We start from the raw sequence: 72089 nt of genomic DNA, 5'->3' as shown, positions 1-72089 counted from the left end.
TTATGAACTGTCAACTCAAAATAAAATGAGGATGCCAGCTAGCTTACCACTCAAAGAAAATTTTCTTAATAATGTAAAACTAGCTAGCTTGCCACTAAAGACTAGACGGTTGTTGTTGAGACCTGGGACTGAATTCCACCAAAGTAAGCATAGAGGGAGTTCGAGAGATAAGCCCAGATCAAATACTTAAATCATGTGAACATGCTTTCAATGCAATTATCCCACCAAAGCCTGAGATCGGCCACCCTTTGCACACCACACGTCCTCCAATTTGTGTAAACGATTGAAGCATGCGAGGATGCTTCACGCCATTACTTAACAGCGTCCTCTCCTCTCCCTTGACAGTAGCGGTGAACCAGTAGTGGATTCTCTTCTATTTCAGACCTCCATCTCTAGCCTCTCATCCTCTCTCTTTCTCTCTCTCGTCTTCCCCTCCCTTTTCCTCTTCTTCTTTCTCTGTTTCGTCACTGCCGAGATCTGGAACACTCTCCTGTTAAAGACGAAGCACAGCAGCGACAAGCAGTGAACCCAAGCTGAAATACGATTGGGACCAGCGGCAGCAGCGGGAATTCAACAGCAACAACCCCCTCCCATTTTTTGATCTGATTCACCCTAGTCGAAATTTTCCCTACTCCTTTATCATCGTCATCGGTCTAGTTAGTTAAGTCACCGTCGGGTGGATGGGGGAGATTCAGCTAATCCGAATTCTCCTTAAAACCAATGATTTATCAGAGGTCTCTTCTCCCTGTCTCTCCCCCCATCCACTGAGCGGCGACTTAACAACCATTACTGCTGGTGACAAACATGACTAACTGTAACTCCTCAACAAATGTCGATTTCCGACACCTTGTGAATCACTTGCCAAAGGGAACAAGCTTCACCATCATCTTAGACTCCTGCCACAAAGGCGGCGGCCTCATCGACAAGGAGGAAGAGCAAATCAGGCCTTCGGTTGCTAGCGGCGCACCGCCAACCCACAGCCCCAAGATCATCCCTCTGTGGACTCAATACTGCAGCACCTGACTTCACTCCCCAAGACTTGATGCTTGCGTCAAGTCTTCGGCGGAACTTGACGCAAGCATCAAGTTCCGCCTGCCAGAGTAGTCTGGCAGGGTCTCTGCACCTAGATGCATGCCCCCGATTAGCAACTCTCTGTATGCAAAGTTCTACTCCTCAGTCTCAATGGCTAACACTGTCGCCAAATACTTGGTGTTAGACCCCCATTTCTTGAGCTTCACCTGGGTGTGATGCTCCACAAAATGCACATTCGTCAATACCCTCCGCCCACTAATAATGAAGCCACTACTACTGGAACTGTACTACCACTTTTGTTGCCATGGGAGTGAGAAATTGGGCTCCGTGTGAACACAAAACACCTTAACAACCGCATCCATGGAAGGGACGACCTTGACTACATTTTCCCAATTGGGGTGGTGGCTCAATGAAGTGACTTCGCTATTGTTCATTTGGAGGTCCATATATAGTTTCAACAGCTGGTTTCTTGGGCTTTCGACCTCGTTTCCTCTTCTGGTCTCCCATCTTATATTAGGGTATTTTTCCAGTTCCATTGCAATAGAGAGTTGTTAGCCGACGACACATGTATTCACTCACCGACAACTCTCTACACCGCCAGCCCACTGTCCCAAGACCATCCCTCTAGACTCAATCTTGCAGCACCTGGCTTCACTCACCGGCATTGACTCATTAGACGTCGACACCCACCTGTGCCAAGTCTTTGACGGCGACGCAAGCATCAAGTTCCACCTGCAAAAGGCTTCAAGCAGCAACCTCTTCCTGAGGTTGATCCATCCGCGGATGATGGTTGTTTGTCGCCAGCGGTAATAGATGTTAAGTTGCCGTCGGGTGGATGAGGGGAGAGGGAGAAGAGAACGAATAATCGAAAAATGGGTTTTGCTTAACTAACGGTGTGTATTCAAATCTTTGGGTGTCCAATTTTGTAATTTGTTATTTGCATTGCCAAATAGGGAAGGGCAGTGTTATTTGACCATTTTTCCAAACAGATCTTGTTGTTGCAAAGAATTAGGGTGCAACTCGGGAACCCGAGTTAGCATTTGACGCTTCATCGGGCTCGGGCCTATGGGCTGGGCTTATTCAAATTTTAACAAAAGAACAACCCAAGCCCGCCCAAGTTAAACCTCCAGCAAAGAAGGAAAGGTCAGCTCCTCTTTAAGAGTTTTGTGGAACAATGGAAGAAAAGGTTAAATAGTAAAATGTTAGAAGTCCAACTGAAAAAGGCTTAAACCCACAAGGACCCTAATACACTTGGTTCTTGATATTACAAAAGATTGGACTCAGATTAGAATCACCATCTATGAAATACCATAGGATCTTCAGATCAGATTCAGATATACCTGATTTGAGTTCGACCCAATCCTTTTTACAGCTTAATTATCAAGGCAGTAAGCTGACTACTTTAGGCTAGACCCAAGAACCAAGCCCCAGATTTATGCTAGGCCAAATAATTATAAATGAGGTTAATTCATAATTTAAAGGGAAAATTCTCGATTTGTACCCTATACTTTGGGCCTAGTGCCACTTTGGTCCCCAAACTTTAAAATGTGATAATGCAGTATCCGGACTTTCAAAACATAACATTTAGTACCTGTTGTTGATTAGCTATTAACCAGGCGTTAAGTGGCATTTGAAAAAGACAAAAATACCCTTTGAGTGTCATCTAATTTTCTTTATCAACCATCCAAATTGACAAAAAAATTAACAGTTTCAGATCATTGCCTCTTCTATTCAAGAAAGTTGGGGTCACCAGAATGTCCACTCAAACGTGACCCCAACTTTCTTGAATGGAAAAGGCAAGGATTTGGGATTGTTAATTTTTTGTTAACATTTAAATGGTTGATAAAGAAAATTAAATAACACTTGAAGGGCATTTGTGTCCTTTTCAATGCCACTTCACGACTGATTAACTACTAATTAACAGTAGATATTGGATTATCACGTTTTGAAACTTTAGGTACTGAATTATCTCATTTTAAAGTTTGGGAGACCAAAGTGACTCTAGGCCCAAAGTACAAGTAGTAATTGGGAATTTTTCCTAATTTAAATGTAGAAGGAATTAACAAGTTGACAACATAATAATGTAAAATTGTCATTTATGAACTGCCAACTCAAAAGAAAATGAGGATGCCAGTTAGCTTGCCACTCAAAGAAAATGAAGAAACCATCTAGCTTGCCACTAAAGACTAGACCTATAGGGTGGTTGTTGAGACCTAGAACCTGATGTAGCGTGATCTAGCTGCTCCCAATTGGAGGTGATCTGGCTTCTAGACGGACGGAGGACTAAACCTGCAAGGATATCAGAGAACCCGGGGATGCTAACCCAGCGAGGTCGCTCCGATGCTTAAGTCAGTAGGCTAGTACCAAGCTGAAATTGCTTTGAAAGTAGAGAGCTTGAAAGTAGGAAAATCACGCATACCTTGCACCTCGGGGGGTGGAGCCCTTATATAATGGAGTCCTCGCGGGTTTCGTGAAGTGGTTTCGGGATCCTCGTCACGATGAGATCCGCTTCCGCATTAATGGGGGGTAACTGATAGGGTTTATCGAGTCTGCCCGGATTGGTCGAGGGAGATAATGTTGGCTGTTACGCGGCGTGATCCCGTGAAGTCCGAGAACCGCCGGAGGGATCTTCGGGATCACCACATAGTGGCGTACCGGTATCCCCAGACTAATGTCTTTAAGTCCCGAACTGGGTTGAATGCCGAAGTGCCTTGGCATCGGGTTGCTCTTGTTGTAGTCTAGTACCGAGTCGATCTCGCCCCAAGTGAGCTTGCTCCGAAGTCAATTTTGCTCGGGGTGGTTGGGTACCTGAGATTGTTCCTCTGTAGGCTGGTCATGTTGAGTAGACCTGTTCATGGGCTGGGTGGCCCGATGGCCGGCCCGGCCCCCGGACGGGCTTGAACATGTTTTTAGGCCCGTGGGCTCAAACTCGGGCCAAAAAGCCTAGCCTGCAATAAATTCGAGCTAGGCTTGGGTTTTGTCAAAATAGCCAGGCCCGAGCCCGGCCCGACCCGACATAAAATTAGACTTAAAATGGGTTATGTGATTATGTCCATTTGAATAAATTTTTTGATTTAGGAATATAAAAATGTGTTTTAAAACATAAAAGAAATGAAAAAAAAACCATCTTGTAGGCCCATTGTTCATTTAAATAGGAAAAAAAGAACCATATGAATTTTTAATTCTAATTTGAATAGGAAAAATTGTAATTTTTTTTATTGGGTCAGGTCTGGCTCGGGCTCAAGCCTAGCATATTTCCATTAATGATGAGTAAAAGCCTGGCCCAAATTCACCCCGGCCTGGCCCATTAACATGTCTAATGTTGAGCTGTCATCTTTTGATCATGTTGTATTCCTAAGCAAGCATAAAGGGAGTTCGAGAGATAAGCCCAGATCAGATAATTAAAATCATGTGAACATGCTTTTAATGCAATTATCCCACCAAAGCTTGAGATCAGCTTCAGTCAATGCAAACTCCTTTCGAACAAGTTCGGCTTCAGTCCAAGCAACCTCCGTCAGGGCACCGTTCGCGCAATTGGAGGATGCACCACACGTCGTGTAAACGGTTGAAGCATGTGAGGATGCTTCACGCCGTTACTTAACAGCGTCCTCTCCTCTCCCTTGACAGCGGCAGTGAACCAGCGGTGGATTCTCTCCTATTTCAGACCTCCACCTCTAGCCTCTCATCCTCTCATCCTCTCTCTCTCTCTCTTGTCTTCCCCTCCCTTTTCTTCTTCTTCCGTTCTCTGCTTCGTCACTTCCGAGATCTGGAACATTCCCCTGTTCAAGACGAAGCACAGCAGCAGCAAGCAGTGAACCCAGGCCGAAATACGATCGAGACCAGCGGTAGCAGCGGGAGTTAACAGTGACAACCCCCTCCCATTTTCTGATCTGATTCACCTTAGTCGAGATTTACCCTGCTCCTCTGTCATCGTCGTCAGTCTAGAAAGTTAAGTCACCGCCGGGTGGATGGGGGAGAGAATTCAGCTAATCCAAATTCTCCTTAAAACCAACGATTTACCGGAGGCCTCTTATCCCTCTCTCTTTCCCCCCCATCTACCCGACGGTGGCAAACATGACTAACTGCAACTCCTCAACAGATGTCAATTTTTGACACCTTGTGAATCGCTTGCCAAAGGGAGCAAGCTTCACCATCATCTCAGACTCTTGCCACAGTGGCGGCCTCATCGACAAGGAGAAAGAGCAAATCGGGCCTTTTGTTGCCAGTGGTGCACCGCCAACCCACCGCCCCAAGACCATTACTCTAGACTCAATCCTACAGCACCTGACTTCACTCATCGGCATCGACTCACGAGACGTCAGCACCTACCTGTGCCAAGTCTTTGGCGGCAATGCAAGCATCAAGTTTCGCTTGCAAAAGCATCAGAGCAGTTTGGCGGGGTCTCTGCACCCAGATGCTTGCCCCCGATTAGCAACTCTCTACATGCAAAGTTCTACTCTCGATCCCAATGGCTAAACACTATCACCAAATACTTGGTGTTAAACCCCCATTTTCTTAGCTTCACTTGGGTGTGATGCTCTACAGAATGCACATTCGTCAATACCCTCCACCCACTAATAATGAAGCCACTACTATTGGAACTTTACTGCCTCTTCCGCTGCCTTGGGAGTGAGAAATTGGGCTTTGTGTGAACACGAAACACCTTAACAACCACATCCATGGAATGGACGACCTTGACTACATTTTCCCATCGGGGTGGTGGCTCAATAACCGAACTATGTCTTGCAAGATCTCTAGTAACAGAGACAGCATGACACACTCCATTATTCTTGACCGTCCAAGAAGTCTTTCTCATTGGAGAAGCGACGACACTCGTATCAGCTTTCTCGGCATGCTTTTTATCTTTGCGAGGTCAAACCCGTCCCTTGTGGGTAGTGGGAGGATCGACCTCTTCGATTTTAACATTGCTGACGAAAAAAATGTCATCGATGTTAGCCGATGAAGTCTTTGGTATTGTTCATTTGGACATCCATAGTTTCAAAAGCTGGTTTCTTGGGCTTTCGACCTCGTTTCATCTTCTGGTCTCCCATCTTATATTAGGATATTTTTCCAGTTCCACTGCAACAGAGTTAGCCGATGACACTCGTATCACTCACCGACAACTCTCTTCACTCACTGTCATCGACCTGACTTCACTCATTGTCATCGACTCACTAGACGTCAGCACCCACCTGTGCCAAGTCTTCGGTGGGGACGCAAGCATCAAGTTCCGCCTGCAAAAGGCTTCAATCTACAACCTCTCCCTGAGGTTGATCCGTCCACCGGTGATGATTGTTTGTCGCCGGTGGTAATGGATGTTAAGCCGCCACCAAGTGAATGGAAAGATAGGGAGAATGAATAATCAAAAAATAGGTTTTGCTTAACTAACGGCATCAAACATCCCTTGTATGCTTCAACCGTTTACACCAATTGGGCGCATCCTTCAATTGCGCAAACGGTGCCCTGACTAAGGGTGCCTGAACTGAAGCCGAACTCCTCATAACATATAGCCGCACATTGAAAATATCTTGAAGAGGAAAGCATCAACAGATCCAAACTTACCAAACGTTCCAACATCTCCTGTAACTTTTTCTAGTAGATAGCTGTACATTGTCATTCATAGGGAAATATTTTGGATATGCTGCTGAATTTCCGTGTTTAAAGCGTGTTAATAAGCTTTTACTAGAAAGCTATCAGCGTATCCCGATTCAAGTGAGAATCGATTAAGCGGCCTACCTAGTCGCGCAGGGATGGTAAAATATGGGTGCCACCGTGCAAGCTAATAAATTGCTTAAGCTCATAATGGAAAAAGTGTAAATACAAATGCATATACAAAATGATATAAAATACAACGATTTACACTCTACGTGTTTATATTTGTACTCCTTCCAAACTAAACTGAGTGTTTTAAGCATAGGGGCCCTCGCTCGGTTCAGATCTGTTTCCCCGCTGTCTCACCCCCCACTTGCACATAAAGAAATATAAAGGAAAAAATTGAGACAGTCGTGGCCTATCTACTCAACCAACTATACAAGGCGGGTCATCTCGTTGAGCGGTGTGTTGCTCTCGAGATGAGTTTATCTATTTCCCCCTAAAAAATAAAAAACAATTTTTATTCACATACTTTCCATTGGCAACGCTGACTCGTTTATCTACCGTCATCTGTCGAGCGACCAACGCTGACCAGGGTTCAGCAGCATCCATCTATTTTTCTCTGAGGAACACATCCAATGCTATCTTCCTTCGAGTTCAACTGTTTGGTCAGACAGTACTTTATATGGGGGTCTAATGGGGATTAATGTTGTGCAGAACCCTGGTCTATCACCCGGTCAATCCTCGAAATTGAAGTTCCAACTCACGATTTTAACAACCTACCTGAGTGGACAAAGGATCCATCACCGGTTCTGCCGCACAGACAGTTCCCTTGAATATGAAGATGAAAAGGAAAACAACTCAATTTATATAAACCCAAGAAAGAAACAGTATGAAATTTAAGCGAAGCGGAGCCGAATAACCCATGCAAACTCGTTAGATTCAAGTTTCGACAATCATTTACATCATAAGAACTATGCGCATGAACATAGATAGAGTAGAGATCCGGATATGAGATATGTCCGCCAGAGTCAAAACTAGTCAACTAGAAAACTCATCCAAGAGCTTATATCTTCGAATCTTACCTCTAAAAATCTGTCTGGTTGCCCCCGCGTTTGGAATTTCCTCCTGTTTCATCCTTTGATATCTTTCCTCCAAGATACCTCTTGGGATGATCTTCTTCCTTGCCGAAGATGATTTGTCCGGCGGCTTCAGTTTCTTCATGGGGCTGCTGAGATGCAATTGGAGACTGCCTCTTTGGACCTTCGGAGCCATTGCTTCATCCCCGATGTTGTTCCTTGCGTTCTTGTCATCATTCTCACTGCAGTTGCTCGATGATGGAAGAGGCAGATTCTGGGTGTTGACTCCTTTCTTCAGACACCAGTTGCAGACTCGGTACGACTCCGCTTTTGGATAGAGATTACTACAGTATCTGCAACATTAACGGTATCAAGAGGTGAAGGGCTGCGATCAAGAAAGATATGCCTTTTTCTGATAATTTCCATTCGGGGGGGCTTCTTTTCCTTACCTGTGCTGAAATCTGAACTGACAATCCCTGCATCGAAAGAGCTCAGCAGATAGTCCATAGTCTCCACACATGCAACACTCTGTGCCGGTTGATGGTGGTGCAACAACGGCTCCTTGGCTTGTCATCGTTTCATCATATATGTGTGTGTGGGAGAGGAGAGATGATTGAAGGTCGGGAAGATGGGTTAACAAGTAACCAGGATTTTGTTTTTCTACCCAAGCTGTTTCCTTTTCCTCTTTAATTTCTTTATTAGTTCAGATTTTCATGAGGTCCCACTCTGAAAGCAATATAATAAGTTTTCTTTAATGAAAAATCTATAGTACTGTGAGAAGTCTGGGAAAACCATGAAGTCTATTAACACCTCGTCAAAGTTATCTTTATGAGGAATACTCTGGAAGGAGTTCTCTGTATGTTGGCTCGAAACCGGTTTCAGACTTTCAGGGCCAAATCAGTTCACCCCTTACTGTTTCAGTGTTTCCTAGGTGAATGGAACCTTAATTTTTAATTATTGCATAGTAATAAAGGTATGGCAGGGAGGTCTATCTGACACGTGGCCATCACCAAGTCGGAACACAGTTGCCACGTAAAGAGGGGGCCAAGTAGGTGGAAGACCGCACCAAACTCTCCGGCCCTGAGTCAGCTACGGCATATAAAAATTACACTTAGGATAAGGACTAGAACAGAATTCCAAGTTTGTTGATTCCAAACAGAAACCCTGGCCTCAGAAAGCAACAATAGAGATAAACAGTTGTCTACTTGTTTGATTACCACAAATGTCAACATAAACGTGTGCCATGGCAATCTAACAGGCCTAACCTGTCCCAAGTCCTGGCTCCGTTCGATACCAACACCAACTTGCTAACCACTTGCATTCAGATTCAATACCAGTCTCATTCCCATCAGTTTTCATGTTTGTTCTCATCGATCAACGTATCAGAGTAACGTATTGTTTGGGACCTGGGTTTGATATCTTCAACATAAATGGAAGGACAAGAGAGAAAGTATATGTAACGTTTGGATTGGGTTGGGAGTCGGGTCGTGTCGCTCCAACCGTTTAAGGCTTTAACCCTGAACCCCAAAGTGAAATATTATGGCGTAGAAAACCTATATAAGGCACATACAGAATTTGATATGCATCAGATGATACAATACTTTCAACCTGGGTTTGACATATCTCTTATATAATATACAGGGAGATTTGACCCGATCCCTTGGCCATGCAACACGTGGAAGCAACCGAGAGTGACTTGGCAGAAGCGCCAGGTCAGCATGACAATGGGCCCATGACCTGAGCTCCGAGAAAAAGAGTCCCGAGCTCCCCAAGGAGAAACCCGAATTCTCACTTTGAGGTCATGAGCCTTACAAGGAGCACAAAAGGCAAAAAGCCTGAACTGCCCACCCAGGGGCAGTTCGGGCCACACTTTTATCTGAACTCAAGACCACTTCGGCTCCAAGTCGTTTGACTGAACAACCGTACCTGACGCCCAGGAAGCCCGTACACGGGGGCGGCGCACCTGACTGATTAGGGGTCCGACACATGACAGCCGCCCGCCAACGACCACCTGCCACCGCCATCTCAGACGTGGTAGAGACGGCCCTGACAAGGAACAGTCAAGGTTATGGCACCCGAACTGGCAATTGGCAGCGAAGGTTATAACACCCGATCTGGCGAAGGTAATGATACCCAAACTGGCAGAGGTATGGAAGTAAGTGTACAAGGTGATTATAAAAGGCCCCCATCTCCCAAGGAATGAGGTATGTGATTCTTGTGCTTTCTGGTCTTAAAGTTCCTCATTTCCCTTGCCTTCTCAAGAGCACTAACTTGAGTTTCGAAGTGTTTCAACCAGGTTCCTCCCCGGAAGTTTCCATTTTCTTCCTTGTTTCAGGCACCTCCAATCTCGTCTAAGGCGAGATAACTGGTAGCTAGGACCGACCGGACTGCACATCATCAATATCCCTTACTAGAACCACTGAACTTGGTGCTAAATGGGTCCTGGAAATATACATTCTGCTTGCATTCACTTGAACAAGTGTGAAAGTGAATCACAGGTGAGCAGCTTGCTGTTCTCCTTTTTCAGAGGGTCCTTTCTTTTCAAATTTACATACACTAATTCCTAGTAGTCATAAACTAACCACCGTTCTGGCATTTCATGAGAAAGATGATTGTTTTACAGGTTATTCCTGAACAAAATATTCGACGTGTTACAGGCTTATAGCTATCCTTGACAGAGGTAAAAGAAGCTTTAACAGTCCTAAGTGGCTAGAGATAGACATCCGAAATTCCACCACTTGAAAGATTTTTTCTTTTTTCTTTTTTTTTTTATCAGCATTCCACCACTTGAAAGATTGCCAATCCTTCATATTCCCGCTCCCATTTTAGTGCTTGGAAGCAACATTTACCCATTGCTTGATTTCACAAAGGTTAAATCTCTTACCAAGAGAGGAAAATCAATCCTAAGCGTGCTACACCGCTACTAGAAATAGAAAGCATCACAGATTACAACCGTGTGCAGGAGAGAGCCATTTATATGCACTCCCTAGCCTGTGGGTATTATCATTTAATGTGCTCCTATGGTGTGTATTTAAATGCTTGGGTGTCCAATTTTGTGATTTGTTATTTGCATTATTGCCAAATAGGGAAGGGCAGTGTTATTTGACCATTTTTCCAAACAGATCCTGTTGTTGCAAAGAATAGGGGTGCAACTCAGGAGTCCGAGTTAGCATTTGACACTTCTTCGGGCTCAGGCCTATGGGCCGGGCTTATTCAAATTTTGGCAAAAGCACAACCCAAGCCCGCCCAAGTTGCACCTCCAGCAAAGAAGGAAAGGTCAGCTCCTCTTTAAGGGTTTTGTGGAACAATGGAAGAAAAGGTTAAATAGTAAAATGTTAGAAGTCCAACTGAAAAAGGCTTAAACCCACAAGGACCCTAGTACACTTGGCTCTTGATATTACAAAAGAAAACATTACCAACCTTCTTTTTGGTAAACAGATCACTATAGCCACTAGCACAGAGCAATGCGGTGCATGTAAAACACATGATAAACCTTTACAGGGGATGTAAATGAAATTCCACCAAATAAAAATTTGTAAGAAGTAATAATTACCTTTTGAATAGAGAAATTTAGCTCTGAAAACACTCAAATGGATGAAAAGTTTCTTCAGAAAACTCATGCATCCTAGACCGTCGCTCTAGGAGATCATAAGGCCTGTAAGTTGGGAAGTAATAACATTAACATTGGATTCATGTATAAAGATATAAAAGACACAGGAAAACAATCTTTATCAATACGAAATGAACTGATAATATGAAAAGCAGACTCTATTTGGAACAAAATGATTTAATAACATAAATAACCAGGTAAACAGAGAGTGGAGCACAACATAAACAACTATAGAGTGAACTGCATATAGATATGAATTTTAATTGGTTCCAAGTGTTCAAACAACAGGACATCTCTACTTTTACCGCCACAGGATAGAGAAGTGTTTTGGGGTGAGCATCAAGAGGAGATCAAGATCAGTATATTAGTTGTAGACATTTTTTTAATCATGTTTTAAAATATTGATATTTTCTTTTTAGGGGTATTTCCGCAATTTTGCTTAGGGCCAGTAGCACCCTACCTGATAGTTAAGTTAGACTAACTATAATTAATTTTCAATTCTAATAGTCAAGATAATAATATAGGAAATATGTTGTTTTCTTTGGCTGAAGCTAGTGGCATTTTTTTGGGTGAACAGTAACCAGAGCAATATTCTGTCTTGTAAGATAAAAAAAAAAATAGAGAACCGAAAAAAAAGAGTTTTTTGTTGGAATGGTTTGACAATGTTGTATCTTTCTTCTCCTATTAACTGTAGCTTTATTGTATTTCTTTCTTCTTTTTTTATGTCTCTTCAGTCTTCACTACTTGCAGATCTAAACTCTACAGACCAACAGTTATTACATCCCTCTAACATCAATCCATCGTGATAGATTTAACCATTCCTCTTAGTTTTCTATGCTAAGAGGTTCCACCAAACGTCATTGTCTAACTCCTCCTCCAGACCTATTTTCAAGAAACTCTTGGTTTTTTTCCTTCCCAAGGCATACTTGTCCTACATCAGCCCAAGCCCATCTCCAACTTCGGGACTACCAAACCATCGTCCACTATTCTAGAATTTAGTGGATTTAACATATTGCAGAGAATAGTTCAGATTGAAAAGTGTTCTTTTTGCAAAACCTACTGCATGAGGATGAGTGGTTTGCACTCCAAGAAGTTCTTTCCGTAGCTGGTCTTGAGTAACTTAGCACAACATTTCAAGCATGATTTCTAGCAACCCCACCCACTCCTGATTGGCCTGGATTTCAAATGCAGAAGACATCAGTAAAAATTTTGATAATTACCCACTTCCAGATGACCCACTCAAGATGTCTCAGACTGTAATCATCTACTATAGGCCACCCCCAAAGTATGAAGTCAATGACAACCTACTTGAATTCATTTATTATCAATAACCAATATGCCACTCTTACCATGATTCAGTCAATAGTAACATCTGCGTTCTACTCTTGTTTTCTAAAACACTTGCAGCTTCTGATTAGCATCCTAAATCAAAACCAAAAAGAAATTAATTTTATTGTGCAAAGACAAACAATCATCAAATTATAATAAAGCATCTTAAGCCAAAAACAAGAAATGAACTAATGTACTAAGCCCAGCTCAGCATGATACAGTAACATTTCAATATCTATACTATGCAAAGCTGATACTTGCCTTGGGGTTCCGTGTAGGTTATAAAAGTTAAATCCAAATTCCGTATATCACATATGGTTAATACTTACTTGCACAGGTGCATATCACTTGCTCTTACACTAGTAATACTAAGAAAAGGGACTAAACAACTAAGAACCAAAAGACAAGGCAACATGATACACCACTAAGGCTCATGAAATGCCAATTTTTATTTTTCGGTGCGGCAGGGGGACTTCCTCCACTTTTTAATAACCATGGACACAAAACCTTGACCATCTGGGTATAAGTGCCCTATATTAAGCCCATGATAACCATCCCATCTAGCACTTTTTATGAGAGTTTAGTTAAGAACTACATTTGACATACAAAGATTCACAGAAAAATTCACAGCTTGTATTTTATTTTCCTTTTAACTGTTTTCCACAAGTTTCTTTACATTATTTATTCCATAAAAAGGAACTTAAATGCATTTATATAAGAATATTCTTTCTTTCCCAAACATAATGAAAAGAATTGAGTCTCACTCTGTTCTCTTTCCTTGAGAAATCGGGCTCTTTTCTTGAAAGTGGTAAGGCTCCATTGATAGGATTTTGGTATAAAGATTGTACTTGGAAAACTACAAATCATCCTCTTGTTGAAGAGGATGATTTTTTTTTTTTTCCTGAGAGGCATTTCTCTCCATTTTCTTTTAAAGCCTTAACATTGTTGAAGATCAAGATGGGCGTTAGTAAACTGAAAGCACCTGCAGTCAATCAGTAAAAACAAGTTTCTTATAACTAAAACTATCTGAACTTCTGAAGCCTGAACCGTGCTTTCCCTTGCCATGAAATGTAAAGAAGAAAAAGATGGACTTCTTGCAACTACCTTTAGCACAAAATGCAAGGATGAAGTTCAACCATCAATGATTTAATATTTATAAGGACCCTTCTAAGCCTCCAACCTTGAATATAACTTTTACAAAACCAGAGGTGTTACTCCTCCCATAAAACCCATCCGCTGCATTCCACAGTTTAAAAACAAAACTAAATAAATTTTAACAGAACAGAATGACCCCCTCCTCTCACCCATCCAAATCCCTCCAGACAAAGGCAGATTACTTGAACATAAAGCAGTTCATCAAGTTAGTCAGTCGAACAAAGAGTGGACAATTGAGCTATTTTGGAACTTAATTTTAGGTAGTAAGTTCCGCCACCCTTAGGCAATCGAACATAAAGCAGTTCATCAAGTTAGCACCAAATGATCAAAAACTTATCAAAGAAACAAGCTCAACAGAGCAATGCCGCAAATAACCTGCATGGATAACAGAAATAGGCAACCATCCAGCATCTCACAGGCTCACAGTGTCATCAAAACAAGAACATCCAAAGGACACATTGACAGCAATTTGTAAAGGAATCTAGTCAGTTCGAAATGTTTCACACAAACTAACGGTTTGAATAACCTAGTTGGAGATCAATCAAGTAAACCAAGGGAAATAAGTTTCTGAGCTTTTCTTTCGAAGCCATGCAAGGGAGACTGCGACACTTGTCTCAAATTGTTTATATACATGTCATGAGAATCCTTCAAGTTAATGAAATTTGATACAATGTAGTCTCTTTGGATAGAAAAAGGCAAAAACGTCTCACAAGCGATATCAACACAGATATTTTCCAACTGCACACCACAAGTACTTCGAGATAACCTTTCCTTTGTAAAGCCAATACAAAATTCAACATATATATATCGTTTCGGTGAAATGATTAACCTCAATCAGATATATGCAAAATTCAATCAAAATGAAGAAATAAGAAGAACTGCATAGTCGAATAACATATATAGAGATACTTAAAATGCATAGCGAATGTCGATGGTTCTACTTTCCTAAGACTCGTAGATGTTGCCATCGGAGAAATTCATCATCCCCATTGCAAAAGACCTGTAAACCCTAAATTGACAATATCAGATAATTAAAAAAGTAAAAATGTATATATTCATTCCGTCTGTGTTTTCATCTCACTTACATCTTTCCCCTTCCCCTTTATTGAAGGGAAAAAGAAGGAAGAGAAAACAGAGAACGAGAGGGAGCGAGAGAGTGCTCTGCTTATTGAAGCATGATTCGTGTTTGGACTGTTGGATCGGTTTCCAACCGTAAATTAGGAACATCTCCCGCCTCCGTTGCGGATATAAAATTCCGTGAAATTAAGGAGAGGCGCGAAAATTCTGTTCGGATTTCGGCACGAGTCTGGATCTCCTGGATCTCCTCCCAACCAAAAAACCTTCCAACACCTGTATCCGCACGTCTCACCACAATCCAGTCGGATTCACATCTGCGCCGAGTTCGAATATGCCCCCCACCAGGTTGCGCCCCAAAAATGTCCTACAGTCTTAGAATCGGCCGCGTGTCCTCCCACACGTATGCGTCTCATTCTCGTATGGAGTTAACGGGACGGCTGTTAGTTCGTCCTATTAGCTCTCATTTCACCCCAAAACGAGTTTCACTCACTCCCCTATTTCTCGTTCATACTCGGTCTCCCACTCCCCTGCCCTCTCAAACTCATCCACACCACCTCCACCCCCGCTTGAGACTGTCAAGAAATCCGACGGACGATCATTTCGGAAAATACACCGGCGGTATGTATTCTCCGTCCCTCTCATCTCATCTACTATTGAATCTGTTTCTCTAAGTTTTTTTTTTTTTTTTTAACAATATTTTTTTCAATGGAAAAAACAGAGAAGGGAAGAATCGCCGGCAGATACAGGTATCGGTTTTTCTAAGACAATGTATGGGAGGTGCCCAAATTACCGATGTATAATTACTCTGTTAAAAATACTACTCTTGAAAAGACTAAGGTTGTATAATGCATGCTATGTACAAATGGAAAATCGAAGACCGAAAACAGAACTCCCTAAAAAACCAGAATACCAACAACCAATACCTTATAGAAGACTCAGAGAAAAATCAAGCAATTCAACAGACACACTAGAAATCAATTTGAGTATTCAGGCCTATAACCCTTACATAACACATTGTAAGATCAAATTGGCAAACAGAATGTACTAAAACATTTTAAATCACAATTTTGAGGTATAGATCTTGCAACGGCCTTTTGGTAAAGAAAAGGCTTAGGAGACATGGACAGTGAACTGAAGAAACAAGACAAAATCTTTCCAGACAATTGGATGGTGAAGATGGGCTAGAATTTCCTATGACACAAATTTCGGCAAGTAGACATGAACAAATTCCATCTCGACAACCGCTACTACCATTCTATACTTCTGCATGAATTGGCATTGGCTCAACACCACCATACTGGTCTGATGAACATATTTCAGCTTGAGGTTGTTTTATTTTATCACCTTTTCCATGGAACTGGACAGTGGACCCAGTGCTGTATTCAGAAGGGGTCTCGGAGTTGAATGCTCAGTAACCGTAACACCTTTTTCAGTCTAAAACCAACATATTTATTACCTGATAGAAGGTCCTTAAAATCTTCAAGTAGAAAATCCATTTGGGAGATTTTATGTGGGTGCAGATCACCTTCTTTAGTTTGATTTAATAAATCTTGGAGTTCCTAAATATTAAACTTCAAGCTTGACAGCATTAGAAGATATACTAATAGCTTTGAATTATCTATAATGAAAATTTAAGAAATTAAGTTTTCTCACCTTCCAAGCATTTTCAAGACTCTGGTTGGTGTTCTCAGTATTAACTTAACTTTCAGTGCAACTGAGCTGAGTAGTTCTTAGTCTTTTCAAGAATCGTCGGCATATACATTGTGTTGATAATCTGAATGTGAAGTTATATATTGTAAGCATATGAATGAAACGGTATCGATTTTTTCCATTGCAAACTAGGCAACACCCAATTAAAAAAATTCAGTTGTGAAATATAAAGAAATATAAAGAGTAAGAAAACCGCAACTGTTATCTGCCGCGATTCTTCCCTTCTGCATTTTTTCCATTCCAAAAAAAAAAAGTTTAAAGAACTTAGAAAAAGAGATTCAAGAGTATATGAGATGAAAGGGACGAAGATTGCATACCTCCGGTGCATCTTCCGAAACAATCGTATGTCGGATTTTTTGGCAATCTCAGGCGAGGAAGGAGGTGGGGCAGACTGAGTTTTAGAGGGCAAGGGAGTGAGAGACCGAGTATAAGTGGAAAAGAAGGGAGTGAAACTTGATGTGACCGTTTCTGGTCACGTATCAATTTTTTGGCTAAGTACCTCGTCAGTGATGTCTGCTCCCAAGTGGCCTGTGACTCAGAGGCTGAAGTGGAGCTCCCTAGTGGCGAGCTATCTGGTGGCGAACTGCTTGGTGGTGAGCTACTTGGTGGTGAACTACCTTGATGAGCTGCTTGGTGGTGAGCTACCTAGTGGCGAATTGCCTTGTGGTGAGCTAACTTGATGAGTTACTTGGTGGTGAGCTACCTGGTCGTAAACTGCCTTGTGGTGAGCTACCTTGATGAGCCTACTTGGTGGTGAGCTACCTGGTGGCGAACTGCCTGTGAGGTGCCGAGCTGCCTATGAGATGTCGGGCAAGTGCCGAGCTGGGCAGGTTAGGTGACGAGCTTCCTTGCTCTTTAGAGACCTACAAGGAACCAAATGTCAGAGGACTTGTGGGGACTAACCCGGTGAGGACGCTCCAATGCTTAAGTCAGTACTCTCATAATAGAATGCGAGCTAGAAATCACAAAGTCTAAGAGCTAGAACTTGCTTACTTGCTCTCTCTCCTTGCCCTTGGGGTTGGTGCCTTTATATAGGCATTGTTTGGCGTGGGCTTCACGCACCATATCCGAGATTTCTGCGATATTGTCTAAGTGGTTTGAGATTCCTGGAGGTAACCACCATGCACATTGACCACCCTCTGGATTGTTCGGCACGTGAGCCAACTTCAAAGGATCGTGGGAGTGTGTAGGATATGCATGCCAAATTTTCGGCGAGCATATCTTGCAGGTCGCCAAGTTGGCGCCTAGGCCAGGCCGCCGGGCCACCAGGTCGTGCCTGTGCCAGGCTGTTAGCTCGCGCTAGGGCCAGGTCGCGCCTGTGCTAGGCCGCGCCTATGCCAGGCTGCTAGGCCACCAGGTGGGACACCATCAACTTGGCTAAGGCAAGTTGTTGCTAAAGTGGTTTCGGGTGTCACCTAGTTGTTTTGAGGTGCCACATGTCACAATATCATTGGAGGGCCAAATCCATCATCATCATTTGCCCCCCACTCCCGAGCTAAAAGTAACTCGACGAAGGGAGTAGATTTCTCCTTTTCGCCCGGAATGAATAATTCGATGAGCTCGTAAGCGTCGATTCAATTCCTTAGGCTCTGGGAGCGACTCACAGTCCACTCCTTGATTTTGCCCATGCCGAAGAGGCGACTAGGTCTTATATGGTGAGGAGTTCTTCACTAGTTCGGTATTTTGGCCCTTAGGCTCAGGGAGCGACTCGTAGTCCACTCTCCTTGGTATTTGATTTTGCCCATGCCGGAGAGGCGACTGGATCTTGTGACGAGGAATCCTCTTATCAGTTCGTCAATTCCTGCCTGACCATGCCGCTAGGTCGACGCCCGTGCCAGGTCGCGCCAAGTCGGCGCATGTACTAGGCTGCCAGGACTTCAGGCCGCGTGCAGGCCACGCCAGACTGCGCGCTGGCCGCCGGGTGGGCACCTTAGAGCTATGATTGTGCTGCATCAGGCTCGTAATGCCGATCACCCACTCCTAAAAGAAGCTACTAGGAGCTCGACCTTCGGGGGGAAACACTACTAACTTTGGGTCACTATCTCACATGGGAGCCTTGGAAGGCTCGACCAGCAAGGGCGCCCATGTAGTCTGTTGGCCGCCACCTCCCATGGAAGCCACGAAGAGCTCATCTTTGTAGAGGCGACCTCACGAAGAGGACTGTTGAGGTTTTATCTGAATTGAAAGTAAAGTTGGTAGAGCTACTTAGTCTGTTAGCTCCCTGCATAGTCTTTGAGTTCATAAAAAATGGAAAGTATGAAGCGAGAGCTTTTAGTTTCTAAGAAGTGAGGGCTTAGCTTTCTGGGAGAAGAGGACTTAGCTTTTTGTAGGATGAGAACTTAACTTTTGTAGCGTATCCAACAGATGGCACCAAATGATGTGCCCATTTCTGGTCATGTATCAATTTTTTGGCTAAGTACCTCGTTAGTGACGTATGCTCCCAAGTGGCCTGTGACTCAGAGGCTAAAGTAGAGCTCCCTAGTGGCGAGCTGTCTGGTGGCGAGCTACCTAGTGGCGAACTGCCTGGTGGTGAGCTATCTGGTGGCGAATTGCCTAGTGGTGAACTACCTTGATGAGCTGCTTGGTGGTGAGCTACTTGGTGGCGAACTGCCTTGTGGTGAGCTACTTGGTGGTGAGCTACCTGGTGGTGAACTGCCTGTGAGGTGTCGAGCTACCTGTGAGGTGTCGGGCAGGTGCCGAACTGACTAGGTATCGGGTAGGTGCCAAACTGACCAGGTACCAAGCTGGGCAGGTTAGGTGACGAGCTTCCTTGCTCTTTAGAGACCTGCAAGGAACCAAATGTTAGAGGACCCAGGGGGGTTAACCCGGCAAGGTCACTCCAATGCTTAAGTCAATACTCTCATAGTAGACTGTGAGCTAGAAATCACAAAGTCTAAGAGCTAGAACTTGCTTACTTGCTTATTTGCTCTCTCTCCTTGCCCTTGGCGTTGGTGCCTTTATATAGGCATTGTTTGGCGTGGGCTTCACGCACCATATCCGAGATTTCTGCGATGTTGTCTAAGTGGTTTGAGATTCCTGGAGGTAACCGCCATGCATGTTGACCACCCTTCGGATCGTTTGGCATGTGGACCAACTTCCAAGGATCGTGGGATTGTTAGGATATGCATGCTGAATTTGTTGACGAGCACATCTCGTGGGTCGCCAGGTCGACGCCTGGGCCAGGCTGCCAGGTCGTGCCTGTGCCAGGCTATTAGCTCGCGCTTGTGCTAGGCTGCCAGCTTGCGCCAGGGCCAGGCCGCGCTTGTGCCAGGCCACGCCTGTGCTAGGCTGCCAGGCCACCAGGTGGGACACCATCAACTTGGCTAAGGAAAGTTGTTGCCAAAGTGGTTTCGGGTGTCACCTAGTTGTTATGAGGTGCCATGTGTCACAATATCATTGGAGGGCCATATCCACCCTCATCAAAACTCATTTTGGGGTGAAAATGTGAAATGGGAGCTAACGGGACGAATTAACAGCCGTCTGTTAGCTTAGCATGAGAATGAGGACGCATAATTGATTCTAAGGCTATGGGATGTTTTTAGGGCGCAAGCAGGTGGGGGGCAGATTCGAATTCCTCCCCAGTCACCCAAATGTATGAACATAGACCTTGTTGAAATAGATTTGGAATAGTTTTTGTTGAAGGTCCCAACTTGTTGAGTACCAACCAAATAGGCAGATAGTGTGAATCGTATAGCTCAAAATTGAATCAAATCATGGATCCAAATTTGACACGTATATAGTGTTTAAATACATACAAAATAATACTAGATTCAAGGTTTTGCACTCTATATATTTGTATTTGTACTTCTTCCAAATTGAGATTAAAAGGGAAGAAACTATAGAGCTTGGATCTCCTGTCCACAAGAATCCTACCCATGATTACCTATAGGACACTATGGTTGTATATTAAAAACATCTTTGTTAGGAGAGCATATATGCTTCTTACAAAGCGCTCATCACATTGACCTCATAGTATGTACCAACCACACATCAGGAACATCTCCCGTATTTGTATGTTATTATTCATGCGAGATACTCCCATTACATGATGGAATGTGACTGTGAGGTCGGTGTGGGGGGTGCTCTCTGATGCTGCGCAATCTGGCTGCTCCTAGCTGGAGATGACTCGGCTTCTAGTAGACAACAGACTAGATGGATCTGCACAGAGAGAATTAGAGAACCCGAGGGTGCTTACCCAGTAAGGTCACTCCGATGCTTAAGTCAGTAACTTGCGAGCTGGAGGTAATTTAGAAAGCTAGAGAGCTAGTGAGCAGTGATTACATGTACCTTTGCCCCCAAAGGGTTGGGGTCTTTATATACTAGAGTCCTTGCGGGTTTTTCATAGTGGTTCTGGGATTCTTGTCGTGATGAAGCCCGTTACCGAATTAATAGGAGATAACATCGCTAGCCGATAAGGCATATCACTATCGTTCGAATCGGCTGGAGGAGATGAGGCCAGCTGTTACAAGGCGTGATCCCGTAAAACGTGGAATCCAATAATGAGATCTTCGGGGTTATCATGTAGAGATCGGTCAATATTACCCGAACTAATGCCACCTGGGTCTGACCTGCTACGGACACTGAGGTGCCTGGTAACTGATGTGATCTTAATGCAATCGTGCCCTAAAGTGAACTTATCCCGAGGTGGGCCTGCCCCGAGGTGGTTCAGTTATCTGAGCTTGGTCGATTGCAGACTTGTGTACGTTGGGATGAGCTATCATTCTGTTAGCTAGGTCGTGTCCACGTGTTCCTCTATTATTAGGTCGGGCCAAATCACCCTACATCACTCTCTAAGGAGAAAATCTCAATTCCTTTGGTAGTTACATGTTATAGTATTCTGTAGGTCGGTGTGGGTAGGAGATCTAGATACGAAACTATGCTGCGAGAAATACATGATATCATAAGGGTTTTGACCAATTAAAATGTCATGTGAATTTTAATAAACCCTACATGATTGGTTATCACTTTGATTATGCAGTTGATTGGTTACAAGTTATGTTATAAATTAAACAAAAATTATCATATTACATGTTATCAATAAAGTGAATTAAAAATAATTTTGATGCAACAAATGAATTAAAAAATACTTAAAGGAAACTTTAATTTATAACAATTTAGTAAAAATACAACATTTAAGCTAATTTTACTAATATATACAATATAATTTTATGTGAGAGTGTCAAACCTAATTGGATATGGGCAGATTCATATTTGTTTGGGTTAAGAATGGTAAAATTTAGATAATTGGATTCCATTAGGAACTCTAATAGATTGGGACTATAGTGTTTTTTCTTCTCATTTTAATATATGCTAGGTAGGGTTTGGTTGCAAATTCTTGGAACCAATACCAAACTAGGCTATTTCCAGGGTCTACGGGTTTACCCTACCTGAGTTAACCTAGAGAGTCAACTTAGGTTGGCCTTGGTCGACTTTTTAACCAAGCTAGCCTTGAAATAAATCTCCAAAAAAACTATAAGGAAATCAAGCACCATGGTTATAAAGACCATGGTCTCATTGACCATTAGTCACTTCAATGATTTGATCATTTTTCTTTACTTTAATATCTGAATGTGAATAATAGGTGATGTAAAAGGTAAAATTTCCAAAATTTAAATTATAATAAGTTTTATTATTATTATTATTATTTAATATGACATCAAGGGTTTACACATTTGACCCAAAAAGGTTGAATCATTGATTCATCACCAAAAGGAAAACAATTCCTAAGGCCTTTGCCTCTCTACTTCTTTATCCCAATCTAGAAGAAGTTGGGAATGTAAGTTTTCCAAGTTCTTAGAACTTCAAGCAACCTAGAACTAGACTTAATTTAGGAACTACAAACTTAATGATCTAGAAGATGGAGTGAGAGGCTTACCTCTCATATATAACATTGGTAATGTTTTTCCAGTAACTGAACTAAGTTGAAATAGTGTTTAAACGAACTCTTGAGCTGGTGAAGTGCTTCTAGTCGACCCTCTAATGTTAAATTACAAATCTGAAATTTAAAATATAGTGGGGCAGATTTGGACCTTAAAGCTCAAAGTCTTGGAGATTTCTTGCAAATGTGACCTCTATAAGGGGTTGAAAATGCTTTTAGGCTCTCTCCTCTTCATTTGGGCTCGATTTGGGTCTCTATTTATAAAGAAAGAGAAAGGAATCAGGTCTAAGACTTGCACCAAACATGCAAAAATACTTAAGAAACCCGATCTTGCATGACAAGCTTTTCAGAGGATATCCAATGGTTTAATAAATCAATATAAGATTTCTATGAATCTTTCTAGGGTTTCTTGTGTCCAATGGGGTTATTTTCAATCTTGTCTATGTCAAGCTTGAACTTAACCTTATAGTAGTAAAAAATGTAAATTTGAAATGGATACAATGACCCTTATGTCATTTCCAATGTTCAAGAAGGGTTACCTTGGGGTTCTTGGGTTCTTTTAGTTTATTTTACTTATCCTAACTTGTCTAGGTGTTTTAATAGGTCAAGTATAGGATTGGCATCATCCTCCACCCTCTTGAAGTCTTAAGTTGGGATAGATGAGGGGCGATTTTAATCTAGTGCGTTAAAATAAAATCTTTCTAGTTTAATGGTTAAATGAGTGAACTAGGTCATGAAATTTGACATATTGGGGTTTTTTTGGTCTTTAAACATGGTAGTGAGGTCTAACTAGTCAAATGAGATTTAAATGATGGAGATCTATGGTTGATAACCTCTAATTAATTCAATTTATTAAAATAGAATCTTGGCTTGATGGTTAGTCAAATGAGAAAATAATGGGATGAAATTTGGTGGGTAGACATTTTTGAATGTCCTAAATCTGATGAAAAAATCAGATTTTTTTAATAGAGATGTGGGTTGAAAGATTTGGTTCACATAAAGGTTTTAGCCTATGAATCATTAACCAATGAGAAAGTTTAAAACAAAATCTTACTCATTTTAAAAGGAAATGGAGGAATTTAAGGCTAAAATTGAATGGTTGGATTATTTATAGTATTTTAGAGTTAAAAAGAGAAGTTTGGTTGCTTGGGTTACAATTTCTTGTGTGATTTAATTATAAGTATCAAATTAGAATTTTTGTTGATTGAATGGTTAAACCAGGGAATTTTGAGTTGAAATTTGACATGTTAGCATGAATTAAGATAAGAAGTCAGGTGGAAGGTTCAAATCTAAAAAAGAATTTGTTGATCTTAATTGTTTAGTTTTATGGAATCTTGGCATTTTTATGGTTCATCATCATAATCATAGTGGGATTTAGGAATTGGTTATATCTTATTGTTCTTGTAGCAATGAATATGTCAGATTTGATTTCATGGAGTCAATGTTCCAACATTGCATAGGTCGGGGTAATTGGAGAGGAGGTTAGTGTGATGAACGATGGATCTTTAGAGTTTGATCATAAAATTTAATTTGTAACTAAGTTATAGTTTCCTATGTTTAGTAATTATGTTTGACCAATGCTAAAGCCTATGTAGCATTAGATGTTGATTTCAATGTTTTTATCAATCTAAGGTTAAGTTTATTGGTGTAGTTTAGTTGGGTGTTTAACATGTGGATTATGCTGAAAAGAATGAATTGGCAAGTCTCAAGTTGATTTGGTTATATTTTCAAGTTTTACTGCCTCAAAAGAGAGTATAAATAAGTAGGAAGAGTGTATTGGGCAAAAATTAGGTGCTGACAATGGTCAATGGCAATGGCAGTCGGTTTGGTTGGGAAGTGGCAAAGGGGTGTGGTTTTGTTTCTATACTTGTTCAATAGAAGGTTAAGGACAGTAGATGTGAGGGGAGAGAAGAAGAGGGAGAGAGGAGAGGGAGAGGAGCTTTGTGGCCTATCTTGAGAGGAAGAACATAATGAAAAACGAAATTATTTTCTTGGCCAAATGACTTAACTTCCATTAAGTCTCATTTACATTTTTAAGATGATGCCATGAATTTTTATTGAAGGGTTCATGTAAACAGTGGACCAAAGGGTCCATAGAATGTGAGCCCATTGTTGAACTATAAACACGAGATATTCTGGATGGACTTTAGATAGTCATATCTTCTTCTTACATTAGTAGACTACATTAGTGAATATGGACAGCATGAGCTACCCAATAATTGTGAAAGTAGATGATATACTTCGATATTTCATTCTATAGCTTCATTAAATTCCATTCATTCGGAATTCCTATTAGAAAATGAAGACCAATATTTAGAAGGCCTTTGGTTTTGGTTTGATTGTCTTGCAATGGTAGGGGAGCAAGGATAAGAGAAAGGAAGAGCGAAAAGATTTAACGATAGAGTTCCGATAACCTAAAATTAAAAATTAAAGTTTTTTGGTGTCCATTTATCATTACTCTCGATAATTTTAAAATGATAAAATTAAGACGACATGGTAAAACTCTATTGGAGGACCCATGCATCCCATGGACCAAAGGGTCCATACAATTCAGAGATATTATATAGAGAAGTGACAATCTAGCTCTCAATATTTTCCATATCTGCATTTTCTGTTAATAGATGCAGCTTTACTCTACAATCCCCCTTTCATTCAACAAAGCTAAACCTATTTTTTGGGTATTTTGAAATTTAAAAAATAAGGGTTTTTAACTAGAGATTATGTAGATTAAAATGGAGTTGTAATGGCCAATTTAAAAGGTGATTTGGCACTTGATTTGGTTTTTATGTTCATTAGGGTTTGAAATAGAAACAATTTGCACTTGTTCACTAATTTTTGTTTCTGATTACAAAACATGCAATGAATTAATCAAGTATGGAATCTACATGATCTGTGGGGTGTCCTACAATAAACTAGAACATGGATGATTTTCGTTTTAGTGCATATGTGGAGGGAGAAACAAAGGTGTGATTGGTGGGAGGTGCTTCAAGTAACAGGAGAACCATGAGAAAGAAGAAGAAAAAAATAGATGAAAGCATTGCTAGTTTGTTGTTCAGTTGTGACAATGGTGGCAAGACACTGCTATAGTGAAATTGCAATGGCCATGGTGGAGAAATAGAGAGAGAGGAGGAGGAAGAGGTTACTACTGTTACTTGTTTGGGTGCTCTGTTCTCTAGAGGAAGAAGGTGAACAATAACGGACAGGGGAAAAAAAGAGAGGAAAAGAAAATAGAGAGATAAAAGGAATGAATGCCACATCACGCTGTAAAGTCTCGTTCTCTTGTTAAACTGGCATAACACATTGTTATTAGAATTAGAGGGTAGATGTAAAATGTGGAGCAAAGGGTCCATAAAATGTAAACTCCCCTAGCTCAACCAATGAATTTTTTGGCCCTAGAAAATGTGAGAAAGCCAACTATTAATTTGATCATTGATAGATCTAAAAGAAATATCCAACCTAAAATCTTAAGCTATTTGGTGAGGTCTCTAAATTGGTTTTTATTCTCCAACATGCCCCTTACATGAAATGCCCATTAGGCTTGAACCATGGACAAGCATAGGCTCACCCGTACTTCATGCTGAACTTTAGCTAATTTAGTAGGATCGAACACTAGACCACATAGTCAAACAAACCCTGATACCATCTCAAAAAGTTATTTAACCTAAACACTTAAGTTGTTAGGCGAGGTCCTTGAATATGTTTTCATTTTCTAACAATTGAATTCGGAAGTAAAATATGCAGCACTACATAGTTAGCACTTGATCGAACACTATACCAAGTGAGATAAGTACCAAGCCTTTCATCAGGTAGTTAACTTCTCAACCTTATCCATCATATTTTCATCAACCTGGCAATTAGCTTCTCAACCTTCACCATATATTCCCAATCATTTCTCACTTATTCCTCTTTATCATCAAGGGAAGATTCACAAAGACTTCAATAACTGTAAATATGATGATCAAATGACCATGCAGTACATATAAGAATTACTATGATCATGGTGAATAACCTTTTCTCATATATTCTTGTCTTTTATCTTCTAATATGCATGCATTAGTTAATGGTGTTATGAGCTGTAGGTTTCATCCCAGTAGGGGTCTACGACAGGGATGCCCACTTTCCCCATATCTATATATATTATCTGTACTGAGGTTCTCTCTTGTTTACTTACCTCTCAGCTTCAATGGGGTTATCTTGGGTGCATAAAATTTGACAAATTGGGGACTAAAGTGAACCACTTATTTTTCGTTGATGACAGGTTACTATTTGGTAAATGTTTTACTCGAGATGTCGAATATCTTCAACATCAATTGCATTTTTTCAGTAAATGGTATGGTTAAGTAATAAACTATCAAAAGTCGAACATTTCTTTTAGTAGGAATACCCACCTCCGTGTACGAGAGATATTGCCATCTTTATTGGAGGTTCGTATGATGCAATTACAAGAGAAATATTTGTATTGCCCTCTATTATTTGGCAAGTCCAAATGTCATTGTTAGAAGAAGATAGCTGACTGGGTGAAACAAAAGTTAGCTACTTGGAAGATTAACCTTCTTTCACAAGCTGGCCGATCAAGTTTAATCAAATCCACATTAATTCGAGGTGATTCCTTTTTACCATATGCAGACATTTATCTTGCCTATGGAGATTTGTAAACAACTTGTAATGATATGCCATGATTTTTGGTGGGGCCATATGCAAGAAAATAAGAAGGTTCATCTCCTTGCATGGATAGCTATGCTTAATGCTAAAGAGAATGGTGATTTGGGTTTTTGTGCTTCTGAGATGAAAAATCAAGCTCTCATAGCTAAATTAACATGGTGGTTTCTCACTAATATGTCTTATATTTGGGCAAAAATTTTGGAGGCAAAATACTTCAAAACGGATAGTTTTTGGGCTTGCACTATGAAGCAAGGTGTGTCTACAATTTGGACTAGTTTATTCATAGGTAAAAATGTTATCACCCAAGGTGCTCGATGGTTGATTGGTGATGGTTGGTATGTAGATTTCATTCATGATCCATGGTGTGGTAATGGCATCTTCCTTAATGATTTTATACAAGACCAACATGCATAGGGGTGTATTGCTCAATTTATTGATCATAACTCTATGACTTGATGTTCTACTCGTCTCTCTCCACTATTTAATGCCCTTGTTTTCAATTTAATAAAGTACCTTTGCCATACCCAAGAACTACTATACAAGGTAAGTTGATTTGGAAATTTACACCTTATGGCCATTATACACTCAATTTTGGTCTCAAGGTGTTTACATCTAATCTTGCATGTGATTTTAAGAGTAATTTTATTATATATGATATGCCATAAACATCCCTTTGAAAATCAAAGTCATTGACTCCATCTTTAAAGTTTTTCCTTTAGCATTGCATTTTATGACATTTTCCACACTCATGTTTAGTAAGAACATACACCATTTTAATATTGACATAAGCTGCCCTCTATGCATGTGACAACATCAAAGAGACATTGTAACATCTTCTTGTACTGTCCAATGACACAAGTAGTCTGGTCTACGTCCTATTTAATTTTTAAGCCTCATGAATTCAATTTCAATGATATTAGAGAACTGATTTTCTACTAGTAGAAATTACAAATTAGACCTAGATTTTGATTCAGATGACATAGGCTGGTTTTTACGTGGTGCAATTATTTTATGACAAATTTGGTTTACAAGGAACAAACGTGTATTTGAGGGAAAAGACTTTGATCCATTTTATATCCAAATCTCATTAAACCATGGATTATTACATTTTCTATATCAATGTTTTCTTCAGCTACTATAATTGAGGCGATGCACAAGTTATTACTAACCTTCTATTGGTGGAACACTCTGATAATGCACAGATTCACTTTCTTTCCTGTTAGAGGACAGCTCGGATGAAGTGTACTAAGGTCGAGGTGCCAGTTTGCAAAAGTGAAAGAAGATCATAGTGTTTGAGGGCTTAGACCTGAGGTGAGCACTCTGGTGCTTAAATCAAATGAGCTAGTTGAGAGTAGAGAGTAAGAGGGTAAGAGCTAAGTTGCACTTAATTACGTGTACCTTGGTAAAGGAGGGTTGAGTCCTTTATATAGGCATCACGGTCCGAATTCCATCTTGATATATCCAGGGACATTAGGCTTTATCAGCTTGTGATCTTCGGGGTGTGTTCCTCCCACGTTGGTGGCGGACATTATTCGATCTCTTCAAGTTATACGGAGGATGGGATCATCTGCATCGGATAAGGGTCGTGCTATCACCTGACTCGGAACTAATAGGCACGTTATTCTAGATAAGGATAGTATGCCATGTAAGTTGGTACCCCTGAGGTTGGTTGACTGCTTGGGTATCTGGTTACCCAAGTTGGAGGAGGAGAGGTGGAAGTCGACCATCGGCCTTCTTTACCGAGGTGGTGTGCACTGCCTTATAGTCACGTTAGTTTCCTCAGGTCAAGTTACACATGGCACTTGGTGCTAACATTCTTCTGGGTGGTTTGGATGCACCACGTACCACTCCGTTACAGGTTGGCCAAATTACCCTTCATCAATTGCCCCCCACTCCTAAGTTCAAGGTGGTAAGCTTGGTGAGGGAGTAGTTTGACCTGGGGTGATTTCAACCTGAATTCTGGCATCAGGTTCTCACTGGGTTAGCGATTCATACTTGGTTTGGTCCATCCGTGTAGGACCATCTGACAGGTTGCATACCGAGGAAACGCAGATGTCATACAAAGATTAAACTCCATCGACATAAAAAATGTACTAAACTATTTTCACCTTAGAATCCGAACCGTCGTGCTTGTTCGAGTTGTCGAATAAGATTAATTTCAGTCGTTCACTACCCAACTCCCTTGGCTATAAATAGGGGACCCTAGGCCTGGGGGACCATTTGCACCTGTTCTAAGTTCTAGAGCGAAGCCAATGGTCTCGCACCCTTGAGAAACTCGGTGTTTTGCCCAGTTAGGTTGGTCCTAATTGCTTCCTTTCTTAGTTTGGTGAGTCTTCCGTCCTCATTTTTTTTCCTTTTCCTCTTTTAACTTATTGCCATGTTGGGTGGTTCCCCTAAGGGAGAGGGTCGAAGGGGCACTCATGCTGAGGAGGGGTCCTTGACTCCAAAGTAGCGGGGTTCCCACAAAAGGGCCTCAACCTCTCATAGGCAGCCTTAGACGAGGTCGGAGTTCAGTCCTACTGAGCTCATGGGTGATGACATCCTGAACCTAGCCTACATCTTTAGAATCCTATATGAGTTTGACCTCATCCTTCCTTGCGATAATCAGCTCCCTTGGAACCATAAAAGGAACAAGCTCTGTGTCTTTTAGGAGGCCTTGGTGGCTGACCTTAGGTTCCCCCTTCATCCATTCATCCCCAAGGTCCTCAATTACTATAAGGCCACTTTAGTTCAATTCACCCCAAATTCCATTAGGACCCTGGTCGGGACCATCTCCTTTTGCCACCACTTCGAATTTTCCTTAGAGACCTTTCCAACACGTGTCAAATGAAGAAAATGGCCGACGAGCAATGCTATTACTACCTATCCTATTGATCAGGCTGTAGGCTGTTAGGCAGCTTCCCTTCTAAGGTGACTGCTTGAAAGAAGAAATTTTTCTTCTTGGCCAAGTATGGTGGGTGGCCTCTTAATACAAAGTGGAGACAGGGCATTAGGGACATCCGGGAGTCCAACCTAGACAAGTGTCTATGGAAGAGGGTGCAAGTTCTAGTAGCTTGGAAATCACTAGTCGACAAATTCTTGGTAGAAGATATGATGATCCATGTCGGGCTTTGTCCTCTGGGTAGGTCGTTGTCGTAGTGCCTAGGTCAGTTTTTTACTTTTTTGTCGTTTCCCTTAATAATTTTGATTGACCTTGCATTTTCTTTGTAGGAAAAGGTATGGCAGACATGAATGTAGCTAGGCTCTTCGCTAGGACAAAGAGCAATAAGAAGAGGAAGACCTTTGAGAGGGATGCCCTCGAGCTAGGACGTTGGAGGTGACCTGGTTGGAAAAAGATGAGAGGAGCCTTGTGGTCATTTATCGAAGACGAGTCGTAGGTTGAGTCGAGAAGGGAGCTCGTAGAGAGTCATAGACCCGGGGGCCACTAGGCCATGACGATGAGGGAGGAGCCTACTCTCCTAGGAATTAGGACCTCGGGGAGATGATCTGTCTTTGACTCGGCAATGGCGTTGGAACTAAGTAAGGCCATCATGGTCCCCGAGGAGGTCACCGAGTACCAGAGGAAGCTTCCTACTATCATTGGTGGCGTCATCCTGCACCACCTCATGACAGTATGTTCTCAATCTCTCCCTTATAATATGGTCATTGATTCTAGTTTGCCTTCTATTGAATTTACCTTTCTCTGCTGTTTTGCTTAGGCCAACTCTTTGACGCATGCAATTATGGGCTGGGCTGAGGTGATTTACCGCCGATTTGAAGTCCTAAAGAAGGAAGCTGAGGAGTCTACCATTGAGATCAAGGGATCTAAGGGCCGAGGTGGCTTGATGGATGGCTGGGCAGGAAAAGCAAGCAAAGAGGGTGGACAGCCTCCTCGGCAAGCTAGAGCAAGTGAGGACCAAGGTCAAGGAGCGTAGGTCCAAATTCTTGAACGAGCTCCACCAAGCGAAGGAGAAGGCCATCCAAGACTACCTCATCTCATCTGCATGCCAGGCAGCCAAGGATGACTACACTCTTTTGGCCTTCCGAAAGGGCTTCAAGATTCGTTGCATGTTCACCAAGTCTCTTTTTTCGGAGGTCGACTTTGGCTAGATGGCTAGCTACAACGTCTCCAATGTGATGATTGATTAGGTTGGTGAGGAACCAAACTCCAAGCTCGAGGTTGACGAGGAAGGCCCCAATGATGTGTAGGATGATGACAACGGTATATGGGGTGGCGGTGACCTATCTCCAATAGAAGAATGAACCCTTGCCTCTTTTCTTGGACCCCCTTGTACATACTATGTATCTCGAGCCTTCGAGCTCGGTTCTTCATGCTTTCCATTTTGTTTTTTTTTTTTTTTTGTTGAAGTAACAATATACCTATCTTTATTGCTAAGTAATGGAAATTCCTTTTGCCGATGTTTGGTCCTTTGTTTCACCCCTTTTATTTTCTAAGACCTTATACTGGTTAGAAAATAGGCCATGTTAAAAAATGTTTGTTGGGGCATTTTTGTGCCGACGTACCCTTCAGAGTTTGACTCTTTGATCTGTGAACCAAGGTGCCTAAAGTGGGTCGACCCTCACTTTCAATTGAATCAAAGTGCTCAAAGTGGATCGATCGGACCAAATCGCATAGCGGGTTGTTGCGCGAGCTAGCTTGGAATTTCGAGCTTATTGTTGCTAACGCTTAGAAAAATTTTCTAGTCCTATGTGCTCGGAACCACTTTAAGTTGTTCGCTTTCCACGTCCGAGGGAATTTGCCTCCCCTCCATGGTTTCAAGCTCATAGGATTTAAGTACCTTGGTCACCTTGTAGGGACCTTCCTTCTTTGGACCAAGCTTTTCGGCTCTAGGCTCGGGCACCATGACTCTATGTAGCACGAGGTCCCCAACTCAAAAACAACGTCTCTTAACTTTGGCGTTGTAGTACTGAGCTACCCTCTGCTGGTAGGCAGTGGTTCAAATTTGTGCCAGGTCATAGACATCTTCTGCCAAGTCCAGTTAGTGCATAGCTCATTATCATTCTCTCTGTCATTGTAGGTTTTAGACATAATGGTTGGTACCTTGATGTCAGTTGAGATAACAACCTCTCTCCCATACATCAGGTTGAAGGGTGTCTCATTGATAGGTGTCCTACTAGTGGTACGATATTGCCAGAGGATGCTGGAGAGCTTGTCTACCTACAAACCCTTGGCTCGGGCAAGCCAGAGTTTCAAACATTGGAGGATTACTCTATTTGTCACCACGGCTTTCCCATTTGCATGGGGTTGTGTGACCGACGTGAAATTATGTTTGATTCCCATCTTAGCACACCAATCCTAAAACCTGATATCCTCACACTACTTTTTGTTATTCAAGATCAGGACTCGAGGCATCCCATGTTAACACACAATACTCTTCCAAAAGCCATTCTATACATTGCGAGCTGTGATGGTTTCCAATGTCTTGAGCTCCACCCATTTGGTAAAGTAGTCCACTACTACGACTAAGAACTTTCATCCCTCGGTTACTAGTGGAAAAGGACCAAGGATGTTTATCCCCACTGTGCAAACGGCCATGGGCTGGCAAGGTATTGTAGGTTGGCTGTGGGTTGTCGAGGTATGGTGGCGTGCCTTTTGTGACGGTCTGACACAGGCTTAGCCTTGCCTACGCTTGGCAGTCTTATGTTAGGGACATGACCGTCACTTTCGCATGTAAGATTTTTGGGAGAATTGATGTCATCTTCAAGCAGACCACCAAAAACTTAACGTACTCTTTGAGGAGGGGTGGTCGACCTCCTTGGGTGCCTAACCTTGGCACTCCTAGACCTTCATCCCCTTGCGGGGCGGCCCTGGTTAACGGCTAGCATGTCTATTAGGGTTCCTCATGGGCGCACACTTGCTCATGGGAACAGTGTTGGACCGGCACTGCGCTACCGATACTCAAGGGAGGCTTGGCATGCGGGCTTGGCTCAAGCATGACCCTTCACCACGCCAGCCCCTTGCCCAAGCTGATAGCTATCCCGTTGCCTCTAGCACACGGGTGTGTTTCGGCCCAAGCGATTGCCTATCATCATGGCACATAGGTGCCTATCATCATCGGCATTCAAGAGACCCATCACATCGGTGCCAAGTCACCTCATCGGTGCATAGTTGCCTTGCATTATGGTTGTCCCCCTTTAGCACGTAAGTGGCGCCTCCCATGGACCAGTCTGAGCCAGGAGAGTGCCCCGACCATTGGATTTGAGGTCATGATCCAATGCAATTGACTTTGGTGGAGCCATCCCATCGGGCAACTCCTAGCCTCTAAGTGGATAAAGGCTTGTCCTAGCCTACCTTGGCCTGGATGCCGCATGGGTTTCTTCCGCTATAGAATTACTCCCGTGACAGTTGGTATCAGAGCCAGTTGGCCATTTGCAACCGCTATTGATTTCAGCAGATTAGCCCAGAGCCAGTTGAAAAGGTCATTTCGACAAGCAGCATTTTGTGGGGTGCGGTCTCTAGGCACTTCCACCCAAGATCGAGTAGAATTCAGATCAAGCCTGGCAAGAGGCCATTTCATTGTTTGTGTCCCCATTCCAATGACACTAAAATAGCTTCCCTTGCAGGGGCAGATGCATTGGTTGTTGTCCTCATGCGGGGGCAGATGCGTGAGCCTTGATAGGAATGTGGGTACACTACACGAGCAGATTGCTTATCAGGCCTAGCAAGAGGCCATTCATTGTTCGTGTTCCCATTCCAATGACCCTAAAACAGCTTCCCTTGCGGGTGCAAACGCATTGGTTGTTGTCCTCATACGGGGGCAGATGTGTGAGCCTTGTTAGGAATGTGGTTACACTAGCCGTTGGAGCATGGCGGGTCTACACTAGCAAAGTATTAGGTGGACATGCTCAGTTTTCAGGTGGATCACTTGCAGTAGCAGAAGCTCATCATCAGGCGAGTGCATGTTCGACAACTCATGGGTAAAAGTTGCCACCACTCGCACAAATTGTGGTCAGGTCTCCTTGAGGCAACAACAGTGGGGCCCCCTCGGAGTGAAGATGTAGCCCGAGTCGGCAAGGCAAAGCGTAGTTTCGAGGGCCCAGAGAGCATAAGCCATAGCTAGGTTTGAGCAACCCGAATCGGCGAGGTGAAGTCTGCAGGCCAGCATGGTGAAAGGGTACCCAGGTCATCGCCAACATGAGGAGTAGACCTATCACTTTGTTCGGTAGCATCACTTAAAAGCTACCAAGAAGACGGTTGAGCCTTGAGGCAAGATGATACATGGGGCAGACCTCCGCGAAGCACCACACACATTTCTTCGAGGGCCCTTCTTTCACAATTCAACGGCATAGCCATTGCGCGGTTTGAGTAACCTCAACACTGGAGGGGTGAAGTCCAGGCAGGCTGGCATGGTGAAATGGTTTTGTCCCCATAAATTGAAACCAACATAGGCAAGACTCGAGTTGACCAGGTGAGCCCTGAAACTGGTGGAGAAGTGGATGGCGCAGGACACATACGCGCATTCACGTGAAGACCATTGTCGAGGTCAACAATGGATTGAGTGGGGGAGCCTGTGACGGTCTAACACAGGCTTAGCCTTACCTATACTTGGCAGGCTTACGTTAGGGACATGACTGCCATTTTCGCCTGTAAGATTTTTGGGAGAACTGATGTCATCTTCAAGCAGACCACCAAAAGCTTAACGTACTCTTTGAGGAGGGGTGGTCGACCTCCTTGGGTGCCTAACCTTGGCACTCCTAGACCTTCATCCCCTTCCGGGGCGGCCCTGATTAACGGCTAGCATGGCTACCAGGGTTCCTCATGGGCGCACACTTGCTCATGGGGACAGTGTTGGACCGGCACTGTGCTACCGATACTCAAGGGAGGCTTGGCATGCGGGCTTGGCTCAAGCATGACCCTTCACCACGCCAACCCCTTGCCCAAGTTGAGTGAGCTATCCCGTTGCCTCTAGCGCACGGGTGTGTTTCGGCCCAAGTGGTTGCCTATCATCATGACACACAGGTGCTTGTCATCATCGGCATTCAGGAGACCCATCACATCGGTGCCAAGTCACCTCATCGGCGCATAGTCGCCTTGCATTATGGTTGTCCCCCTTTAGCACGTAAGCGGCACCTCCCATGGATCGGTCTGAGCCAGGAGAGTGCCTCGGCCATTGGACTTGAGGTCATGATCCAGTGCTACTGACTTTGGTGGAGCCATCCATCGGGCAACTCCTAGCCTCTAAGCGCATAAAGGCTTGTCCTGGCCTACCTTGGCCTGAACGCCACACGAGTTTCTTCTGCTGTAAAATTACCCCTGTGACACTTTGGCACTAATCACATTGCTGTACAAGTTAGACTGCCTCAGCCTTCATGGTCAGCCAATAATAGCCCTATCTAAGGAATTTATGGGCTAGTGCACTTCCTTCTACATGTTTTTTATAGAGACCTTCATGGTTCTCGTGTTGTACATACTCGGTCTCGCTAGGTCATAGACAACGCAAGTACAGGAGGGTGAAGGACCTCTTGTATAGCTATGCACCAATGATGATGTAGCGACCTACCTTGTTGTGAAGCTTTCAAGTAGCGTTCCGATCTGATAGTACTGCTCCACTGTGCAAATACTTGAAGATTGTGTCAATCCAACTCAGCTTTATTGTTCGACACTTGGAATCCAAACTAAAGGGCATAATCTAGCACCACATCGTCGGGTTCAGGCTATCCACTTGAAGGATCCAGGGTTCCTCTTCCCAGCTAGAGGAAGGGTCTGTGCTGGAAGATTACTCTAGACTGGGTTCAGGCTCGTCAAGTTTCGAGGCCAGCGAGCTGAACGTAGACTCTTCTACGAAGTCCACCGGTATCTGTGCCTTGATCGCTGGTTGAGGTTCAAACCATATGTTGTACTCGTTGAGCTCTATGTTCCACTTTGTCAACCTTCCAAAGACCTCAGTCTTCTACAAAACTTATCGAAGGGGTTGATTGGTAAGGATGACGATGATGTGAGCCTATAAGTAAGGTTGCAATTTCCAAATTGAGACGATCAAGGCGAAGGTGAGCTTCTCTATCTCCAAGTACTTGGTTTCTACTACGTGCAGGACTTTGCTCACATAATACACTAGTTGATGCACCTTGTCGATATTTTGGACCAGTGTCAAGCTAACTACCTCATCACTCGTAGAGATGTACAATTGAAGTTTGTCTCTCAGCTTAGGCCTTGTCAATAATAGTGGTGAGCTGAGGTACTCTTTGAGCTTGTCGAAGGCAAGCTGGCACTCCTTAGCCCATTTGAAGTCTTGGTATTTTTTTATTTCCTTAAAAAAGGGTAGACACTACCCAACCGACCTGGACATAAATTGGCTGAGGGTAGCAATTTGGTCTGTTAACTTTTGGACCTCTTCGATGTACTGAGGAGGTTGCATATCCAAAAATCACTTGGATTTTCTCAGGGCTTGCTTCAGTGCCTCGTCGAGTAACAATATAGCCCATAAGTTTACTCGATGTGACACTGAAGGCATACTTGTTTAAGTCGAGCTTCAGGTTATACTTTCTTAAAATGGCAAAAACATCGACTAGATCAAAAATTAAAGTACTAGTAGATCTACTTTTTGTAACCATGTCAATATCATAAATCTCTATTTTGTTACTAATTAAATCAGAAAATATTTTATTTACAAGGAGCTAGTAGGTTGCCCAGTATTTTTCAAGTTGAAGGGCATTACTTTGTAATAGTACAGGCTAGTCTCGGTTACAAATGAGGTTTTTTCTTGGTCTTTAGGGTCAATAGCTCGAAACCCAATGTCACATCTACTAGTTTGTCTATTTGGGTAGGCTTGGTTTAGGTCAGTGTAGTCAATGCACAACTGTCACTTCTCATTTGCCTTTTTTACGAGCACCACGTTTTCTAAGTAGCTCAGGGGCTCTACTTCTCTAATGAATTGGGCATTGAGGAGCTTCTCGACTTCTTCGTCAATAGTCCTCCACCACTCTGGGGCAAAGTTCCTTTTTTTTCTGCCTTACAGGTCTAACTATAGCTTCTTGACTAAGCAAAAACATCTATACTAGAACATAAAAACTTATTAGTTCGGAGCGTAGAGGTTCTTTGAACTTTGATTTCTATATCGTCTTCTTGGGGTCAATATCAGAGATCGACACTAGGATGGCATCTTCCACTATACAAGCTCGATCCTCTAATTTTGGAAGCGGCTCCAAGTCTACCTCCACGGATTGCTTTCCCTTTCCCTTGAGGGTTGCCACGTAACACTTTCGGGAATCTAGCTAGTCCCCCTGAACAACACTGACCCCTTTATCAGTCAGGAATTTCAAGGCGAGGTGGCACGTAGATACCACCACTTAGAGGGCATGCAAAATAGGGTGGCCCAAGATAGCACTGTACAGCAAAGCACTACTTACCACTAGAAAATCGTGGTTGCACTCTACACTATTCAATGTGATTCCCACTAAAATTGATAGGTTAATTCTCTCCAAGGGTCTGACAACATCCCCATTGAAACCCACCAAGGGCAAGTCGATAGGGACTAGATCTTCCTTCCGTAGGTCCATTTGTTCGAAGGCTTCTAAGAACAGAATATTGGTTGAGCTGCCCTTGTCGACCACAATCCTCTTTACCCTGAACTTATTAACTATCATCTTGACAATGAGGGCATCATCTTGCGGGTAGTGCACTCCGCGCGTTGTCGTCAGTGAAGGAGATCATTGGTTCTATAATAGGTCTCTTTGGTGGCTTCTCCTCCTCATTGATGATGCCTCAGACAATGGCCTTACTAGCCAATGAGCTGCATTCGATCATAATAGAGCCACCAGTTATTACATTGATGAACCCTCTAATTGGTTCATCTGCTTACTAGTTTCTTGGGTGACCTCTAGGTGGCCCGTCCTTTTGCAGCTCTCAGGACTGGTCTCTATGTTGTTTTCTTCGTTGGTCAGCAACTTGGCCTTCTCTCTTGATGAATTATCTTAGATAGCCTCTACGGATTAGTTATTCAATCTCCATCCTTTAAATTATGATAGTTCCCCGTGTTGTGACCTTGCTCTTGGTGGAAATGACAGTACTGGTCTTGATTTCGGTTAGATAGGTTGCTCTTCAAGCAAGGTAGCCACTTCAGGTAATCAGTTGACTTGATCTCCATTAGGATCTCCCTTCTCCTCGTGTTTAGCAGCATATAGTTTTGATACTTCACAGGGGGAGTCTAAGATCATCGAGGCGATGACTTGGTACATCGAGCAGGTGATTGGGAGCATCAGGCAAGTGATCTAGAATGCCTCGATGACCTAGATCCTATCAACCTCATTTCCTATCGCCTCCGTTGCAGATGTCATCTCTGTCATCGTTTGCTCTCCGCTTCTTGTTGTTGCTTTCTGCCATGTGCTTTCTGGATCCAACAACCCCCTTAGCCTTGATGTATTTGCTGGCTTGATCTAGGAATTCCTCTATGATGGAAGGAGGATTCAACTTGATCATAGGTCGGGATGCCAGACACCATTGATAGCGACAGTGAGTTGGAAGGCGGGCTCAAGGTTGGGGATCTGCAATTATTCCAGGTTGTAGATCTTGACATAGTCTCTCAATGACTTGCTAGGTCGTTGTGTGACATTCATTAAACTCGTTGCAAACTTTGGGCAGTGCTTGCTAGTCAGAAAATGAGTGATGAATAGATTAGAGAACTGCTTCCAAGTCTGAATGGAGCCCGCAATCAATCCAGAATACCACATCCGAGCTATACCTCGGAAGGTGGTTGGTAAAGCCATGCATAGACTAACCCCAGTGGCTCTGTGCAGCTATATGAGTCCTGAAAAACTTTCTACATGGTCAACAGGGTCAGAGGTACTATCATACGACTCCAAAGTTGGGACCTTGAAGTCCTTAGGTTGTAGGGCTGCAAGTATCTCGGTCACGAGGGGTGAAGCTCGGGAGAATAGGGTTGTGGCCAAAGCATTGGACCTAGTGACCTCTTGGTCTTTCACTAGGCTCGTCTAAGGGTCCTCCACTCGCGGGTTGAGCCAACTCCTTACGGGCTCTTGTTTGGATCGTCTCCTATGCCGGTTCCTACAAGACTCAAATGCCGATGCAGTATTTTCAATCTTGGCCGAAGTGGTTGCTATGCTGGTTTCTTTGCCAAGGACGTAGGTCGTGCTTTGCGCTTTGGACATTTGGGTCTTTGCTAGGTTCTCCGAAAGATCTACCAGTTTGCCTCTCTCTTTTGGGGGAGTGACCATCCTGTTCACTTCCCGACTAACCTCCTATATTTGGTCCTATGTCTGACGGTGCATTTGGTCATGTGTGTGCGGTGGATGTTGGTTCTGAGAAGGGACTTGCGGCGGCTTGACCTGAGAGTGGCCATACTTTGCTCCCAGGATTGCATGCGCAGGTCCATGTTCTAGACATAACGCATTAGTTCCTAGAACTGGGCCAGATCAACTCTAACGGGAATCAAGGATGGCTCGACCGTTGGTAGTTACCCCTCAATAGAGGTTCCTTCGTTTTTGGGCATTCTTTGGAGATGGTGTCGACATGATGATAGTCGGGAGTGGTAAGGTGAGAGACTAAAATGGCTTTTTGTTTAGAGTTCCCACAAATGACACCAATTGATGATGCGTAGGTTTACTTGCTTCCACGCTGGAGGACATCTCGAGCGAAATGTGTTGAGGTTGGTGTGTCGATTTACAAAAGTGGAAGAAGATTAAAATGTCTGAGGGCTTAGACTTGGAGTGAGCACTCTGATACTTAAGTTAGCTGAGCTAATTGAGAGAAAAGAGAAAAAGGGTGAGAGATAAGTTGCACTTAATTGTGCATACCTTGGTAAAGGCGTGTGAAGTCCTTTATATAGGGGTTCGGGTCCGAATTCTGTGTCCAAGATATCCAGGGACATTGGGCCTTATTGATCCGTTATCGATGGGGTGTGTTCCTCCCACATTGGTGATGAACCTTATCCGACCTCCCTGAGTTATATGGAGGATGGGGTCATCTGTGTTGGATGGGGGTCATGCTACCACCTGACTTAGAACCGATAAGCACATTATTTTGGATAAGGCTAATATGTGATGCAGGTCGGCACCCTAGAGGTTAGTTGACTGTTCGAGTCTAGGAGAGGTGTAGGTCAGCCAACGGCCTTATTTACCGAGGTGGTGTGCACTGCCTTGTAGTCAAGACTGTCCCCTCAAATCGGGTCACACATGACATTGTAGTCAAGACTGTCCCCTCCGGTCGGGTTACACATGACACTCGGTGCTGACATGCTTCTAGACGATTTAAAAGCACCACGAGCTATTCCATTACAGGTCACCAAATTACCCCTCATCACTTTCAACCACTATAACATGTCCTTACTATGATTTTTTATTGTAGAAGTTCTCTTAATCACTAGTTGAGTTGCTCAGTCAAATATAAACGATCAACGAATTTTGTGGCACATATACTTACCAAATGTGGTCATATATTAAACCGTCCTCACACATTGTTTTAAGTTCTTGATTTCCTTAGATCTTCTATTGTATCTGATTCTTGAATGCATTGCCTATGAGCTTTCTTTAAAAAAAAAAAAACTATTGGGATACATTTGAAAAAGTTAAAATGGTAGAATTAGAGATATACATGAATACTCTTTTGAAAACGATATTAAATTCATCTAAAAATGTATTATTTTAATAATATAAAATATTATTATTTTTTATTTTAAATTAGGGTTCATATGAAAAGGTCTGTTGGTTCATATCCCCCAATATTTGTGAGACCGTCAACGAGTAATACAAATGGAGACAAGCGTAGTTGTTTGGATACCACACTATTCGACCCATTCCACGTGTTTATCCCTCGAAATGCAATATGTCACCAATTGACAAGTAGCAAATCAATATTTTAGAAAAAAAGTTTTCGAAATTAAAAAAAGGTAAATTATGGATAACATAACAATCATTGTATATTTACATATTACCGTCCAATGGATAACATTAAAATCGTTGTATATTATTATTTAAGTTGCATTTTTTTTTGTATAAATATTTATGGATGTAAAAGTATATCGATGGACTTCAACACCAATAAATTTTAATGAGTGAAAAAGTATGATTATTGATGTAAATAATATATTGATCTTATCGATATTTTTTTTATATCGATTATCGATATAAAACTCCACCGTGAGTAAAGTTTACATTAATTCATGTAAAATTACATTTAAAACAAATAATAACAAATAAGGTGGAGTTTTACATCGGTCCATATTTCCACTTAAAACAAATGCATCTTTAATTTTAAAATCACGTAGCTCTCCACTCAAGGTTTCAAATATTAAAATATTAAAATATTAAAATGTATCCTTGCATATTATACGAAGAGTATGGATCTTTAAAACCATCAAAATTATAATTTATTGGGCTCAGTTTGGAAAGAGTATAAATGCAAATATATATGGTATAAATACATACAAAATAATATAAAATATAAGATTTTGCACTCTACATGGAGCTGAGCCTTAAGATTTTTGTCTTTTTAAAACTTTCATCCTATAATTAACATTTCTACACTTACGTGATAATAGCGTAAATACCTTGAACCTTCGCTCTAGTAATCCATCTGTTGGACTATTCTATTTTGACCATGAGGTTGTGTTTGATTGCATTGCAATTTTATTTGCATCAATACAAAATGTATAGGAATGCAAATGAAAAAAAAATGTAAATTTTAATTTTATTTTGTTTTGAATTTTACTTTATTTTATCTTGAATTTTATTTTAATTCATTTTTATTGCAACCAAACAAAATAAGGTAAAATTTAAAACACAAATAAATCAAAACTTGCACCTAAATAATTTGCACTATTGTAGTTTTGCATCAGTGCAAATTGCAACCAAACACAGTCTGAGGGTCAATGTCGCATTATCTCTCTTATAAAAAGAGGGTTACTCACATTAGATTTTTTGTTTTTTTTTTTTTTAATTGAGTTTGGAATATGGGCTACTATTTGGTGTACAACAAACCAAGAACTCTTGTACACTCTCTTACAGGTGCTGCTGAATTGAAGCTGCTATGGATCATGCCAGCCCATGTTTAAATGGATTTAAGTCCAAATTATAAATTAAAGAAAAAAAAAAACAAATGTAAGCTAATATCCATTTGATAAGAATCTTTATTTAAATATATCAAACAAAGAATGCATAACAATAACATGTTTTTCATATATATTTTTTTTCAATAATCAATTTATCTAGAGGGTAGTGTTATGGGACCAACCGATAATCTTGCTATGTTTGGTGTATTGCCATTCTCGTTTTCAGCTTGGTCCAACCCAACTACGTAAATAAATCCAAATGATGCCCTGAGAGCTAATACTGGCATATGACAAATTTGGAGCCCATCAGCCTAGCCCATCCAAAACATGAGCCCATATTTCAACTGACTGGGCTGGTTGGTAAGTCCTCTTGTTCGTAACCCCATGAAACACACCCACAAAGATGTTTCATTAACCAAAATAACATCATGGTTAAGGAGAGGAAGCAGATGTTAGGGAGGATGAGAGTAGAGAGGTAAGACTTCCATCCCGTTGGAGCCCATATATTTACCACATTTGTTTTATTGAATAGATTATAAGAAGGCTGGCCTTCAAGATTTGGTGGATTATTCGGTTAAATAGAAACGGGGTAACTTTTTAAAGTACTAATCCTGCTCCCTACAAATAAGATCGAGGACCCCCTCATCTTACTCCTCAATCAGTCAATTCTAATGAATGAAATGAAGTGCTTGTTTGGGAGGGTTTTTGGAACACGGTTTATGAAGCTCTGAGTTGCACCTCATAGGAACGCTAGAAGTTGTATTTGATAAAAATCCGAAAAATTAATATGTTCTTTTCGAACGTTCAAACCACTACTCAAATATGGGCTTTACAAATGCCTAAACAACTACTACGAATAGTTTCTCCATAAAACTGGTGCTCAACCATTCAGAGTGTAAAATAGTTTATGTAAATGTAAAGTTGGGTTAGTTTTGCATTGACAGATTTATCTTCTTACAAAATAAACTTTTAGTTGTAATGGATGCAAACATGAATCCCAAGAAAATATTTGCCCTTTTTTAACAAAAGCCCACATTGAATACAAATTTACTTCTTTTTTATCGATGTACATTTACATCTCATTTTGAATGTAAATATTCTTTAGAAAATGTGTTTTTTGTCATTTGTCAATGCATAATTGTATTCTTGTCAAACACTGACAAAATTGAACTAGAATACATATTTACCCGGAACCGGGGTTTACAATCCATTTGCATCATTCCCAAATGGAACCTTGGGGTAAATTGCTGAAACCTCTCCTGAAGTTTCTGACCGTTGTTGAAACCTCCCCTGAAGTTTGATAATTGCAATCACCTCCCATGAACTTTTTCATACATTGCAAGCATGGATTTCAAAACTGAACTGGAAAAACCAGGAACCGGTTAGGTGATCGGTTCCATTTCTCCCCAAAACTGGATTTTTGCAAAAAAAAAAAAATGTTGATTTGGTCAGCAAGCCACTGACCCAAGCAGTTGAACCGTTCGAAATATTTAATGGTTTTGATTTTTTTTTGTTAGAATGGGCCGACTGTTTAGTTCGAACTGTTGGACCATTCGACTTGGGAACTAGACCCCTAATCGGTTCGTTGTCTGGGTCGGTTTCAAAAACTTTGGTTACAAGTAGAACCCCTGTATCAGAATCTTCTAAAAAGAGGCACAAATGCCCATAATACACATGCAATTACTATTGAGGTTGGCTTCTATAGAAAAGAAAAAAAAAAACAACACAACTTTTATAAACAACAAAAAAAAATAGAGAATTTAAAGTTGCAGCTTTGCCTTTGAATGATTGATATGAAGGGCAAAATTGGAAAATAAATCAATTTCAGTAAAGGGATTCGAAGGGTTTGAGTTAGGGGTGATCATTTCAGCCTGGCCCGGCTCGGCTTGGCCCACACAAGATCGGCTCAAAAATTCTAGGCTTGGGCTTGGGCTTGGGTTTTGTGTTCAGGCCCGGCCCGACCTGCATATATTTAAACTTATACATTTTGAGTATAATGTATACATATGTATACATGTTATTTTACATTAGATTATATATATTTTATATATAAATATTATAACATGATATTTATAATTTATATTATATATAATATTTTATATTATATAATGTATAAAATAAGTTTATATGCATATTTTGTCATTTAATATAAAAATATTATATATATGTAATGTTTTATATATGAAAGATATTGGCCTAAAATCAAGTCTAGCTCAGCCTGGGCCCGTGTAGACCTGGGCTAGGGCTTATGTTTTAGGACTAGAACCCTAGGCCGGGCTGGGCTTGGGCCTAAGCTATTACCCTTATCATAAGTGCAAAGCTAGGCCCGGGCCCATGATCACCCCTAGTTTGAGTTAACGATTCATGAGGAGAAAATTTGGAAAATAAACATTTTGATGAAAAGTAACTGCATGGGTATTTTGAACATTTTTATGCATTTGTTTAGAAGATTCTATCAAAAGAAATCTACATGCAATTATGTCAAAAAGTTTAGGAGAGGTAATTGCAATTATCGAATTTCAAGGACAATTTCAACAACAGCCAAAAACTTTAAGGGGGCGTTCTTTTTTTGGATTTTGAGAGGGGGAAAGTTGGTCATTGGGATTTTGGTTCCCATTGACCAAGAATACCATGTTTTTTTTAGAGCTTTATGTGGGGATCGGGGAAAGTTTATTTTCTTGGGTTTCACTTATCCAGGAAAGTGATACCCGTCTCCTAGGTGGGTAAATAACTTTCCCACATAGGGGGAAAGTTGCCAACACTTGAATGAGACAAAAATGCCCCTTTTAATAATGAATTTCTATGGCTAAAATGGTCATTACCTCATTTACCGAGGAAATAAAAGAACATAGGTAATGCACTTACCCAAGTAAGTGTTTCCTAGGAAAAACTTACCCAGGTAATTGCATTTACCCGGGTAAAAAACTTACCGAAAAGTGAACCGGGTCTAAGGGGGCGTTCTTTTTTCAGATTTTGAGAGGGGAGAAATTGGTCAATGGGATTTTGGTTCCCATTGACCAAGAATCCCATATTCTTTTTTCATATTTATGTGTGGGACCAGGGAAAGTTTATTTTTCTGGGTAGGTGGATAAATAACTTTCCCACCTAGGAGGAAAGTTGCCAACATTTGAATGGGACAAAAATGCCTCTTTTAATAATGGATTTTTATGGCTAAAATGATTATCGCCTTATTTACATTAGAAATAAAAGAACATGGATAAATGCACTTATCAAGAGAGATTTTAGCAATTTACCCTTTTTCTAACACTAAACTTTATTATATAAGGTGAAGGAACTGCCACCTAAGCATTTTATTATCAAATTAATTTTATGATAAATTTTTGCTGCATGTTCTTTTAAAGACACCCGACGATGCACATTGTTGGAAACCAAGGTTATGTCGGTTGGTTTTCGCATTACAAGCAGCTATGATTTTCCCCTTCAGGCACCTCAACATCAGAATGACGTGATAGTCGAACCAAATTGTTGTTCTGTTTGAGGATCTTTTGGAGATTAATTTTGATAAATTATCTTTCTGCTAGTAAAAAGTGTAGTGAGAAAAGGGTCTGGATGATCAGTTCCATCAGGGGCGGAGCCAGAGGGGACCGAGGGGAGCCATGCCCCCCTATGGTTCAGAAACTCTCCACTTTCTATGTAAATTTCTCTTCCCACTCTCTACTTCAAAGGTTGCCTCCCTCCCCCCCTCCCCTTTTCTGGCTCCGCCCCTCAGTTCCATCCTTAGTTGTTAAGGATGTAATTAGTTGTAGCACAGTTCTATTTGCAATAGTATAAATGCATGAGAGTGCAAATATAAAAAATGCATATTCTCGTTTAATTTTATTTTGAGTTTTATTCTAATCTGTTTTATGTCTTAGTTTACTTTATTTGTACTGCAATCAAATAAAATAAGCTAAAATTTGAAACAAAAGTAGGTTAGAATTTACACTTCAATCATTTGCACTGTCATAATTTTGCATCAATCATTTGCACTGTCATAATTTTTTTCTGAAAATGACAACTTTGTGTTTTTTTTTGTTTTTTGTTTTTGCATGTTTGCATTTAAAATGAGAGCAAAGTTTGCTTCCTAAAAATGGATGTAAGCTTTGCACTTAAAAAATAGAATAGTCAAATGAGGTTTAGGCTGTGTTTGGTTTGAAAGAAAAAGCAGGGAAAAGTATGAAAATTTGTGCAGACCTTATATGGGTTTCCCTACATTTTCCTTCCTTTTCTCTGCCATTTCTTTCAAACCAAACATATAGCCTTAAGGAACATGTTTTCCATTCTTTTTCTTAGGTTGATAATGTTTAAAGGTGGTCATGGAACAGGCAGGGCCAAGGCAGTGTTCCATTATGTTCAATGTCATTATCCAATATTAAATTATGGAAATGATTTCTAACTACTCTCACCGATGCCTCTAATCCTTCTAGGCCAATCAACTTGCAATAAATCAATTTTGTTGATATAAATTGCAAGCAGAGTTGGGCCCAAATCCGCCCTGAAATTAATGGGATTTAGCATGGGCTTGGGCTCGCTGGGCTAAAAATGATTACTCGTACTAATGTTGTTCATCAATACATGCACACCTTTTACATCAAAATGCCTTGGAACACATCAAGCCTAGACATTTCGGTGCTGTTCGCTACTGTTTATATCTCGTGGATGGACCATTTCTGTCCACGCCACGAGATGAAAGTAGTGTTCGGTTCACTATGGATGGGACCGGTCCATATTATCTCGTGGATCAGTCCCGTCCACACCCTAATTTCTCAACAACGGCTTCTTCTCGTGGATGGATTTCCTCCACAGGTTGCCTTTGATAGTTTGTCTCACGCACAGTATCTATAACCCTACATCTTGTTCAATGTCTCCTCCGCCAAACCTCTACTGTTGTGCTCCACTGTCACCGCCTCTACGTGCTCCACCACCATTGCCTTTGCGTGCTCCACCGCCTCTGCTGTGCTCCATCGATGCTGTCTAAGTTCTTCACTGAAGGTAAGACCCTTGTTGCATCCTTTTTTGATCTTTAACAACATCCTCTCTTTTTTTTTTTTTCTCTTCACCGAACCTCTATTGTTTTTTTTTGTTTCTTTTTGGGTATTGCATTGGTGGGTTGGTGGTCACAATCTCCAACATGCATGTTCTTTAGTTCTGGGTATTGTGTTGTAGTCTTTTTCTCTCATTTCTCTTTTTTATTCTTCTCCTATTATTCAATGAAAAACAGGTAGAGAATACTTAAAACCAAATTATACCTATGAATTTGCACAAAATTCCACTGATCATATTTTCCTGTGATTCAAATAGTCTTTGACATTATTACTGCTTGTTAATAGAATTGGTCATATGACACAATAATCTCAATTACAAGAATTTAGATTGGAAAAATAAAAGAAAACAAAGAATCAATTATAGTGATGAAATAAAATACTTATTTAGGTGCAATAGGATGATACTCCCTATTAACCTCCACCACTTGCTTTGTAGATGAGAGCAGAACTGGTTTTCGAATATGAAAGTTACTATTTTCAAGTCAACAGAACTTATTAGGCAAAGCACAAACAAACCCATTCAAACCACCACCGGGAATGTCAGCATCAATGAAAGAATATTTTTTTAAATATTTAATATATTTTTAATTATTTTACTATTGTTTTATAAAAAAATTGATATTTTTTGGTTAATATTAATTCATTGATGCATTTTCTTTTAATATTTATCATACAAAATGCAAAAATTATATATTTATGATTAATTGTGTATATCATTAATTCCATATACATGAGATATATGGAATCAAAAAAGTGTGGTGTGGACCAATTCACACCACAGTACAAAACACCACTATGGATGTCCACATTTTAGAACAGCTATAGACTGTGGTGTGATGTGGATTGGTCATTGCCACAAGGTGTGGTGTGGACTCATCCACACTACAGGACACCCCATCTTTATCTTGATAGACGACTCTCACTTATGTGACCCTATATAACACAAATAGGGCCACCGTTAGTGTACTGTTAAATAGCTGTTAACACCTTACTCCAAATTCTCTCATAATGCCAATGTTGCCCCTGAACTCCAAACTTCAACACAACAGCAAAAATTCAAGGTTTGCAAGAATTCAATTTGACTTTTCCAAGCTACTTGAGACCGAGAACAATTTAAGATTCAAAGACGAGACTTCTAATCCTTGTAGGTTCTTTTAATTAGGCCTCATTTAGCGTGTCTTTTTGTGCCAGCTGTTTAAAAGTCCAATAGCCTGCATTTTGATCTTTTCCCATTTAATTGGGAAAAGATCTAAGTGCCAAAAGATGTCATTCCAAAAAAGACGTGTAAAGCCCATTTTCGGCTATTTTTGAAAAACTTCAAATAGAGCTTTTCGACTTTTTTCATTACATTAAAAATGTATAAGAAGATGTATTTTAACCAAACGACCTTCTGGCCGTTAAGATCTTAATGCAAAAACTCACATCGTCTTTTGGTTGTCAGGTGTGAAGGAAGATCTTTAAAAAAAGACTTATCAATCGGTACGTTAGTCTTTGTTTGATTGCATTGCTCAGTTTCGTTTCTCTCTATCACACTCTCAGCATTTTGCTTTCTTTTTCTTTTTATTTTCTATATATTTTTCTTCTTTTTCTCCCTCTCCATATATTTTCCACTCATCTCTTTTGGATACCATTTTCACCGTTTTTTATTTTCATTTTCACCGCAAAATATAATTTACCCAAGACTGGTGGTCGAAAAAGATTTAATCTCGATCTGTATTAGTTACGCCTTGAAGATTTAAGGAATCATATGAATGCTTGAAAATGGTTTTTCTCCTTGGATAAAGCTTGGAGAAGGAGGTTTGTGATCGTTAAGGTTTCGTGAAGACTCCCACCCTCTATTTTGTATTTCTATTCGTTTGGAATCTGAAGTTTTAAGTCTCAGTTTCTTCAAAGGGAAATTTTCAGTTCTTCAAATGGTGTTCAGCATCGACACCATTGTGGTTGGTTTTTATTTATTATTTATTTATTTATTTATTTGTATAGAGAGTGAGGCATTTTTTGAAAAATTCATTTTTTATGGTAAGTGATTCCTATTTCTCAGGTGGATAAATAAACTTTCCCACTTGAAAAAAAAATTATTAATACTTAGACAAGATAAAATTCTCTATTAATAACAATTTTTTATAACTATATGGTCATTTATCTTATTTTATCTTAGAAATAAAAGAATTAAAGAACATGAATAAATACATTTATCCAAATAAATATATCCGAATAAGTATGTTTACCGGGATAAATAAATTCACGAAAAAATGGTTGAAGCCAAGGAAACGTGGTAAGGGCCTAGGATTCTACCAGTTTGGTCAAAGAGAAAAGGCCTATACATTTATAGAAGCCTTTCTTCCTATGGATTCTGGTCTGTCAACCCCGAAGCCGCAGCGAAGCAAAACAACAAACAAGCATGTGGAGTGGGGTAGGTGATGACGTTGACGACCGCTACGTGGCGTACCTCTTACCACCCAGCAGCAGTGGTAACAATTTCACAAACTTTGTGATAACTGATGAGCAATGGTGGTGATCTATACCCAAAGGTTTTGGCCCGTAAGATACGACAGTAGGACCCAGCACCAGCAGTGCATAATTCCAATCAGAAGGCATATTGGTTTTGCATGGATGATTCATTTCACTTCAATCAATGATATTGATATAGATGGGTTAGGTCATTAAAATTCAAAACTCGGTCCAATCGTAAGAACATTTGCTACTCTTCTCCATTTGCGTTATGTGGCTTTTATTTATTTATTTATTTTTTTGCGTACATCCTCTAATTATAAGATCATAATTCAAGGACTTCATTTTTACTCGACATCTTCGGAAATTGAAATGAATTCATAGAATGGTAAGCTTTTGGCTTTATAAGGTGGGCAGTGAAAATTATGGCTTTATAAAAATAAAAAACATGGCTTTCCATCAAAGCTTTTTTAGAAGTTTCTCTAAGCAATTTGGGAGAATGACTGATCAGTTCAGGTCAGAATTTTGTAGCCCCATCGGAGAGGGGGGATGAATTCTGACAGTGAATTGATGCCAAATTCATGGGCACGATGTGGTTTATAAGGGGCTACTAATAGACTATGGGGGGCTGTCATTCAGAATTCTGCATTGGGTTGCAGAGTACTTTAACCCAAAATATTTCTATGAACTAAACACTTTTTTTCTTAAAAATTTATTCTTTTCAGATTGACAAGTGTTCTATGTAAAAGCACTTTTTTGCAAATGTGCTTTTGTAAAAGTACTTTTATAAGAATGCTTTTATAAAAATACTTCAATAAAAGTATTTTCATAAAAGTACTTCCATAAAAATGCTTTCATAAAAGCACATTTGTAAAAGTTCTTTCAAAAAATTATTTTAATAAAAATGCTATAAAATGCTTTCGCAAAAGTTCTTTTATTAAAGTGCTTTCAAATAAAAGTACTTTTATAAAAGCATTTTTGTAAAAGTGCTTTTGTGTAAAAGTACTTTTATAAAAGTGTTTTTTTTGCAAAAGTGCTTTCATGTAAAAGTACGTTTATAAAAGAGCTTTCATAAAAGTACTTCCACGGTAGTCTGCTAATAAACATATATGGCAACAGTTTTGTAGGCAGAGTTTCCTCAAAGAATGAAAATAAACAAGATGGGACATGATTATTTTTCATGCTATAGACTACTTCAATCTTTGTGCTATTTAAGTTGATTTTTCATTCTAAAAAGAATGTGACCTATGGCAAGAATTTTGTAACCAAACATTCTAATATTATTTATTTTTACTTAGAATGAGAAAGAATTAAAAGAATGAGGCCCAAAATAATGAACCAAACATGGCCTAAGTGAACTTTGAGCACTTTTCTTGGTTGGACAGAGCACATTTGCTGCAACCACATGCAACCCCATGAAATATAAACACACTAGAAATTGAAAGAACCCAACTACAATGCATTATGAATATTAATTTGCTAAATAATAAATCAAAATTTCAACCAATCACATTAAATATCCTTCTATTGGTTTCCCTGTTTTTCCCTTTCTTTCCCTACTTTTTCCATCAAACCAAACATAGCCTAAGTCTATTCATATGAGACTTTAAAAACAATAAAGATTCAGCTGTGGTTTGTCACTTTATTAATGGTTCAAGTTCTTTGTTTCATAATACAATTTATGCACCATAGATTTTGCCTTGAAAATAGAAAAAAAAATTACACTTCCTGATTTTTATTTTCAAGCACCAATGTTCACATTTATTGGGTGTCATATTTTAAGGAAAAAAATTGCTCTTTCCATGAAATATATAATTACACTTGTTCGTGACGGACAATAAGGCCACGCCTGCATGTATTCTAAAAAATTTAGAATATTGGATGAGATGGCTTTAACATTCCAATCAATATTTTTAATTGAAAAATATTAAACAGCCTGGGCTTTTTGAAATTTCATGAGCATGACATGTTAGTCTATATATCAATATATGGGAATGGGATAAATATGTAATTGCAATCAATATTTTTAATTGAAAAGCAAATAAAGAACTAAGTGGAGTAATGTGTCATGCAAGTGAAGCTTCAAATTAAACAACTCATGCTCTTATTTTCCAAGATTTTGATTATGTTACTAGAAATGCTTGTAACCAATCAACCAATATCGTAAAAATGGTAATCAATCAGGTGGTTATTTATTCAATTTATGAAGGATTTTGATTTGTCAAAACCCTTCTGTATCATGTCTTGCCAATATGGCCATAATTTTCTCATTCTGCTTTTTTTTTTTATCTTTTTTTTTTTCATTTTACAATTTTATTTTACGTAAAAATGAGAAAGAATGAGAATTAACCCGAATATGACCATAATTTTTTCCTACTCCCAAACAGTGGAATTTTTCTCCATTTATATGAACATGGACTAAGCTAAAGAAGCATGGACCCTATTTTCCACTTGAAAGTTAGCTAGGGGTTAGAGAAGTAGGGTCCTCCCATGCCTCATTATGTCCATCATTTTCATATCAGTGAAGTGTTCTATAAGAGCGGACAAATTGCTATTTGCAAACTTCATCTTCAGCATCACCATGTTGAAAAGCACCACCATGACCTCTTATTCTTTTCTTAGCCTCAAATTTTACTCCACCTACAGGGGAGGCTACATTAAGTTTTATTAACTATTATAAAAAAAAAACAATTAAAAAAAAAATACAAGGATATAACCCGTCTTGCCCTAAACTTTTTTGTTTTGGTAATCGTCTTGCCCCAAACATGAGATTACAAAATTCTCCCTCACACTCTCAGCCTAGACCCGTACAAATTAGCTAGGAGAAAACAAACATAGAACTAGAACAATCTATCAGATATTTGCATTTGACAAACCAATTCAATGCTGAATGACTAAATTTCTAAATCAATTCAATTGAATCATATCATTTGAATTATATTGAAAGCAGAGATAAATGTACTGGTACAAAATATGTATTGCACAATATTTTATTATAGTTGCAACTTGTGATCACATGCGACAAATGAAGTGGGCACACCCCAAATGATTCCAATACCGACGCACATGATACCTAATGCAAAACGTGGTAATGCGTTTCAATTAAACTGTTTTAACCAAATACATTTTTGGATGTTGATGTCAAAACGTGGTCAATAAATCGCCTGATCCGGAAAGTTGAACCATTTGAACCGTTCAATGGATTTGACCCTTTTTATTTATTTTTTTGTTAAAATGGGCTGACTGTTCGGTTTAAATGATTGGACCGTTCGACCTAAAAACCGGACCTTTAACCGATTCTATCTCCAAGTCGATTTTAAAAATCTTGGGAAAACACTAAACAAGGATAAAAATCAGAGATTAACTTCCAACACTCTAAAGAGAGTGAATCCTCCAGGGCGGATCAGTTGGGATCGGATCTAGTAGGCACAATATATTTAACAAGTTCAATGATCTAGTAGGCACAATATATTTAACACGTTCAATGATCTAGTAGGCACAAATTACCTCTCTCGTCTCGGATCACCAAACCGACAACTATAGAGGATGGGTCCAAGTTCCATCAGTATTGACCTTGATGAAGTTTGGGGGAGGTTTGACCCACCTTTGAGGCAAAGCTATAAGACCACAAGGTTCTGTTACAGGGAAATGGGCAGCTTCAAGGTCTCTTAGTCTTAGAATGTCAGTCACAACAAGATCCTAAATCAAATGATTTCAACTCATCAGTGATTCACTATCTTACCATCCCCATTAAAGCAGGAAAACGGAAGAAAATTAGGTATGGTTTTTAAAACCGAACCGGTCAGGGATTCAGTTACTGGTTCAAACAGTCTGACCATTCGACCCGAACAGCCGGCCCATTTTGACAAAAAAAAAACTTAAAAGAATTAAAAAATTTGAAAAATGGTCAAAACCAACCGGCCAGTTCAGCGGTTTACTGACTAAAATCAATGGTTTTGGGGGAAAAAGCGGGTTTGGGAAAAAACGAAACCGATTAAATGACTGGTTCCTAGTTTTTCCGGTCCTCCCATGTTATTTTTTATTCAGTTTTTGATAATGGTTAATAAAATTTAAGGTGGCTGTCTTTTTTTCACCTGGAGTAAATTTTGGATTAAAAAAACACTATAAGGAGAGAAGGTACAACTATTAAAAATCATTTATTCCTCAATTTTCAAATAAACCACATAGGAATGATCCCTCTATTGATGGGTAAAAAAATAAAGGTCAACAACCAAATTATTCAATTTGACCCATTTTTTGAGCCAATAGGAAAATCCATGATCTGCATTAATCCTCAGGCCTAATAAGGAGGAAGCAAACCACACTACAAAACATCACCATAACCATCTTTAAGTCTGTTTGGTACTTTATAACTACATATCCATGTAAAGTTAATGTTATTTTACGAGTTAACTTTGAGTTTAGCCCCCAATAGCCTATTGTCATGGTTTGACATAGGCTTAATCTTACCTATGCTTGTTGGGCTTACGTTGAGGGGCATTGTCATAAATATTGTTAGTATGATTTTTCAGAAAAGTGATATTTCCAACTAATAGGTACTCAATAGCTAAAAATACTCTTTGAGAAGGGGTGGTCAACTTCCTTGGGTGCCCAACATTCTTACTCCATAGACCAACATCCCTTGCGAGGCAGCTCTTATTAATGGCTAACATGGCTATCAGGGTTTTTCATGAGTACACACATGCTCATGGAGATAATGCATGGTCCGGCACTACGCAATGCACATGAAGGGGAGGCTTTTTATGTGGTTCTAGCTCAAGCATGTCCCTACACCTTGCCAACCCCATGTCTAAGCTAATCGAGTTACCCTGTTTCCTATAGCGCACGGGTGTGTTCAAGGGCCAATGGTTGCCCCATACATCATCAGCACAATAGTTGCCTCATATCATTAGCACAACAAGTGTCTTACATCATCAGCATAGTGGTCGCCTCTTACATCATGGCATTCCCCCTTTGGCATGTAAGAAGCGCCTCCCATATACTGACAAGAGCCATAGAGCCTCGACCATGTGCCACGAGTTCATAATCTAGTGCCACTAACCTTAGTGGAGCCATCATCAAGCCAACACATGGCCCTTACACACACATCAGTTTTGTCCTGGCTGCACATAGCCTGGACGTCGCATGAGTTTCTTTTGCTGCAAACCTAACCCATGATAGTTGGCATTAGAGCACATCAGCCAACTACTATCGTAGTTGATATCAAAGCACGAAATCGAGCCAGTTGAAGCGGTCATTACAACAAGCAACCACTATCATGGGGTACAGTCCCTCAGCTTGCTCATTCAACAGGATTGAGCAAGTATCACACATCAGGCTTGGCAAGAGGCCATACATCATGTCCCATTCTAATGACCCCAAAGCAGCGCTCATGCGGGGGTAGATGCATGTGCCATCCCTTGGAAAGCATATTGTGGTTGTTTGAGTGGGGGAATACCATGCTTCTTCACAAACATCGGTTGTTGTTCATTTAATGAGGTGTGGGTGGTGTGCCTACATCTTGGTTCCATAATGGATGAGCCATTGTTCCATAGCTTGTCAAAGGCACTGCTAAGGTAGGGGACGATAGTCCGAAATTGGTTGGTGTTGTCAGTTGGTCAAGGAATATTATTGAAGTGGTGGTATTAGCACAAATGGGGTCCTTGGTTGAAGCCACAATATTTGGAATGTTAGAAATGTGAGTACACTTGCCATTGGAGCATGGCGGCACAACACCGACATTGCAACAGAGAACATGCTCAACACATTAAGGCAAAACATTTGCAACAACATCAACACATCACACAGGCGAATGCATATTCGACAACATCATGAGTAAAAGTTCCTATCACTGGCACACTTATGGTTGGATCCTTGTGGTAGAAAACATTGGAGTCCCCTCAAAGCAAAGAGGTAGCCCAAACCGGTGAGGTGAAGTGTAGTTTCGAGGGCCAAAAGAGCATAAGCCATGGCTAGATTTGAGTAACCTGAACATGGTGAGGTAAAGTCTACAAGTGAACATAGTGAAAGGGTTTTCCAAGACACTATGCCAACAGTAGGAGAAGACCTATCAAATCATGTTTGATAGCAACACTGAAAAGCTACCAAAAAGACGGTCAAGCCTTGAGGTAAAGAGAATACTAAATGGACCTCTGTGAAGCAACAAACATATAACATCTTCGAGGGCCATACACACACATCAAGGGCATAGCCATTGCACGGGTTAAGTAACTTGAACACAGTGGGCAAAGTCTAGGTAGGGCAACATGGTGAAATGGTTCTATCCCCATAAATGGACACCAACATTGGCAAGACTCGGGTTAACCGAGCAGCCCTGACTGCAACAACAAGCAACTAAACTAGAGCACACATGGATGACATGGGACACAGATGCCCATTCACAAAAGATCCATTGTTGGGGTGACACCGGATTGAGTGGGGAGCCTGTCACGGTCTAACAAAGGCTTAGCCTTACCTATGCTTGGTAGGCTTAGGTTGAGTGGTATTATCGTAAATATTGCTAGTATGATTTTTCGGAAAAGAGATGTTTCCTACTGGAAGACCTCCAAAAGCTTAATATACTCTTTAAGGAGGGGTGGTTGACCTCCTTGGGTGCTTGACCTTGGCACTCCATAAACCAACATCCCTTGTGGGGTAGAGACTTTCCATGTGGGTTTGGCTCAAGCATATCCCTACACCTCACTAGCCCCATGTCTAAGTTAATAGAACTACCCAGTTGCCCACAGCGCACGAGTGTGTTCAAGGCCCAGTGGTTGTCCCATACATCATTGGCACAACAAATGCCTCACACCATCGACACAATGATTGTCTCTCACATCATTGCATTCTCCATTTGACATGTAAGAGGCGCCTCCCATGGACCGATAAGAACCATAGAGAGCCCTAGTCATGCACTGCAAGGTCATAATCTAGTGCCGCTGACTTTGGCGGAGGTATCATCGGACCGGCACATAGCCCTTACAGACACATTAGACTTGTCCTATCCGCACATGGCCTGGATATCGCATGGGTTTCTTCTACTACAAACCTAACCCCGTGATACTATGATGTTGAGAGCATTTTTACGCTAGACACATTCACCAATTCACGTCCATGTCTATGATTATGGTTAAAAGGAAATAGAAAACAATTACTATTTTACCCCACTGTATGGTAATATGGCATTCCCAAAAATATTCTCAACAGCAAAGGCTGTTGGCCCCAACAGCCAAAGTTTTTCCTCATTTTACATACTACAGGACTCCAAGAGATGAAGGGGTGGGGACAATGAGTATGTATAAGGTCCACTAACCTTACCATGGAGAGACCGTAGCGATAAGGATTTGATCCCATGCCTCATCAAAGCATATATATTGCCAAAACTCAAGATTCAAAGTATCAATGTGTTGATCACCACACTAACCGGATTATTTGAGCGGAGGAGTAAGTCCCACTACCACCTACTTTCGAGAGTTATTAGTGGTGTTGTACAATTCAAAACAAAGGAAAAATAAAATTATGGCCCCTATGAGTTGAGTTAGGACATTGAACCAAAAGATGTCCCTACTTATTTCTTAGAACTTGTAAAAAAAAAATATTAATTTACATAATATGAAAAATATGTACAGTGCAAATACATACAAAATAAAAATTGCGTGGCACACATTTGAATACTTTGAACCTAGCCAAAGCCAGATACGGATAGAGTTAAACAAAATAGGTTGAATTGGTAGGCCACTGGTCTGGTTTTATAATCCAGCTTTTCAAGCACAGAACAGTATGATACCTTGAGGTAGCATGCCTGCATTATTAGTATACTGGGGACCTATATTTATTAAGTTAGCTCACCCGTCACCTAATGAAAATTGAAGTTCTCTCTTTTCTTTTGGTAAGCAAATAGAGTTCAAGGTATCAAAGATAAGCTTCCCAAATAAATAAGAAGAAAGATTTTGAGTTAAATGTTATGAAAATGACTCATTTTTCCCATTTAATACAAAATTAAAAAGAAATAAACGACTTTGATACAGGATATTGTGACGACTGATGACTGAGAGATCACCTTTGCAACTTTTGGGAATGGTAATCCTTCACTTTATTCCAATCAAAGGGTTGTCGAAGGAGATTTGACGTGAGACCGTCCTGACTCATCTTTTACTTGGAGCTTGGAACTGGAGAGTGGAGTTTGGAGCTTGGACTAAGGCATCAGTCGGTTATGACTTATGACCACCCAACCAAACCATATCAACTTATCAAGCACCTGGCTTCAGGTTCCAACGGGACCCTCCAAGCGCTTAACACGAAGTTTAGTGTACTGTGTACGAGTCTGTATACATGAATGAAGTGGACTGAACAATAACTTGTAATCGCTTCTAGCCTTTTACCATTGGTTGGCTGTAGGCCCACATGATCCATAATTCTGGATTTCACGTATCCATGTAAATCTGCGATGTGAAAACTGTAAACGAGGTATCTAGATCCTTTTGCTTTGGGGTTGTAGCACTGGTGAAAAAACAAGTTGAGAGGAAAAAGAAGGCCAAATATGAAGAAGCAGAGTAGCAAAACTCTCACTGGCTATATTATAGGAGAATATATTAGAAAGCCAAAGTTGCAAGAAAGAAAGAAATTTAAATGCAGTCAAAATGACCCCAAGATAATCCTCAAGGCCACGATTCTACTGTCTCTTGCAAAATCTAGAAAAACCCCACAATCTAAGATGATTCCAAGCACTCCCATGTGGTCTTCTTCTTCTTAATATTGCTTCACCATCTCTTCTCTATATCTACTGTTTTATGCCCTTTCCCGCTCCATTTCTCTGCTCAGCTAGTGTTCTTCATTTCTCTTTGAGGTTCTCGTTCTCCATTAAGGGATGTCTGCTTAGTAATCTGGGTTCTAGTTTTCATCATGTGGGAGTCAGAGGACGAGTCAGTTGGAGGGAGAGAGTACACGAATGGAGTTCTCAGTTCGACAAAAGATGAAGTCGAGACCAACCAGTTTGAACGAAGAGATCACTCATGGTAATTCAGTTTCCTTCCAGTTTAATTTTTACGCCTAAATGCATATTCCTGGATTCTGTATGCGACTTCCTTTCCTTCTTGACAGATGGAATTGCTCTGTTTTTAGGTTCGTCGCAACCGATATTCCCAGTGACCTTCTAGTTCAAGTTGGAGATGTTAATTTCCACTTACACAAGGTAGTTACTTCTCTTCTCCAATGGTTAAGCACCTGTTCTCCGCACTTTCTAAATTAATTTCTTAGACTGATTTTATACTATGGAAGGAAAGGGTGCGTTTAAGCTTCAAAGATAAAGCTTTGAGATGATAATGATTTCTACTTCTGGGTTTTATTACTTCTTTGATCTATAGCTACTTATTTGGTCTGTGTTTCTGTTATGGAAGTATCCTCTTCTTTCTCGATGTGGAAGGCTGAACAGAATCATATATGAATTGCATGACGGGAACCTGAACAAGATAGTCATGGATGATCTTCCAGGTGGAGCAGATGCATTTGACCTAGCGGCAAAGTTCTGCTATGGGGTTCATATCAATCTAACAGCCACCAACATCTCTGGTCTGAGATGCGCTGCAGAGTATCTTGAGATGACAGAGGACTTCGAAGAAGGCAACCTCATATTCAAGACTGAAGCGTTTCTGAGTTACGTTGTCTTGTCTTCATGGAAGGACTCCATTCTAGTACTAAAAAGTAGTGAGAAGCTCTCTCCATGGGCAGAAAACCTGCAGATTGTACGTAGATGCAGCGAGTCCATTGCTTGGAAGGCGTGTGCCAACCCAAGAGGTATCAGATGGGCTTATACAGGAAAACCACCTACAAAAGTCTCGAGCCCAAAATGGAACGAGATGAAGGAATCAAGCCCCAGTACGAATCAACAGATCCCTATAGATTGGTGGTTTGAAGACGTATCGCTTCTTAGGATTAACCACTTTGTCACGGTTGTTACTGCGATCATGGTGAAGGGAATGAGGTCCGAGTTGATTGGAGCGGCAATCATGCACTATGCATCAAAATGGCTTCCATTCTCGGAAAAAGAAGGCATTGCAGTTGCAGGTGAAGGTAGTCAAGGCAAAGAAAGTAATAACAGCAGCAGCAGCAGTAGTAGTAATAGTAGCTGGAAAGGTGGATTTCACATGTTTGCGTCAGGCACCAAAGAGGACCAGCCCAATGCTAAAATCAAAGAGCAACGTATGATCATAGAAAGCCTCATAAGCATACTTCCTTCACAGAAGGATAGCATCTCTTGCAGCTTCCTTCTTCGGCTTCTGAGAATGGCAAACATGTTAAAGGTTGTCCCTGCTCTGGTCACTGAGTTGGAGAAACGGGTGGGAATGCAATTCGAACAGGCTACTTTGTCAGACCTTCTCATTCCTTCTTACAACAAGAGCGATACCTTATACGATGTGGATCTCTTTCAGAGGCTTTTGGAGCATTTTCTGGTTCAAGAACAGATGGAACCTTCGAGCCCAAGCACATATTTTTCTGAGAAGCATTCATTTGAAGAAATGTCCAGGAGTACTTCCTCTAATGCCAATATGAGAGTGGCAAGACTGGTAGACAGCTATCTTACAGAGGTTTCCAGAGACAGAAATCTCTCCCTGACAAAGTTTCAGGCCTTGGCAGAGGCCTTGCCAGAATCAGCAAGAACTTGTGATGATGGGCTGTATCGAGCAGTAGATTCCTATCTTAAGGTAATTCAAAAATCTATTCCATGATCTTATAGTCTCTGCTCTCTCTTGATCTATATCCATACAGAAATGGCAGATATGTATACATTGGTGATGTCAATAACAGACCAAATAAATGAAAATCATAAAAAATAATAACAATTGAATGCCTTGGAATTTAACATAAGAAAACATGCATTTCAGCCCTAAGATTCAACCACTAAGAATTTGTGTGAATGTTGGTCTAAATACATAGTTCTAGTCATTAACTACATGAATTGGTCATGATACAGTATGCATTATGCATCTCTGCATACATTTGTCCAATAAATGGTATATTATTGACAAACAAAAAGCCAATAACAGAATACAGAATAAAAACCTTTGAAAATTGAACAGAAGAAAACCTCACAAAATCCTCTAGTTGGTGATAACATGGACTTGAAATCAATGGAAAGATAATAATTTTGTTCACCATGACTAGAGATGATACTGGATCAGTTAGATCAGTGGAAATATTGACATGATACATGACAGTAGGATTGGTGAAGCTTTGTTTTTTATTGCACTGCTTAACCTTTCACAAATTGACAGGCCCATCCAACACTCTCAGAGCATGAAAGGAAGCGGCTCTGTCGTGTGATGGATTGCCAGAAGCTTTCTATGGATGCCTGCATGCATGCTGCTCAAAATGAACGACTCCCATTGAGAGTGGTGGTACAAGTCCTCTTTGCTGAACAGGTAAAGATAAGCAATGCTATGGCAAACAGCTCCCTGAAGGAAAGTGGTGAATATCATTATCACCCTATGGTCTGGACTCAAAAATCTTTGCTTGAAGGGACCCCACTGTTCTACCAAGAGGGATGGGCAATAGCAAAGAAAGAGATCAACACACTTAAGTTTGAGCTTGAAAACATGAAGGCAAAGTACCTTGAGCTTCAAAATGACATGGATAACTTGCAGACACAGTTTGAGAAGATGTCAAAACAGAAACAATCATCAGCATGGAGCAGTGGGTGGAAGAAGCTCAGCAAACTCACAAAGGTGAAAGCCTTAGAAACCCAGGATGCCGTATCTTAGATCCTAACTCCTTTCGAGCAGACAAGAAAGACATCCAGAAGGTGGAGGAATTCCATCTCCTGAATCATGGGAGGCAAGAAATATACAGATAATGGTATTGGTAACACTTATATTTGGGTCTCCAGCTACCTTCCTGTTCTTTTTTTCCCTTTTAGTTTCTATTATTTATTATTATTATTTTTTTGGTGGGTGGAGGACAATTGGGTCTTTTAAGTCAATTAGCCTTTACATCAACCATTAGCTTAAGTTGGTACGATCTGTTGCTTAAATGTGTCTTTTGAGCATGCTTTTCTTGAGCTCCTTAACATAGTTTCATATTTAGTTTGGGGTGGCTAATGTATACCAAATGAAACAAAGAGGATACACTGATGTTGGCTTCATTCTGTCTCTCTCATCTAACAAATGAAACTAAAAGAGCAATTGAAGGAAAATAGAATGAAAATCTGATAGTAACTGTTTCTGCAAAGAATTGACTAAATTTGTATGTGTCTAACACTGCAATTCTCTGTTTTGGGGCAACTTTTAGGCCCCGCTCTCTTTTTGGTAAGTTATTTACCCGGGTAAATACAATTACCTGGGTAAGTTTTTCCTGTAAAACACTTACCCAGGTAAGTGTATTTACCCATGTTCTTTTATTTCCCAAGTAAAAAAAGGAAATGACCATTTTATCCATAAAAATCATTTATTAAAAGGGGCATTTTTGTCCCATTCAAGTGCTGAAAACTCCCCCCTCCCCAGGTGGGAAAGTTATTTACCCACCTAAGAGATGGGTATCATTTACCCGGAAAATAAACTTTCCCTGGCCCCTACGTTAATCTGATAAAAGAACATGGGACTCTTGGTCAATGGGAACCAAAATCCCATTTACCTTTCCCCTCTCAAAATCCAAAAAAAGAATGCCCCCTTAGAGTTAAATCCATTTCAGTACATATCTTTGTATGAAATTCTCAAGCAATTGGCCCATAACTTGTAGATGATAATGCTTGCAAAAGCAGAAGTAGGAAGAAGATAAGAACAACAATAAAACTCTTGACAATAGGTCTTGTCAAGGCATTTTTCCCTTTTTCTCATCTGTAACAGGTCAAGACAGAATTAGAGGAATTTGCAATTGATGACAGTATGGACACTCATCCTTACATGGCATTAACTAACACTTACATCAGTATGTCCTCGATTGACAGGGTAGTCAAGATTGAAGAATGGAAGGATTGAAACTGCACTTTGCACAAATTCTTTTTGCACTGAGCAAGGCAAATGATGGTTACAGAGTTAATTTGTAGAGAATGGGAGGAGGTGGAGGCCCCCCCCCCCCCCCCCCCCCCCCCCTCCTTCCTAAAAATAACCTTGTTCTCTGCTTGGTTCCACAGAAATAATTAAAATCATTTTCTAATCAGGGGTATATGTTTTCAAACTAAGTAGTGCCACAAAATTCTAATATTCCAATGGTTGTTGCTACAGTATTTCAGAATCCTACTCTCAAAATTACATGACTTTGTCCCAATATATATATAATTATATACTGATACTAAAGCTATTTATCATGGTGATCCTAAGTCTAAGAAATTAAAACTTAAAAAATAAACAAAAAAGAGTTAGGGTTGGGAGTCCAACAACGTGTGGTTAGGTTAGGGTTAGCAACACAGCCCGACTTGCACACACCTATCAATTTCTAATGGCATAACCACCTAAACTCAGATTTAAGCTCAAAAGAGAATTCATACTTTGGTGGACAAATGAGGTGTAAAGAAAGAGAAGACAATTTGAGAACGAGAAGCAATCGACTAGTGTCATACCACTGAAAATGAAAACAACGATGAATTGAGAATTCAGTGTATCAGAAGATTTTTGTAGAGAACAAACAAGAATTCAAGAAGTCACCATATCAGCTAACTAGATACAAAAATCAACGTCACAGTGCAAAATTTCATTTGCACTGGTGTAAATGCATGGGACTGCAAGTAGGCTGAATGTAAATTCTGGTTTATACTTCAGTTTTGACCTTGTCTTGATTGCTTATGAAGAGTAAAACAATGTTTGATCCTACCTTATATGCAAGATAATGGAGGTAGGAGTAAGGGTTATTTGTTTGAGTCTGAAGTAGGAAGCAAGATGGTGGGGGAGATTTGATCCGGGAGCCCTAGTATTGTCTTGTAGGAGCACTACCAATTAATGACAAATTGGCTAAAAGATCCAGGAGATTTGATCAGTCTTGCCCTCTACGTGGGATGCAAAATGAGGACCTGGATAAATCTTTTCTTGCGATTCACTTTGGCAAAAGAAGTATGGTTTAGTTGTCAACTTACATTAATAATGTGTGATTAAATTAAGGCACATTTGGTTTGCGGGAATAGGGGTCTGGAATATCAGAATCGGAATGGCCCAACTGCTTGGTTGAAAGGAATTGGAATCCCATTCCCATTCTTAATAGAATGACTTTCCTTCATTTGAGGGAATGGCCATTCCCTGCCCTCCCTTGGAAATGAAAACCCATTCCAGCTGATTCCAATTCCTATTCTGATTCCTGTATGGTGTATATGGAAGGCCTGAAATAATTATCTGTTTGAGAACTTGAAGCCGGATTTCAGAAGAATTTTAATTCAGATATCTTCAATTCTGGATAGGTGCAGACATGAAGCAATGACAGATCATCGGCCTTCAAATCAGAGCTCTCCTTCCATCCCCACTTCCTCCATGTTATGCTATTGAAGCTGAGGTGATGGCACATCGTGAAGGAATCTTGTTGGCTCAATCTCCGAACCTAAGAATGGTTTTCTTTGAATGCGATTCAATGAATATAAGTTCTGATGGAGCGCGATCTGATTACTCCCTGTTGGAGGATGATTTGGCTTCCAGTCGAACAACGAGCTAGGTGAATCTATAAGACAGAGGATCAGAGAACATAGGGTGGCTAACCCGGCGAGGTCACTCCAATGCTTAAGTTAGTAAACTGTGGTGCGACTTGAAAGCTTTGAGAGTTGGAAAGTTAGAGAGCTAAAGAGTAGAAAAATCATGTGTACCTTGTGTCATTGGGGTTGGTGCCTTTATATAGTTGAGCCCTCAAGGGTTTTGTAGATCGGTTCTAGGATTTTCCTCCTAAGGGGATCCGTTTCTACTTTAATTGGGGAGTAACATATCAATTAATAGAGTTTATCAATTCCGCCCGATCCGAGCAAGGAGAAGATTAGGCCTGCCGTTATGCGGTGTGATCTCGTGAGGTTCGAAGTCTACTGGAGAAACTTTTGGAGTCATTACATGGCGGTTCGGGTCGGTAGCCCCGAGTTGATACTTCAGTTCTCTAGTTCCGAACTAAATTGAATGCCGAGGTGCCCCGATGCCAAGGTGACCGATTACCCGAGCTCAAACGTTGCGAACTAAACTTGCCGGACTGAACTGTCATCCCTTAATCAAGTCGTGTCCACATGTCCCCTTCTTGCTAGGTCGGGCAAAATCACCCTTCATCAAGTTCATTCCCCTCTTAGAGAGATCTTTCCATTGGCGGATCAACTCAATTGTAGCAATTGCAGGGAACTCCAATGCTTAAGCTTTGAGACTTTCTCATTTTGTCATGTCATGAGGGTCGCTAATTGATTTGGTCAAACTCTAGCTAAGCAGTCCCCCAATTTCGATAATTGAGAATTGGTTTGATCAAACACCTGATTGTGTTGCCAAATGCTGATATTTTGTTGAAGAGAATGATTAGTGCCTCAGGGTTTTTTCCCAAAAAACAAAGGAACAACATGCTCACAATTTGAGCACTTCGAAATTTGTAAAAACGTTAGTGAATTTTGTTTGGAGGTCAAAAACATTAGTGAATTTTGTTTGGAAAACATAGAAATTGTTGGTTTAATTCACATGGTCACATCCTATTACTAGACCATATTTTGAATTAAGACTACGTTAGTAATTAAAAATAAGTATTTATTTGTTTTTGGCACTCAACTTTTTCAAGTGTTTATTTTAATATTGGGCGTTTGATAGTCTTTTATTCTAATAAGCATTTGTGACTATTTTTTCTTTCATTTGCTTTCAAATTTTTTAAACATATCCTTATGATCCATCCGGACTTGCGACGAGTTTAAAGCCATCGTAGAACCCCGATGAATTTTGGACCCGCGAGGACTTGTGATGAGTCAAAAGCCATCGCAGAACCACATTAAGCACAGATTCACCATAGATTAGAAACAAATAATAGAAGCACGTGTGTCGTTAAATAACGCGTGTGATAGGATGCCCCATGGGCCTAATGAGGACAAGCAAGCTAAATAGTGAAGTCACGCACGTCGTGTCTATTCAAAAAGGGTCACAAAAGGAAGTAGTACACATATGAGAATCCTCAAACGAAAGGAAAGCTCGTCCTTGAGATATCTCATAAGATACGTGGCGAAACCCTAGTAGTGCTCTCTAATGACTGACACTGAATCCAAAATTCCCTTTCCTAATGGGAATCAATTGCTTTTTGCTCCTTCCTTTCAGGACCTCGGGATCTCTCCTTATAAATAGGGGTCCAACTCATAACGACATCATCATTCTATCACCTCATTTTCCCTATCCTTTGCCCTACCTCTTGCACTCTACTTTCCTTTATCCTTCAAAGAGACCCCCATACGTAGCCTAACCACCTCACTCACATTAGAATCTCTAGAAGAAACGACAACAACCAAGAGAACATCAACTCGGAGGTTGGAGATCCGTTTGGTATGGAGTCAACCGAGAAGATTGACATCGAAATACTCTCAAACAAGATCTACGAGTTCGAGTCCCGTTTCGACTGCATGGAATAGATGCAACAGGAGATGAGAACTGATGGATCAATTTTTTGTGCTAAGTACCTCGTCATTTGGTTTGCTTCCAAGTGGCCGATGACTTAGAGGCCGAAGTGAAATTTTGCTGAATAAGGACCTGGATGCCAAGCTGACTAGGCCGAACTGGGGGCAGATTAGATGCCGAATTAATTAGGCCGAGCTGGGCAGGTTAGGTGCTGAACTAATTGGGCCGAGCTAGGCAGGTTAGGTAACGAGCTGGCCAGAGTGCCGAGCTGACCAGAGGGCCGAGCTTCGTATTAGTTGTCGAGCTGACCAGAGGGCCTAACTGCCTATTAGATGCCGAGCTGACCAGAGGGCCGAGATGCCTGGTGGCGAGCTGGATTGATTGTTGAACTTTGTAGCTCTTTAGAGACATGCAAAGAATCAATGTCAGAGGACATAAGGTGGCTAATCCGGCGAGGTCGCTCCGATGCTTAAGTCAATACTCTCATAGTAGATTGTGAGCTAAAAATCACAAAGTATGAGAGCTAGAATATGCTTACTTGCCCCCCCTCATGTCATTGGGGTTGGTGCCATTATATAGGCATTGTTTGGCGTGGGCTTGATGCACCATATCTGAGATTCCCGGAGGCAACTGCCATGCATGTTGACCACCCTCTGGATCGTTTGGTACGTGGGCCAACTTCAAAGGTCCGTAGGAGTGTTGGGATATGCATTTCGAATTTTTCAGCGAGCATGTCTCGTAGGTCATCAGGTCGGCATTTGTGCCAGGTTGCCAGGTCGGTGCCTATGCCAGGCCGCCAGGTCGGTACCTGTGCCAGGCCGCCAGTTTGGTGCTTGGGCCATGCCACCAGGTTGCGCCTGGGCCAAGCTGCCAAGTTGGCGCCTAGGCCAGGCCGCCAGGTCATGCCTGGACCAGTGTGCTAGGCCGCTAGTTCGCGCCTGGGCCAGGCCACCAAGTCGCACTTGGGCCAGGATGCGAGGTCGCGCCTGGGCCACTCTCGCACTATCTGCACTCTTAGCATTCGTCTTCTCCTTGCTTCTCCTACAGAATACTAACTTAAGCATCGGAGTGTTCCTGTCGAGCAAGCCCCCGGGGATTCTTCTTCTTCTCCATCTCAGGTACCTTCCAGGAACCATGTAAGTGCCAGCTAGGAGTGACCGGATTGCGCACCATCATTTGGCACTGTCTGTGGGAAACACTTCTAAAAGCCTTCCTCTAAACCTTCATAGTTCTTCCTTCTTTGAAAACTCGGCACTCATGGCTTCTTCTAGCAATGTTGGACGAAGCATGGAGATGGGTAACTCTAGGGAGCAGCCCCAAGTTCCCACAATCTGCATTTGGCAGTTCACCATTCCTCTTTCGGTGGACGGAGTTCCCAGCCTGAACATGCCGTGAGCAACGACGCTTATGGGTGTTCCCTTGCCTTCCTCGGTCAAAATGACCTTTGCTGAACCAACTGTCGTTCCTCTGGTGGCCAGCCAGAGCCAGCTCGACGATCTGATGCAGTGCATGCGGGCCATGCAAGCCCAAGTGCAGTAGCTCCAGCAACACTAGATTTACCAGCAGCAAGTGCTGCACCACATCCCCCAGTACCACTACCAGCAGCAATTCCCTCAGCTGCCCCAACCTCAGCTTCAGCAGTTGCAACTCCCTCCTCGGCACCTAGTCTCGCCACAGGGAAGGTCTCGCCGCTAGGAGGATCACCTTTCTCGCCAAGGGGAGGCCCCCCATAACCCTCCTAAGAGCCAGGCCTCCTCTTGTGGTAGACAAGAAAGACCGGCAACTCTGGTCTCACCGCGAGCAGTCAGGTCGGGAGGACCTCAGCTTGCTAGGTCCATGTCGCCTCAACCCTTAAAGCCCGATACCCCATTCCTAGAGAACCAATTCGAGATCCTAGCCGCAGGCTCCAAGCCGGATCCCTCTGTTCGCATCCATCACCAGTGGCCTGAGCTACTTCCTACACACACCATTCCCGACAACACAGAGGTGAGTAGCACGAACACCGAGCACACCAAGAAGCAGAGACGCCGCCACCGACCTTGCCGATCTGCAACCCTCAACCTGCCCGAGCTCGGAGGCAGAGAAGAGGTAAGCTCGGGTGAAGCTAAGGCTCCCCTCCTTTCGGTTCTGTCCCCCCTGTCTTCCAAACTCCTGGTAGTCCAAATGCCTAAAGACTTCAAGCTCCCCCCTCTTGACAAGTATGACGGGTCGTTTGACCCAAATGACCATGTAGATGCCTTCCAGTCGCAGATGCACCTGGCGGGAGCTAGTGAGTCATGCATGTGTGTGGCCTTCTCCACCACTTTTAGAGGAGCAGCCCGCACATGGTACCAGAACCTGGCACCTGGGTCAATAAGAAGTTGGGTGCAGTTCAAGCAAGCCTTCATGTCCCACTTCGTCACTAGCAAGTGGTGCCTGCGAACTGAAGAAAGCCTCCTTAGCATAGTGTAGAGAGAAGGAGAGTCCATCCGGGGCTATACCAACTGGCGACCATAACCGAATTTCTTAAGCTCGTGAACAAGTTTATAGCCATGGAGGAAGAGATCAACCAGAAGGGCGAGGGAGTGCCCGAAAAGAAGAAAAGGGAAGGATAGCCTTCCAGCCAAGGGGACAGCCAAAAGAAAAAAGATACAGCTCTAGGGGCAAAGATGGGTCAGTCGTTCCGATCTCTCGTAGTGGACCGAACTGATTACGCCCCACTAAATGCGAAGCGGGCCGAAATCCTGATGGCGATCAAGGATGCCCCGTATGTGAAATGGCCACCCCATCTGAGGGGAAATCCCAACAAGAGAAATAAGAATTTGTATTGCAGTTTTCACAAAGGTCACGGTCATTGTACCAAAAATTGTAAAAACCTCCGCGACGAGATTGAGGAGCTCATCCGTCGCGGATATTTAAGGAACTTTGTACAGAATAATAATAATGATAATAATAAAACAGGTCGGCGAGGGAGCATGGTAAGGACGCTCCCGAGTCCAGCAGCAAGCTGGCTGAACAGTCGTAGAAGCAGCCTCCGGAGGAGAGGCCAGTTCGGGGCACCATCCACATGAAAGTGGGAGGCTCGATCGTCGCGGGCTGTACTTCAGCAGCAGCTCGGATGTTAGTTTGTGAAGCTACTCGGGAAGAACAGAATCCTCCAAAGCGGCCGAAGATAGAAGAGCTGATTTTCTTCACAGAAGACGATGCGCGAGGGGTCCACTACACTCACGCGACGCACTTGTGATAAAGCTAAGGATCAACGACTTTGAGGTCAGGCGCATACTCGTTGTCTCAGGCAGCTTGACTGATATTCTCTTCAAAGCCGCGTTCGACCAGCTTCAGTTGCAGGGAAGTGTCTTGAAACCCACGAACACTCCTTTGGTAAGCTTCAGCAGAGAAGAAGTCCGGCCCCTTGGAAAAGTAACAGTACCTGTGGAAGTCGGCACATGGCCCTGCGTAGTCAGACTCAACTACGACTTCCTGGTGGTCGCGACCCCCTCCCCATACAATGCCATAATAGGTCGGTTGATCACCCTTGTCCTATGGGCGATGGTCTCCACTTATCATTTGGCAATGTAGTTCCCTATAGACTTCAGTGTGGGGGTAGCGCGGGGCAACCAGTTCGAGTCCCGCAAGTGCTATGTCGCTGCCATAAAGGGAAAGACCAAGGTGGCCAATGAGCTCGAATTGGAGCGGTCTATAGAGCAAGACGAAGAACGAGCTGCACCCACGAAAGAAACAGTCATTGTTCCGACCTCAGCCGCAGACCCAGCTCGGATGTTTTAGATTGGTGCTTCCGTTCAGGAACCTCTACGATCCGAATTGGTAAGCTTCTTACTTCAAAATTTAGATATTTTTGCATGGTCCGCAGTAGAGATGCCCAGTATAGATCCCGACCTTATAATTCACAAGCTGAATACTGATCCTATAGTTAGGCCTGTTAGATAGAAGAAACGAAACCTAGCCCCGGAGCGGTGAAAAGCGGTCGACGAGGAGGTCGAGAAGCTCCTCGTAGCTGACTTCATAAGAGAAGTCCATTACCCGAGCTAGGTAGCCAACCCCATTCTGGTAAAGAAGGCTAACGGCAAGTGGCGCATGTGCGTCGACTACACCGACCTAAACTGAGCATGCTCGAAAGACTGCTTCCTGCTCACCAGAATTGACCGTTTGGTGGATGCAACCTTAAGGCATGAGTTGCTGAGTTTCTTAGATGCCTATTCGGACTATAACCAAATCAAGATGGACCCGACAGACGAAGAAAAAATTGCCTTCATCACGGAGTTCGGTCTATACTATTACAAGGTTATGCCCTTTGGGTTGAAAAATGCAGGGGCAACCTTTCAAAGGCTTGTAAATAAACTGTTTGCGCCATTAATTGGCAGAAAAGTAGAATGCTATGTAGACGACATGGTCGTCAAAACCCAATTTTCGCATGAATTAATACAAGACTTGCATTCTGTTTTTAAAATTTTGTGTAAGTTTAATATAAGATTGAACCCAAACAAGTGTGTATTCGGTGTGACCTCGGGTAAATTCCCAGGATACATCGTTAACCGGTGCGGCATTGAGGCCAATCCGGATAAGATTAAGGCCATCTTAAATATGAGACCACCCCGAAAGTTAAAGGAGGTTCAGAGGTTGAATGGCCGCATAGCCGTCCTGAGCCGCTTCATGTCCAAGTCGGCGGACCACTATCTGTCATTCTTTAAGGCAATAAAGAGCAAAGAGTTCGAATGGACCCAAGACTGCCAGCTCGCGTTTGACGAGCTCAAGAAATACCTCGCTAGCGTGCTGATCTTAACCCGGCCCGAGGAGGGCAATGTTTTAGAACTGTACCTCTCGGTGAGCGACGAAGTGGTCAGTTTGGTACTAATAAAGGAAGTAGATCGGGTCCAGCGACCTATCTATTATGTTAGTAAAGTATTGCAGGGAGCAGAGACGAGATATTCAGAGGTAGAGAAGCTAGCATACGCATTGGTAATTGCAACTCGGAAGCTCCGCCCGTACTTCTAGGCTCACACTGTTATCATCCTCACCGACAAACCTCTGAGGCAAGTCTTACTTAAGCCCGAGGTCTCTGGTTGGTTGACAAAGTGGGCCGTTGAACTTAGCAAGTACGACCTCTAGTACAAGTCGCGAACTGCCATTAAGGCTCACGCCTTAGCAGATTTCATCGTCGAATGCACATTCAGTTCCAAAGTTCCTAGGCCGGTTGAGCACGAGGTCCCCAGTTCGGGTGAGCCCGAAGCTCCTAGGTCGGTTGAGTCCGAGCCCCGTGAAGTAGTAGCTAGTGTGGCATCTGTCCTAGTTCGGCCAAGCGCGAGTTGGGATGAGGAGCCATGGATCCTTCACGTAGATGGCTCCTCGAACCAACAGGGCAGCGGAGCCGGAATAGTCCTACACAGCCCAAGTGGCATTAAACTGGAGTACGCGCTACGCTTCAAGTTCACGGCATCTAACAATGAAGCGGAGTATGAGGTATTGATAGCTGGACTAGCCTTAGCCAAAGAAGTAAAGGCCAAGCACATCGTTATCTGCCGCGAGTACGAAGCTCGCGAGCCAACCATGGTCGCCTACTTAGCCAAAGTCAGAGAGGCCCTGCTCAACTTCCAGTCACACTTCATTAGACAAATCCATAGGTCGGAGAACACTGATGCCGACGCCCTGTCCAGGTTAGCCAGCACCAACGACATCACCATGAGAACCGTGTACATAGAGGACCTGCCTTGGCCTAGCATTCTCGGGGGGCAGAGGAGGTCACTCCCATCATTCAAGTAGAGCCGAGCTGGATTGACCCGCTCGTGAACTTCTTATAACACGGGACCCTCCCTGCAAATTGCAATGCAACCAGAAGGGTGCAGTGCTAGGTAGTCAAATACGTCATGATAAACGAACGGCTATACCAGAGATCCTACACGCTCCCCTATCTGCGTTGCTTGTGACCTATCGAAGCCAAGCTCTTACT

At 41.6% G+C, this 72089-nt stretch overlaps 2 protein-coding genes across 6 annotated transcripts; one reads left to right on the top strand and one right to left on the bottom strand.

The window, feature by feature from the left end:
- Window positions 1-6813: 6813 nt before the first annotated feature.
- On the bottom strand, window positions 6814-14937 carry LOC148876654 (uncharacterized). 4 transcript variants are annotated; one of them, XM_088955817.1, is made up of 7 exons: window positions 13407-14937; window positions 12663-12735; window positions 12374-12487; window positions 11257-11358; window positions 8153-8429; window positions 7710-8056; window positions 6814-7455 (listed from the first exon to the last, which is right to left on the bottom strand). In XM_088955817.1, the coding sequence occupies exons 5-7, from the start codon at window positions 8275-8277 to the stop codon at window positions 7388-7390; spliced, it is 540 nt and encodes a 179-aa protein (XP_088811943.1). In that variant the 5' UTR covers window positions 8278-8429; window positions 11257-11358; window positions 12374-12487; window positions 12663-12735; window positions 13407-14937; the 3' UTR covers window positions 6814-7387. The 4 variants fall into 4 exon arrangements, with proteins under 4 accessions (XP_088811943.1, XP_088811985.1, XP_088812044.1 ...); XM_088955859.1 differs by lacking the exon at window positions 12374-12487 and having other exon boundaries at window positions 13407-13517; XM_088955918.1 differs by having other exon boundaries at window positions 7275-7407; window positions 12663-13751.
- Window positions 14938-58108: 43171 nt separating this feature from the next.
- Window positions 58109-61826, top strand: LOC148876653 (root phototropism protein 3-like). Of its 2 annotated transcripts, none has more exons than XM_088965055.1 (4): window positions 58109-58636; window positions 58743-58812; window positions 59018-60322; window positions 60893-61826. In XM_088965055.1, the coding sequence occupies exons 1-4, from the start codon at window positions 58524-58526 to the stop codon at window positions 61376-61378; spliced, it is 1974 nt and encodes a 657-aa protein (XP_088821181.1). In that variant the 5' UTR covers window positions 58109-58523; the 3' UTR covers window positions 61379-61826. The 2 variants fall into 2 exon arrangements, with proteins under 2 accessions (XP_088821181.1, XP_088821182.1); XM_088965056.1 differs by having other exon boundaries at window positions 58505-58636; window positions 58722-58812.
- The last annotated feature ends 10263 nt before the right edge of the window (window positions 61827-72089 follow it).

This window comes from Nelumbo lutea, chromosome 1 (genome assembly GCF_056320005.1).
Source record: "Nelumbo lutea isolate HS-2025 chromosome 1, American lotus-T2T, whole genome shotgun sequence".
NCBI classification, from domain to species: Eukaryota; Viridiplantae; Streptophyta; class Magnoliopsida; order Proteales; family Nelumbonaceae; genus Nelumbo; species Nelumbo lutea.
This window is presented reverse-complemented; position numbering and strand designations above follow the sequence as displayed.

Bases quoted from the DNA above. Each gene is read 5' to 3' on its own strand.
- LOC148876654 (XM_088955817.1), bottom strand. From the start codon at position 8,277: ATGACAAGCCAAGGAGCCGTTGTTGCACCACCATCAACCGGCACAGAG. The intron at 8,057-8,152 runs GTAAGGAAAAGA...TTAATGTTGCAG, and splicing joins CAGTTCAGATTTCAGCACAG to ATACTGTAGTAATCTCTATC. The intron at 7,456-7,709 runs GTAAGATTCGAA...TTCATATTCAAG, and splicing joins AACCAGACAGATTTTTAGAG to GGAACTGTCTGTGCGGCAGA.
- LOC148876653 (XM_088965055.1), top strand. From the start codon at position 58,524: ATGTGGGAGTCAGAGGACGAGTCAGTTGGAGGGAGAGAGTACACGAAT. The intron at 58,637-58,742 runs GTAATTCAGTTT...CTCTGTTTTTAG, and splicing joins GAACGAAGAGATCACTCATG to GTTCGTCGCAACCGATATTC. The intron at 60,323-60,892 runs GTAATTCAAAAA...ACAAATTGACAG, and splicing joins CAGTAGATTCCTATCTTAAG to GCCCATCCAACACTCTCAGA.